Source organism: Rhodamnia argentea, chromosome 3 (genome assembly GCF_020921035.1).
Source record: "Rhodamnia argentea isolate NSW1041297 chromosome 3, ASM2092103v1, whole genome shotgun sequence".
Classification (NCBI taxonomy): Eukaryota; Viridiplantae; Streptophyta; class Magnoliopsida; order Myrtales; family Myrtaceae; genus Rhodamnia; species Rhodamnia argentea.
This window is the reverse complement of record NC_063152.1, coordinates 20,003,506-20,075,594: the sequence shown is the minus strand read 5'-3', so window position 1 is coordinate 20,075,594 and position 72,089 is coordinate 20,003,506. Positions and strand designations below refer to the sequence as shown.

Sequence of the window (72,089 nt, the reverse complement as noted above, 5' to 3'; positions counted from 1 at the left end):
TCACCTTTATGATGACACCCAATGCGGCTACTTTATTTATGAAAAGATAACAAGAATGGGTTATTTCAGCTTGAACGCAAGTTGATATCTTTGGTTAGGCAAAATGGCTTCCGACCGGTAGCCATCAATGCCCGCCCACCCTTAGGTCGGCCATTCCCTGTCTAAGGTTCTACCTTCTTGTTGTCTCCGAGGCTGACACAAGTGAAGTTGCTCTTAGTTAGGACGCGCATTGACAATATTTCTGCTCAAGAAATCAATTTCTGGTCAGAAATTGATTTTTTTACTTCATAAGAGAAGTAAATTTTTTTTTACTCTTTTAAGTGGCTCCAAAACTATTTCTGAAGTATAAAATAAAATAAAATAAAGTTATGCTCTAGAAGTTGTGCTACTAAAAGGATTTTTGCTCTAGAAGTATTTTTGGAGCAAAAATTCTACTCCGAAAATATTGTCCTGCACGGCCTTATTTGCTCTTTGTTGATATCACCTTTATGATGACACCCAATGCGGCTACTTTATTTATGAAAAGATAACAAGAATGGGTTATTTCAGCTTGAACGCAAGTTGATATCTTTGGTTAGGCAAAATGGCTTCCGACCAGTAGCCATCAATGCCCGCCCACCCTTAGGTCGGCCATTCCCTGTCTAAGGTTCTACCTTCTTGTTGTCTCTGAGGCTGACACGTTGGTTGTGGTAAGTTTGCCGATTCCTGTAATATTTACGAAACCCATTATTTATGTCGAAGACGAGCCCCTTGACCCATGGACAAAGAGACCCATGTATGCCGCCAACTATAAATGTTAAGTGATCCGAGAAGCTAAAACCCCCAACCAAAAACTGATCATCTCAAACTTAGCTAAAACAAAAGCATTTGATTTAGCTCCCATCGCCAACCTAAAACTCCAACTACGTTGATGGAAAGCCTTCGATGCGATTGTGAGCACCCGCTCGAAACGGTAGCTGGCAATGAGATCGTGATGAACCCCCTTGATCTCGGAGAGTTCAGGCGTCAAGGACACATGGTCGTCGACTTCCTAGCCGACTACTACAAGAACATTGAGGAGTACCCGGTTCTGAGCCAAGTCGAGCCTGGGTATCTTTCCAAATGCCTCCCGAGTTCCGCCCCGCACGATGGAGAACCCATGGAGGCCATGCTTGACGATGTGCGCCGGCACATAGTCCCGGGTTTGACTCATTGGCAGAGCCCCAATTTCTTCGCCTACTTCCAGATCAGCTCTAGCACTGCGGCAATCCTCGGCGAGATGCTTTGTGCGGGGTATAACGTGGTGGGGCTCAACTGGGTCTCGTCACCCGCGGCGACTGAGCTTGAGAGCCTAGTCATGGACTGGCTCGGGAAAATGCTGGACTTGCCGAGGCCGTTCCTCTTTTCAGGGAATGGTGGGGGAGTCATTGAAGGGAATACCGCCGAGGCCATCATTTGTACTCTCACTGCTGCGAGAGATAGGGTCCTGAGGAGGGCGGGACATGATTCCATCACGAAGCTCGTCGTCTACGGGTCAGATCAAACGCATTGCTCGTTCCTGAAAGCTGCCCGGATTGCAGGAATCGACCCACAGAACATCCGGGCCTTGAAGACAACGAAGTCGACCTTGTTCGGCTTGTCTCCAGACTCGCTAAGGAAGGCAATCTGTTTGGACATCGATGCGGGGTTGATTCCATTGTACTTATGTGCCACGGTAGGGACAACTTCCATCACAGCCGTCGACCCGCTGGCGCCTCTATGTAAAGTCGCGAGCGAGTTCGACATGTGGGTCCATGTTGACGCCGCGTACGCCGGAGCATCATGTATATGCCCCGAGTTCAGAAAATTCATCAATGGAATCGAGCTTGCGGACTCATTCAGCTTCAATGCCCATAAGTGGCTGTTGACCTCCCTTGATTGCTGCTGCCTCTGGGTAAAAGACCCAAATGCCATCGTGAAGTCCTTATCGACAGACCCCGAGTACCTCAAGAATGAGGCATCTGAGTCAAAACAAGTTGTGGACTACAAAGATTGGCAAGTTTCTGTCAGCAGGAGGTTCAGGGCATTGAAGCTGTGGCTTGTTCTCAGGAGCTATGGCGTGCACAATCTGAGGAATCACATAAGGATCCATTGTCGATTGGCGAAGCTCTTCGAGGAGCTCGTAGGGGAAGACGGCCGATTCGAAGTCGTCTTTCCGAGAAATTTTGCGTTGGTTTGTTTCCGGATACGTCCTTCAGTAGCCACCAGCATGTCAAATGTCCACACGGTCCATGAAGGAGACGGTGAAGCATGGAAATCGAACGAGGCGAACAAGCTCAATGCACAGTTGCTTCACGCTATCAATACTTCGGGTCGGGTCTTCATGACTCATGCGGTGATCGGAGGAGTTTATGTTCTCCGCTTCGCCGTCGGGGCGACACTGGTGAGAGAGAGGCACGTGACCATGGCTTGGAAGGTGGTGCAAGAACATGCAAATTCTCTATTTGGCATGCCGAGGAGTGAGCAACACGCTACATAACTAGCGTGCAACAAAGCTCAAAATGCGCTGCGTAATCCATTACAGGTGTTGCGCAAAAGTTTGGGCCACACTTTTTCAGCATTAGGCAACACTCATTTCAATAAGCAACACTCGTAACAAAGTGTAGCATGGTATCATCTTCAATGGCTCTTTTTCAATGCTTGACAAAATAAAGATTGTTGCCAAAAGTTCTAGGCAAAAAAAAAAAAAGAAAAGAATTGTTGGCCAAATTGTGGAAGTAATTGAAATACAATAAAATAAAAATGGAAGCCAATTTGGAAATTCAGGGCTTACATAGTAACGATTTTGGTTCTCCGATTCTATTCCTTAAAACAAAAAAGAATGAGAATCGTGTTTGGTAACGTAAATGATCTCTGCTTCTATTTCATGGAACAATTTTAGAGCAAAAACAAGAACAAAAATAAAGTTGGTTTTGAAAAAAGAATCACTTTTGAGAATCACAAAACAGAACAAATCTCTTACTTTTACTTACAAAAAAAAAAAAAAAATCTCTTACTTTTCCCTTTCAGTTCTTTTATCACTTTTCACTCAATCTAAAACATAACGAAGTCTCATTTTCAAAGAAAAATATATAAGATAATAAAAAAATAAAAAAAAAATTGAAAAAAATTCTAAAAATTTCAGAAAATTCCTAAAAATAGAAGAAGCTTAGATTAGGCTAGTTTGATCTCATTTTCATAAATTTGGGCCTAAATTCCCTAGATTTCATATATTTTATTCTTTTTCAGGAAAATCATAAATAACTTTGAAATTAAACCCGAACCACATTTCCCCAAGCCCTTAAGGCTTCATTAGGGTTTTTTGATGCAATTTATCAATAGTATGATTCTTTGATTGCACACTTGATTTCATTGGTTGTGATTTACCAAGGTTTAAGTGCTTTGCACTTAGTCTAGTTTTAGAAAATTTGAAAAAAAAAAAAGACAAAAACAATATGCGTGAACACTTAGCATTGGCTTACCTCATAGGTTTAAAAATGAATTAAAATTTGCATGAAACATATTTAGAAAACAATCAACTTCGGTGCCGAAAGGGCATCGGTGGAAATACCGACGTAAGCAAGTCTCTGGACCCTATATTTACGTGGTTGCGTAGAATCGAACGATTTCTCCCCAGCATTCGATAAGGTTCTCGATCTATCTTCCTTCCTCAAAGACTGATGGTGACTCCATTTGTATGTACACATACATATGTCATCGATCACACTAAGATCGAATTTTATTTTCCTTCGTTGCAATTTGGTATAAACTTGCGAGAGCTTAAACTAATCTAAAAGGGCGTCGGTGGAAACACCGACTTAGCCAAGTCCTTGGACCCTAGATTTTTTTGATTGCGTAGAATCGAACGGTTTTGCTCGAGCGTTCGATAAGGTTCTCAATCTACCTTCATCAAAGACTATTAGCGAATCCATTTACGTGTACACATACACATGCCATCGATCACACTAAGATCGAATTTGATATCCTTCGTTTCGATTTGGTATAGGACTGCGAGGACCCGAGCTAATCTAAAATCACACAAGAACCCAACATGGTCTATCCTTTTTTAACCTTACAATGACTCGGTATAACATGACAATTAGACAGAATAGCACGAAAAAAATATTATATACAATATGCAATATGTTAGGTAAGAGAATCAATATAAATTAATCTTCGATTAATTCGAAATTTAGAAAAAAAAATTCACAAAGTAACTACGTAATTATTTGACTTAAATGACAAAAATTGGGAAGAAAAATTATTTTCTAGAGCAAAAATTTTGTGCGGTTACCAAACGTGTTTTTGTTCCAGGAACAAAAATTTTACGCAGATTGTCAAACATATTCGATTATCTAAAACTCATTTCAGGAACAAAATTAGAAAAAACAATTCTACTCAAAATCACTTTTTAAAATCAGAATCGTTGACATGCATGCCCTCAAACATAGGATCTTCAAATTATTGGAGAAGGAATAACTCACCACAACTAGCCGCAAAGACATTACTTAATCTATTAATTTAGTCTTGCAAGATTTTTATATATAAGTAAGAACAAAAAAAAAAAAAACACAAGGCACCCTATGTAAAAAATTAAAGGTGCATTTGTTTCGCGGAAAATAAATAATTAATATTTTCCAAAAATTATAGTTTACATCTCTTAACAAAGATGAACAATCGAAAAATATTTTCATCGCTCATGAAAGTGTTCGGACATAAATTTTTATTGTAAATAAAAAGAATATCATTGGCTTATTATTTGAAGTGATATAAGCGATCATTTTTAGAAAAATATTTTTCAAATTATTTATTTTTCACAAAACAACGAAGCCTAAAGTTTTGAATCTTTCTAAAACAGTCTATCCATCTTTTCTTTTACGGCCAATAAAATAATATTTTGTCACTTGCCAAAAAGACATGGTCTAACAAAAAATTTCTTCTTTTCTGATATTGACACAAATGCTGCCTAATGATCGAGTCTAAGCGACACTTATGTTGTTCCTTTTCATAGCCAGTCTCTTGTTAAAACACATTATAATAGCATTGGCAAAGCTACTTTTAAGCGATGAAGTTTGTGTTACCTAAAGTACTTTTTTTTAGTACCTTAGGACGACACGTTTCCCAGTCAAAAAGAGCCCTTTTAGTTTTTTTCAAACTCTATTCACCTCATTTGTACTCAGGTTCAATTTACTCAATAAATCAATATTTGACTTTTCTGTTGACTTTTTGGTCAAACATTGATGTCAACCCTTGGTCAACATTTTGAACAAATTGAAAAAAAATTAACAAATCATCAATTCAAATTTTTGCTGGCTTAATTGAACTTTTCGTTCTTAGCTTTTACCAAAAATAGAGTCGAGAGTCGACTTTTCGATCAAATTGATGACTTTGACCTTTAGTCAAGAAATTTCAAAATTGCATTAAAATCCATCCGATTCCACTTGATTTTTTTGAATTGTAGTGAATATTGTATTCAATGGGCAGAAAATATTGCTTCTCGACATTTAATCTAGGGATCGTAACAACTTAAGATTGCAAGCGAATTTCAAGAGTTCGAACTTGAGACGGGCGGCCATTATTTGAGGACAAGTTAATGGGCCCCCATTGACCCCTCATTAATAGTGGCAATTAAACCAATTCAAATCTAATTAGGCCAAATTAATTGAATCTTGATGTCAGTTTTGGCAAAATCATGGTAATTTGGCAAAATTTAGCTGAAACGACGAGTTGGGACCAACAAAGTCAAGCTAGATAAGCCCATTTGACTGGACTAGGTTCGACCCACTTAGGCCAAAGCCCAACTCGGCCAGTTGGGCCAAATCAAGTGCGATAACCAAAGTCATATTGAGAAGAATTAAGATAATTAGAGGGCCTCGGCCCGACCCTGGCAACACGATTGGACCCAAACCGATTTGGCCCAATGGGCCAAGCCTTATTTGGATGCATTCGGCACACTCAGCCAAGACAGTAAGCCCAATAAAATAATTAGAGAGAATTCAGACAATCAAAGGACCACTGGTCAACCCGAGCCGACCCGGGTGGGCTTGATCGGGCTCGGCCCATTAGGCCGAAACCCAATTGAAGCATTTCTTTAGCCGAAGTTGTTCCCACTGAGGCAGATTCTCCGTCCACACCACGCTGGCGGAGGTAGTCGTAGTGTTTATAGTTGGGTAAAAGAAACCCTCATCTAGTTCTTTCTTTCGACTCTAGAACCAGCAAATGACCATGGAACTAAAAAGAGAGAGTAAGGTACACACTTAGATCTTCTTCTGTACAGTGCATATGCGAAAAAAGTTACAGGCAGTAGTCAATCTTTAACTTATCATAAGTTCCAGAATCTATAATGATTTTACAACTGCTACCCTGCCTGACAAACTCCGAGACAAAACAAATAATGAAGTTGGCTAAAATGATCTCTAGGGGCAACCTGTAATTTTCACTAAAAAAGAGTGGCCGGAATGAGGACTACGTGATGCCATCAGAAATGACTTCAACATCCAAGGCAAATTATCAGCACTCATAGCATGCTAAATGCCGCTGTCCAACTTTCTTAAGTGTAAGTCCTCCAAATAGTCAAGGTTAATTCTGCTTATTATGGTATTTTACGGTGAAGGGACCTCAAAAAACAAACATGAATCAATTGCGAAAACAAACAGACATGCAAGCTAACAAGGGTAAGTTGATTTTCTCTCTCAAGTTACCGTCGTCTTTCCTAACCGTTCATTTCGTTGAAAAGTAAAAAGAGTGGATCCTTAGGTTCTTACTAAATCGGCGCGGTTTTTAATCAGAAACTTGTGATTTAGTACTCACACGGCTCCTCGCGGGCCATCATGTTGGATGGTAGCTGTTTTCAAGAGCAAATAAGGCCGAGCAAAAGAAAGAGGTGAACAAAAAAAAAGGCTGTTGATATAATGCTTCCAATGCTAGTCGGTCGGTATTGGACCCTCAAGAGTTTGTTAAGTCACTTAATCCTCCAAAAATCCCCCGGTGGAAGGTGAGGAAATAAGATTTCTTCTCTCAGTCATCTAACTCTGCAACATCAATCTCATCATAAGAACTTTCTGACAATCTCAATTTAGCATTTCACCACCTTAATAAATCACTCAGTTTCGATATTAAAGGAAACATCGTGTGAGAAAACAAAAGCAAACCTGATCCGCCTTCTTCAGAAACCAAGTTCTTGCTGTGAGCAGGGGAGAGAGAAAGAGCCTCCTTTTTTTCCTTTCAACGGCCATCCAACTTCATTTTTAGTTCAATGGACATTGGTCTATAGGTCGAAGACTTCCCACCAGTCGCGGGATTTTGTTGGCAATTGATGGAGCTTTGCAACCTCATCGCGCAGAATTCCAGTCGATTCGCCGATAAACTAGTGCGGATTAAATTGCTAGTCCGTATAAAATTCAAGATTGCATAAATTCTGTGTTTAGCTCTTGCCCAAGACAAGGTAAAGTCAATTATAATAGGGATATAGCCTAGATAAAAAAAAACATCACATGAAGGAGGTGGAATAAAGTTGAATATAATTTCTAATACCCATAATGTAAGAGTTACTTTTCTTGAATAACAAACTTCTTAAACTAATTAAAATATTATAAAATTATAATTTAAAAATAAATTTCAAAATGAGAAACAACAATTTTATTTTTATCTGTTTCTATCTTTATTTATATATTCAGACTTCTTTGAATCTTATAATATATATTCGATATACATAAAACTATATATTTATTATTTGTATATATTACCTATTTTAGGTATATTAATATGGTTCATTATTTAGTAAAATTATATGAGAGAATGATGGAAGGGGAAAAGAAATAAAAAAAGAAAGGCAAAATATTAAAAAATAAGAAAATAAAATTCAAGCAGGCAAAAGTGTCGCGAGGGATTCTTATGATCTCCATTTATGCAATTTTTAAGTTCATTAATACTGATATATCGTTCATACAAAACAATTGACATAATAGGATTTGAAAATATCCTATTTTAAATTACTCCGATTTACCAACAGTGGATAGAATATAGCAAGATCGATGAATTACATATCATATCATATCATATCATATCATATGCAGTGTTATCCCATCTAGAAAATCAAACCACTAAACGCAGCCTAAGGGTGGAGTTGAGATCACTGAATTCCAGCCCCTGCTGGATCCCATTACCAATTTACCATCCCTTAAATTTTCAAAATTTCCCTCCACTAATTCTTACACAAAGGGTTTATGTTTCACCCAATTTTCCATACCCCTTCCATATTCCCTCTCCTCTCCTCCCACCACCATAATCCTCCAACTAGCCTTTTTCGCAAAAGCCTGACCTCTAAGCCATCATCACTTGATATCTAACGGTAGCAAAATCTGTATTCACTTAGTAATTTATGAATGTACTAAGTTAGAATAGAAAGATACTTACTTCTCGCATCTTGTATTACTCTATAAAAAATATCCATGATACGTTTGCATTGGAACTCATACGTGTCATATAGATTATCTCATTGTAAGCGGAAGTTGCTATGTAAGGATTCTCCAATGCGTTTGAATAAATAAGTTTGTATGAATCAATTATCCAATTCGAGTTGGCTTCTTGTGACACAAGACGCACAAACTTAGTTAAGGCTCATACATGTCGCAACACAACCCAACAATACTTGTGCCATCGGTCGGCCCGTGACTCGACATGGCTTGGCATGACACGACCGATGACATTATAAAAATGGGTTGTGCACAACACATAAATGATAGGGGTGATCAAGACGGACCGACAGAATCGGGAACCACCCGGACCAATTCCTAATTTCAAAAAGTAGAACTTGTGTCCGAGGGGCTCGGTTCCCGGTTCCAGGGGGCTGGACTGACAATATTTTATTATTTTTTAAAAAATTTAAATATCTAAAGTCTAAGGCTGAAGCCTCTTTCTCTAAGCGCAATACCTAATTGCTCTCAGCCTCTCACCCTCTCGCTCGACACTTTGACAAGAGCGTCGCTCCCATGCTCGACAGCTAGATCCAAAGGCGCAACAAGGTCCCCCTCCCCCCTCCTCTCTCTCTCTCTCATCACCATTGACAATGGAGGTAAAGAGCTCCAAAAGAAGCTAGAATCTTTCTAATTCTCGTTAGTTTTCAATGCCTTTTTTTGTTTCGGGCTGCCCCTAAGTTTCGAAGACACATAGATATTTCATAGTTCGTTTCCTTGATTTTGGTGGGGTGTGGTAGTTGTTTGATTGAAATCCTAATGTTCATTAAAGTCAATGATGAGTTGGTTTTTGTATGAACTGGCTAAACTAGACAGACCGTTACTTGTCATGCTTTTGCGAGCACTTTTCATGTAAGGCACAAGTCTGGGTTGATGTTTGTTGCAATTTCAATCTCGGGATATGTTAGTTATTTACCAAATCCAGGTACCTTCGGTCCGACTCTTGGTTTTTGGGTGAGTCCGAACCGGATCGAGAACCGATCACTCCTAATCAGCTACACCAAGTTATTGGATTAGTGAAGATCATTCCTAGTAATAAAAATTAAGGAGTTTTGTTTTCCCTAACTCGAAATCTGCGTTTTCCCAATGTCGAGCTTTTTACATCTTTTCTTTTTGCTTTTGTGTATGGGTGGTATACTCATGATGGTTCAATGATTGATCTGGGCCTTCCCATTTTGCGGGAAAAGGAGAAGCTAAATCACAAGCTCCATCTTTGTGATCGATTTTGAGCCCATTGGAAAGGCGTGAGAGGAGATTCGTAGTACAGATAGGTCCAAGCGTAGAAAGTTATAATCAGAGCATCCAAAAAGTAGATGAAGGACCATGTCCGACGGGACCATGTTGCCGGGAATTGATTTACCTGACAAGTGAATTTGTCTTTTGCCGAGGTTGAAGAGGACTCGGCGAAATGTCGCTATCAGGCCGACAGATAATTACATAACCCGTACGCACGCGAGCTCACATGTCAGTCGTTGAATTATATGGAGATCAGGCGAGATCGAAACCCAATGGCCGAGACAAAGCTATGCTCACAAGCGGCAGTGCGTACATTTCAATTATTCACATGCACTTGCAAGTGCAACTCCTGTTGTGGCTCAACTCTTAGGTCTTACCTTGATCATATTTATAATTCCACAATCAAAGTAATTCCCAAAGATTAAGGAATGTGGAACAGGACCAACAAAGTTATGTAGAACTATTATAAACATCACAACAAAAAGTGTGCCATCAAATAGCTTATCAATGAAAATTGAGAAAATTGTCCAATTAGTCCTAAACTTATTACATGGATGTCAATTCAGTCTTAAATTTTTCAATTTTGCTAATTTAATCCTAAACATTTGTGTTTGAAATTTCGTTATGATTCTTACGATTAAATGCCGTTGGAAATCATAAAAGTGGCGGTATGCTGCGTAGAACGACCGGCGATAACCGATTCTAAATATTAGGAATGATAATTAACACGCCAATAAAATTTCAAGAGGGAAGGAGCGAGAGGCTAATTAAAGAGTTTAGATTTTTATTGAAATTATATTCAAATTTAAATTGGTTAAAATGTAAATTCATAATTTATAGTTCTTTTCTTGATAGCAAGTAACATATATAGAATCAATTGAGGTATTGGTCATGGTATAAAAGATATTTTAGAGGTCCATAAAGAATCAACGACATAGGCTTGTACGGTGGAAAACACTGAAAGCTATGAGCATCTTTATGGGTTGTCGTGGCTCTTGAGTAGAATCTTAATGATCTCTTCCTTCCTTTCTTTATTTTTTGTCGTCGTGGCTCTTGACTCGAATCTAGTGATCACAGGAAAAAAGTGGATGGTCGCTAAATCACAATGCATTCTGCCTTGTTGTGAAAAGGATCTTTTCCTTTACACGAGAATTATTGCACCACCAAAGATGACCTCCTATTTAAAGATATCTGAATCTTTTTTTTTTCCTTCAAAAAAATAAAAGCAATCAGCTATTTTGTAAGTATTCTATGAACGGGCAAATATATAAAATAATTTTGTTATGTCTCTCACCTACTATTTGAATTCTTTTTTAACTTATGAACAACCTTGTGAGAAAAAGTTCAAACCAAAATATCTTTTTCTTCTTCTACGTATATGGAAAAGTTGTCTAAAAAGTCTTAAATATATTGCATTTTCGTCAATTCATTATTAAACCTTTTAATTTTGTCAATAGAGTCGTAAACATTTTCAACTTTTGTCAATTGAGCCCATCCACCCAATTTCATCCCGAAAATTGCTGAGGGGAATGTCGGCCGACCTACGTGACATAGTCGGCGTTGAAGTGGACAATTTTAATAATGCTTAACATTTTTGTGAATTTTCTATTTTTTATTTTTCTTTTCTTTTTATTTTTCATTTTCTTTTCTTTCTATTTCTTTTTTCTTTTTCTTTTCAAAGGGCGGATGGGGGCCGACGACCTCTACCGCCGTCACCTGCAGCCAACGAGGGCTTCAAGGGCCTCGTCCGGGGGCTAGCAAGGGTCACCGGTCCACCAACCCTTTGATCCAAAAAGGAAAAAATTATTAAAAATTATTAAAATTATTAAAAATTATCCACGTCAATGCCAACCGAGCCATTTCTAGCCAAAAATGGTCGAATTGTCTCAATTGGCAAAAGGTGAAAGGTTTTAGAACGCAATTGATAAAAGATGAAAAGTTTTAAGATTCAATGGAAAAATTAAAAAGTTTAGGATTGAATTTATAAATGTGCAATAGATTTAGAACTTTTTGGATAATTTTCCACGTATAGGTGTACAATCTCTCCATGCTATGACAATAAACTCTTTCCCTTAATTAACACTTAGAATGTTGTCAAATAAGTCTACTATGAGAAATCCGATAAATATCAACTATGAGATGGAGGCAAGGACGATTAAATACTTTCTCACGAATTACGCTAGATATATTTCTCCACCCGCTATATCAATAGTTGTATGACAAAAAAATGTTTTATTTGCAGTGAATGGGTCACATATTTATTTTCGAAAATAATTGATTTGAAACTATGCGTTTTTCATATCTTTTATCACAACATTTGAGAAAGGACAAGTTCATTGCAAGTTGTAAAACTTATTATGAAAATAAAATTGAGTTCTAAAACTCACAAAAAGTGTAATTAAGTCCCACAACTTATCAAATTGGTGCAATTAAGTCTTTAAATATAGACTTTTCTTTGTTTTTGATATTTTTCTACCTTCTACAAGGCGATAACAAGGCCAAAATATAAAACATAAGGCTAAAATGACATCGTTTTGGATGAAATATGATTGTTAGTATAATTTTTTTTTAAAAATATTAAGTTTGCCAAACTAGAAGGAAGGTGGGGGGGGCTGAGAAGCAGGCTGCGAGGTGGGGAATGGCCAGCAAGTTTAGCTTCTTTTTAATTTAATTTAAATAAATGTTGCATTAAAATCATATTTGGACAAAATCGACGTTATTTTAGCCATGTCATCACCACATAGGATGAGAAAATAATTAGAAAGCCACGTCAGTATTTTCATCAGCTAGTTGAACGAAGTTAACGTAAGGACTTGATTGCACCAATTTCAAGTTTTTTAGGACTTGATTGCACTTTTTTCAAATTTTAGGATTCAGTTTCACTTTCTAAACAAGTTTTGGGACTTTCAGTACACTTATCTACATTTGAGAAAGAAACACGTGAGACTTGTTATGTGTTCGGTGGCAAATTGCGTTTGCACAATGTGATCGAAGGGCTTCGAGCATGTTATTTTTTGAGTTCTCGTGTCAAAACTGTTTTAAATAGGACCATGATTTTAGAGCGTGCTGCATTGCTTTTTACATTTTACATGTTACTTTTATTTAGTCAAAATCTTGCAGCTCAAGCACTTGGAATTGAATTTAATCCAACAAATATGAAATTTTCTTGATATATAAAAGTTGATGTTAGGAAAAACCCCTGACGATATTTTGAAGTTGACAAAATCATATATTTCTCATTATTATTTGATAAATGTAGATGTTATTTCATTTCAGGTCAAAGGATACTCTATCACTCTTCATGGAATTCGAAGTACAAAGTGAGAATACTAACTGAAGCTTAACGAACTATCATAAAGGGTGAACCAGTCGAGGAGAGTGGGAGGTTCGTGACGTTTTGGAGGTGCCGTGACGAGATGAACAACTCAGTAAAGTTTCAATCTCTAATGCACCAAGGAGAACAAAATGGACGGTAACTTGTAGTCGATTAGTAGCGGGAAGCTTGGGTAGACTTACGAGAAGTAAATAGGAGTATCTTACCTTATCAGACATGAGAAGATATTCTTCACGTGATTTCTGTAATATGAATAAGAAGACCTATATATTTCTTTGAACTAATACTTGGGTCAAAAGGAAATTAACCTTGAGATTGACAATCCAAAAGGAATATTTGAGCAGAATAAAATTGATTGCTATCGACTTGGAGAATGAAATATTGTTAAGTATAGCCGATTCTCTAAGATTTGATTGTACGGGCAACCGGATATTCGGTGATTGTGCCTATCATCTCCAACGACAAATTAATTTTGTTCAACATTGTCCAACACCTAGTTTGATGATCAAAGACAAGTGACTCAACACATGCTGAAGGACATAGGATGACGAGAAAGCTACAAACTCCGATATAGTCTCATTTACTATCTTTTACAATCGTGGTTTTATTCACTTGTGCCCTACTTTGTTGAGAGTTGTTGTTACTTATTGTAAATCCTGTTTCGAGAAGTGTACAAGTGTGTGAGCAATGCTAAGTTATTCATAGCGTGATCTATCAACTTTAGTTAGGAATAGTACTTGCTAAGTTGCAACCGTTCAACTGGTTACTAGTGAACTTCAATCTATTGGTGGCTGTTAGTCTAGGAGAATGGATGCAACCTTAATCATAAGTCAACCCATTATAAGCTCTGCGTGCATCTCCTCGATCGTTTTATGTATCTTGTCATATTAGTTCAATTTATATCAGACTTAACTCGTCTTATTCCATGAAAACTGTCAAGTGACACGTATCACATATGAGTTTTGTCCTTTGTTTAAAATTTATATCAAATTTTCCCCGGCCTTTCTTCCATCTCAGTAAACCTTGACTAATCTGCGAAGGAGGGGGCTTGGCCTTAAGTACGTCACCCTTATTGGGCTTCCAACATACATCGCAGTCGGGGAAAGCAGGATGGCCTCATATTTTCCTTTGCTTGATCTGCAATTTGGTAAGGGCACCCGCCCTTTTCACCATCAACAAAAATAACTATTAGGGGCTTGTTAATATTAGTATAGCGAAGCGATTAGATACTACGTTCTTCTCACAACCTCCTAAAAAAATATCCCATATTTTGTTTAGTGCTAAAGTTCGGATTGTATATGACCAAAAAAAAAAAAAATCGGATTGTAGATTTTAGGCTGCCATTTATTTAGATTGTACCTTCTGTTTACAAAAATAAAAATTACTATTATGGGAACTCTAATGTGCTCTATCCCGCAAGTAGAATATTTGGAATAAAACATGAGAAAAAAGATCACAAAAGAAGAAAAAAAAAACATATAAAGCAAAGAAAAGAGTGAATAGTATAGAGGAATTATAATAAAGAATTGGGTTAATACCATAAAAAATCCTAAAATGGTACATTTGTGATAAATTTATCCCAAATTAATTTTTTTGATCATGAAAGTCGCAACCTGATACACTTATGATAAATTTATTTCAAACTATTTTTTTACCACTAAAAATCTTAAATTGGTATATTTATGATAAATTTACCATAAACTAATTCTTTTGATCACGAAATACCTCAAACTGATACACTTGTGATAAATTTACCCTCCGTTAAATTGAGTTAATAGCATGAAAAAATCCCAAATTGATAAATCTATAACAAATAAAGCGTAAAAATCTCAAAGTAGTATATCCATTAACCGTCACGTGTTATCCAATTGTATAATTTGACAGTTAAATTTAATGAAAATTAATAGAGGATAAATTTATCATAGGTATATTAGTTTGGGATAAATTTCTTACAAGTATATTAATTTAAGATTTTTTTTGTTAAAAAATAATTTGAAATAAATCTGTTATAGATATATTAGTTTAGAGTTTTTTTTGTTATATTAACCCTAAAGGATACGATGGCAAGATTCACGAGTCATCCTTTCTTAAATCTCGCCTTCTATTTGGCAGGAGTGACAGACAAAGAAAAAGAGCAAACTCTTCCCGACAGTTCTCAAGTAGAATGGAATGCCTTTGATTGGACCGACTGGTCGATATTTTGATCCCACAGTAAGTACTAACCTTGGGTAAGAAGTCTTTTCCTTGAGTTAGATTTGGGATGGTGATTGATTGGGACAACATGCTGCCGGTCAGCTCTAGGAGTCAAACCTAATGGTCTCTTTTTGCGCGAGCATATATCTCATCCCAGCAGGCAGATGAAGGTCAACGGGAGACAACTTCGTGATGATGAGAAAGAACGATGGAATGATTATGAGTTGAATGGACAACTTTCTTAAGTCCACTTTATGCGTGGCTCATTTCCACAAAAAAAAAAAAAGGTCATTTTTCTCAATAACATTTCATTTTTCCAAACACTGTGACATAGTTCACTTTTCTAAATGCGAGTGGCGAAGGAGACGAAAAGATTTATGATACGTGTCTTGTGATTATACACATATTGATAATCTGTATTGATTTGTGTCATTATTGTTATTTTTATAAATTTCGTTCAACTGACGAAAACACGTTAATGTAAGTTATGTCATGTCAATTTTGAGTTACCTTCACTCATGTCTTGTTTGAATGTCTCTAAATTAAAATAATGGTTTGTAGGATGATTGCTGTTAAACAATAGTATATTCGTGTTTGAGTGTTTAATTCTTTGCAAAAGTTGCACAATATATAACAATAGAATAATAGAATTTCATTTCGTAAGTCTCAGTTTTAAATTGAGCTTTTTGGTTTGCTTAAAGATTTTATCCATGATCAGATCAAGGATTCAAGTTGTCCGGTTACAAAGGACAAGCAGGTCTCCTGGCATGCATTTCGTGGGTACTTCCAAATTACTGTGTCTTCACTCCACAATATACTGTCAGAAAAATCTTTCTTGACATGCAAAGATACCCTTGCTCAGGCGATTCCCAATCATTTTAGGGTTGAAGAACTCAATTTCACCACAAAAGTCCATGTAGAAATTTGATGCATCCAAGATAAGTCAGACTGTTCGATACTCAAAATGAGAACCGTGAACTTGACCGGAGCTCCATAGAGAAATTGTCCTACACCACAAAAATTAGGTTGGGAGTTCGAGTTTTGTATCCGGATCGGCCCTCCGATGTTGACATATGCATTTGTATACGAAGAAGAGAGAGAAACTCGAGAGGAAATTGAGGAGAAAAATCGACCAACCCCGCACTTGTATGTTTGAATCAAGGCTTTGTATATTATCTCGCATTGGACTTACCAAAATCAAGAAGGAAAAGTGTATTGAAAGTTTTAATACTTGTCTCGCAAATACAATTGAGTCCTAAAACTTGTAAAATATGTAATCAAATTTTAAAACTTATCAAATTAGTATCTGCGAATGCCATCAGAAATTGCACCAAATCCCAACACCCTCTCGCCAAGGGACGAGATCGGAACGACCTTTTCTTGGACTCAGTCCACATGATTCAAAGTAAATCCCAACCGTTGATCACGTGGATCTAATCTCAGTAGATTTCACAAGAGTTCAACGCCGGTCGTATCTGCACATACGTCCGCGAGGACGACCTCCCGCCCACCCCCAAACCTAGTTCTTCAAGCGAATTTGTGCTTTTCCTTTCCTTATTTATTTTCAAAGAAACTTATCAAGATAATTTTTAAAATAGAAGGCACCTAGTTTGTCGTCCAAAGAATTATTGATCTGTAAATATAATATAAAAAAAATGCAGCTTTTGGCTGTGATTTAGCCGTCGTTGACCAGAACAGCAAGAGGTATTGGCCCTCCTCCTCCTTTTTTAACACTTTTTTTCGTCTCTTTGACACGTCCTCGTTTTGAATAGCGTTGACCGATGATTTATAAAATGTCTCGAGTTGATTAGTCCAAAAAATAAAACAAGTGGCATCTATTATTGACAAAATAATTCAACTCATTCAACTGACATATAATGATCCTTAAATAAATATGTACACAGAAAATGCTAACTCCGTGTTAAAATGGTTTCGAAGTTCTCGTTCTCGTTCGAACTATTAGTCTAACATAATATCGAAGTATAAATAAGGGGGTTCGAATATGGTTAGAGTTCTTATCAATTTTGTTTCTCCTGTCATTGCTTTTTCCATTCTGTGTTATAACATGATCACGTCATCGTTCGTCTTGTCTAAGCGAAAGACGAAAGTGGAGATATCACTCTAATGTTGCTCTATCTGTTTCAGCTTTCATATAGTATACCGAGACTTACATGCCAAGAAGGTAATGTTGAGCGCGCCATGTGAGTGGTGTGAAAGAAAGAAGTCTCATGTTGAATGTCCAGAGCTAGGAGAAGCAATTAATAATACCCAATTGGCCCTTAACTCAACGGTTTCGATTTTTGAGTAAATGTGAGTCCAACTAAGTTATCGATGGGCTCAAGTTAGTCCCTACCACTACCATGTTCCCGTGAGGTCTCCTGAAGCCGTGCAACCCTAGGTGACCACTTGCTGCAAGCACAGAACCATGGAAGTAGTTCTTAATAGTCTTGCTTTCTTGTGGTCTTATGAAGATGCGTACACGCATTATTTTTGTTCTTTTTTTCCTTTTTTTGGCCAAAGTACGCTTGTAAGGTAAAAAGCCAAAATCTATCAGCCAAATTTTTCCAAAAAAAAAAAGGGAAAACCTACATCCCCAAGGAGAATGCTTCCTTGACAGTCTGACAACACCGTCGGTTATTTCTGACCACAAATTCACACACCATCACCGTGTGTTTTATATAAAATACCTATTAATTGGAATATCGTAGGGTCGGAAATAATAACAAGATCTTGTCGGTGTCAGGCTAGCGACTTCCCATCCCCAATAATTTTTTTTTCATTTTTTTATGCATCCCAATAGGTTTGGCAGGGACGAAATCATAAATAAATGATCATTCAAAAGTGGCAAAAGCAAAAGGCGAAAGTGTCTTTGGTGATTAACCTGGAAAGGAAATGGATTTGTTGATTTAGAGTTCGTTTCCTAAATTATCAGATTAATATAATTTCATACTTGAACTACTGGCGTAGATTTAGGTTTATGTCTTGCCTAATTTATGAATTCAACAGACTACTTTTGATGTTCGAAATTTATGTTAAAAGGACTGTACTCGACATGAAAAATAAGTCGTGTTTTTTTATTAATAGGTATTCATGGACACTTAAAATAGTATAAACACGGAACTTCAACAAAAAATGGGTATTTCCACAATAAAATTATTATGCATCTAAATGAATATCTTAAGACACTCGCTAATATGTACTTAGCAATCAAAATAAATAAAAAAACGCTGTAAATCGCCAAAGTCTGCCTCATGCCCATGGTCAACGAAGCAGACAATTGAGCATTAGGACAATTGGTTGCATGTGGTACGACAATTTTTGCTAAAAAAAAATGCTATAGATGTTGGTAAATGTTAACAAATTTACCATAATGCATACTGTAGTTTTGTATTCTTACGTATGCCTTGTTGGAGTTGGCGAATACTTTGATAACCCTTATTTCTCATACCGGACATGTCTACATGAGCTTAGGAAAACTCAAGTATGAACCGACGACATATGACCTTTGAGCATGGAATGCGAGGGTTCGGGAGCAACGCTTCCAAAACGGGGGTCCCGCTACCCTGTCTGCTAGCAGGGGTTCCACTCCTAGGTGAGTGGACGGCTCCCTCGCTCGTCGATAAGCGGGTGGGGGTTCGGAGGCGGTGTCCCGAAATAATAACGGGTTTGAGCTTGTGTGTAAGTTGGCTCGTTTATTGTGGGATCAAAGTAGTTTGGATAGAATTAGGTTTTGAACCTATTTTTATGTCATATATGTTGTGCTCGTATGAGATATCATCGTAACGAGTTGTATGGCTGTAAATATAAATCATAGTGAAATCTCTTTGCGGGACGTAGCCCTATTCCGAGATGAACCTAGATAAACCGTGCTTAATCTATTTTTCTATTATCTGTGTAATTATTCTAATTCAAATTAGGATACAACCTATCATGCCTCAACTCCAGGAGTGTGGAAGACAACTTGTGGACCTTACCAAACTGGTATGGTTAGACAGGTTTGCAAGATGGGTTTCGGTTTTCAAAATTTTAGAATTATTGGCTATGGGTAGGTTTCATAATTTTGGGCCGTACCACCTTGTGACCACCCCTCGTCAGTAGGTACCCTATAGAAAGATACATGATGCCTTGTATAAGATTTATTAATTGGAAGTACGTGCAATTAATTGTATGTTACCCTTCTTTCTTTTTCTTTTTTTAATGACATTTTCAGATTTTAATATGTGACAACTCATAAATTTTAAAGATGGATGGAAACTTATTTATTTCTCTATTTTTCTACTTTCATACTTTTATCATTTTTCCTTTTCAGGATCATTTCACTATTAGACGCGAACATGTATTTTATTATGTAATCCATATGTTTTCTATTGAATATTCCATGTGTTAGGAGCTAGAACTGTCACAATTTATTATGAAGATATAATTTTTCTCTAAAAAATTTTGGAGCAGTACAAGTTACCCTAAAAGCATACGATTTAAGGGTAGTTCCAAGAGCCTATAGGGTAAGTTTCGGCTACCAAAGAACTTGAAATTCAACTATTCATACAGGTAGATTACAGAACACATGCTTTGGCCGTGTTTGTTTCATGGAAACTTAAGATTTGAAAAATATTTTTTTTTCCGAGAAAAGAATGGTTATATCTCTTGAAAAAGTTAGTCAACGAAGAATTTTTCCATTATCGATAACAATTTATGCCTAATTATTTTTGTGAATGATGAAAACATTTTGCATTCATTATTTTTGAAAACGATTATTTTTTAAAAGATATTCTCCAAACCTCAAGTTTTCCGTGAAATAAATGCAACCTTTATAAAAGCCAAAAAAAAAAAAAGAGCCACGACTAAGAAATTAAGGCTGGCATTAGGCGAATGCCTACCGAGCATGTGCTGCTATATAACAATATCCATATTAGAGCATAATAATGAAGATCGAAACATCGGAGCATTGCTGCGGCGATGAGCGGTGTTGAGTGGTCTTGGACCTCTCTCATTCCAAAAGTTAGCTCAAAGTCAGCTCTTCCGGAACTCTCTTATCCCAAAAGTTAACTCAAAGTCGGCTCTTAAGTTAGCTCAAAGTCGGCTCTTCCGGAAGAAATCGAAGAATTTCTTGGGAATTACAAAATACTGTCTCAATTCATCGGAGATCTCGACTCTCATCGGATCCGAAGAATTTCTTAGGAATTACAAAATACCATCTCTCGACTCTCATCGGATCTTGGGTAATTTTGGGCCTCTTTCGTCCCAAAAGCTAGTTTAAAAGTTGAAGCTTTTTTTTACATTTATAAACCGACCACTAACTCCTTCTATAATCGATATGGGACAACTTCAATAAGCGGCTCTTCACAGGCGCTGCATTTCGTAACCAGTATTTTATGACCGTATTCGGTGATTCCTAAAATGAGACCATACGGTATATTCTTTCGCACGTGCTTTGCTTTCTCATAATGCAGAAACGTGCCAAATCTGTCAAGCCACCGATCCACCTCTCCACAAAGACTGACCAGCCCCCTCGAGCTTCCCCACCAATTCCCACGATTCTACCATCCCATCATGAACAAGACTCCCAAAATCGCCGGGCCACACAACTTGGATTCTCGCATATAATAACTCTGTCCACGTCGAAATTCGAGGCCCCGCAAATTCGTTGCCTTTAATTTGACGTCAGCAGATACGTACTGCAGCATCCGCCCCTAAAAAAAAACAAAAGGAGAAAAATCCATTTCTTTTGTTCCTTTGTTCTTGCCCTCGTTGTTCTTCTCTGATTTCTCCACAGCCACAGCAGTTCGTAGATATAGAGAGAGAGAGAGAGAGACAGAGAGAGAGAGAGAGGGAGAGTTAATGGAAGTTGTGATGCATTGAAAGCTCTCGGTGCAGAGGACGGAGAGAGAGAGAGTTAATGGAAGTTGTGATGCATTGAAAGCTCTCGGTGCAGAGGACGGATTCTCCATGTTCTCCAATCAATCGCATTGCGCTGCAATTTAGCGAGACAAGGTTCTGATCCTCTCTCCCTCTGAGAACACCCTCTTCTCTCTTCTTCAATCTCTTCATCGTCGAAATCGTCGAAATCGTCGAAATCGTCGTTTTTTTTCCTTGTGGGTCTTCTCAAGTGTGAAGCTCTCGTTCGTGTTGAGCTCGCAGCAACACCCATCTCGTGAGCTCTGTTTCTCGTTTTACTCCTTCTTTGCGTTTTTTTTCCTTTTTTGCTGAGTCAACGCGTGAAGCTGTGGACTTTTTCTTATTTCTTGGTTACCTCGGGGATGGGTGGTTGGTTTTCTCATGATGAGATCTTGTTTTTGCGAAATGGGCTGTCGAACATTTTTCTCTTCAAATTTCTAATTCGACGCAATGATGTTGTTCCAGAGCCGACCTGTTGGCTTTCTTTGAAAATTCTTGCTTCTGGGTTTTCATCGGGCCTGGTAGCTTCGTGTTCTGGTTCGTTCTGGGTAACTGTTCCTTCTCCTGGTTTGGTCAATGGAGATTGCATACGATTCTTTTCAGCTTTTCTGACATTTGTGCGCGCGCGAGACAGAGAGAGAAAGCCAAGATTGGGTTGCCTTTTTGAGTGGTTCTAACTTTTTGCTTCCATTTTGCGTGGGTGAGTCGCCGCTTTAGCTTCTATGAATAAGTGAGAATCAAAAGCTTTTTGTAAATTAAAGCCGAATTAATTTAGTTCTTTCCGTTTCTTATGATCATAGCTTCTCTGAGGATTTGTTAAGCTTAATCTGTTATTCAGTGAAAGTATACTATATCTTCATTTGTTTTTTTCTGCCAAAATGGGCTGTTGATCATTTCTCTTCAAATTTCCACTTGGAAGCTGTTGGCTTTCCGTAAAAACTGTTGCTTTTGTGTTTTCATCGTACTGCTAGTTTCGTGTTCTTGTTCGTTCTGGGCAATTGTTCCCTGTCCTGTATCTGGTCATTCAAGATTGCGCACGATCTTTTTTTTAGCTTTTTAAACTTTTGTGTCACATAGAGAGAGAGAGAGAGAGAGAGAGAGAGAGAGAGAGAGAATATCGGGCTGCCTTTTTGAGTGGTTTTACTTTTTCCTTCCCAATTTTCGAGGGTAGTTTGCTGCTGTTGCTTCTCTGAAAAACTGAAAATCAAAAGCTTTGATAATTTTAAAGCTTAATTCATTTACTTCTTTGAGTTTGTTATAATCATTCTATTAAATCATCATCATTGAGTTTTTCTGAGGATTCTTGTTTAGTCAGTAAACTTTTTTTGCTCTACTTATTCTTCTGGTAATATACTTTCCATAATTCCTCTTTCTGATTGCATTTTACTTGGCTGAAATGAATGATTGCTTATGGGGAAAAAAATTTGTCTTATGAACGTTTTGGAATGTCTGCAATGGCTGGATTGTTTTATCCGTTTCTACTGTTGATGATATTGCGAAGTGAAGCAGCTTTTAATTTTTGTTTGTGAAGATAATTTCTTGGATGGATTCCCGGTAAAATGATCATATACTAGTGAAAAGCGTTTAAGTCCTTTTCCATCTGTGCACAGTGCTTCAATGCTTCATTCTCCTTCTATGTGATTTAATACCTTGTATCTGTATGGTTAGATATTTGATGTGTTTGCAGGAGTAGGCTTACGTTGAACGGTGGCAGATTCATTCCTGGCTCGAGAAGCAGATTTATCATGATTGAAAAGTGAATGATTGTGCTCTTGAAGTAAAGAATCTTGATAGAGGGAGCAACGATGGCTTTCGAGCCAATTGTTTGGTACTGTCAGCCAGTGGCTTACGGGGTGTGGGGGAAGGTTGTCCAAAATGCCTTTGGCGTGTACACTCCATGTGCACTCGACTCTCTGGTGTTGACTGTTTCTCATCTGGTCCTTCTTGGCCTCTGCTTGTATCGAGTATGGCGGACGAAGAAGGACTTCGAAGTGAAGAGATTCTGCTTGAGGTCCAAGTTGTACAATTATCTTTTGGGGGTGCTGGCTACCTACTGTACTGCGGAACCATTATTCAGACTGATTATGGGAATTTCAGTGTTCGACTTAGATGGACACAAAGGCCTAGCACCATTTGAGGTGGGTACTCTAGCACAGGAGAAAGTTTTGGAGAAAGTTTAGGAGTTAGAATTTGATAAATTGCATGGCATTTTGACAAGAAGTGTATCAATGGGCATTTGATAACTTCTGCTACTGTTCTGTACTCTAGCGCGGGAGAAAGTTTAGGAGTTAGAATTTGATAAAATTAGGAGTGGAACTACACTTCTAAGATGCTCTTCATATCCTTTCATGTCCTCTATTTTATCTTCTGTAGTGGGCGATATTGATTTCAAATTGGTTTCTTCTACTGGACAAACAACTTTAATAGCTTAGTCTTGATGTTTCTCACTGTTCCTTGCCTTATGGCATGCTCTACATCCTTGAGTATTATCATAAATTTTATCACATTTTTCCTTTTAATTTCCTTTGTATAAGATGGTAATGGGTTCTAATTTTAGATGAGCAATAGGTCCATATGATGAATTTATGTTATTTTAAGGAAAGTTGAAATGGTGCTTGTCAAGAAAGAGAGATGGATAACTGCATAGGATCTTCTTGAGCTAAAGTTGACTAGCCAATACCCACATATATTCTTTCAAACTGGTTCTAAGTTTATTTGTCCAAGTTAGTTGTTGGAACCTACATATTTTACAGCTTCCTACTTCTAGCTGCTAATATTCGTTGTCAATGACTATGCTTAATAGATTTTCATAGATAATTAAAAACACCGAGTTCTTATCAAAACGCCTATAGCTTACTTTATTTGGTAGACTTACTTTTGTATGCTTAACATTTAATGCTGATCCTTCTCCTCCAGATTGTCTCCCTAGTGATTCAAGCGCTTACTTGGTGCTCCATGCTGGTCATGATTGGTTTGGAAACTAAAGTCTATATCATTGAATTTCGCTGGTTTGTGAGGTTTGGAGTCATTTACGCCTTGATAGGGGATGCTGTGATATTCAACCTTATTTTCTCTATGAAGGATTTCTACAACAGGTTTGAACTTTGCACGCCTTCTTTTGAGTGTACAGTACTTGTTCTTTGTTTTAGTTGCGCAGTTCTTCTCCTTAGAGCATCAAATTTCCTCCCACATGGCAGTCCGTACATCATCAAAGAACAGGCCGACATTTTTTGTTTCTTTAGATTTCTAGCTGACATGTACCTTGGGACATGTATGTGTTACCTTGTGAGGCCTTGCTAGCAAATTTGTAACTTGAGTACCATAATATGCTGCAAAAATATTACAGCACTCTCCTAATCTGTTATAGCACACTGAAGCATGTGCTTGTTGTTGTTATGCAGTTCTGTACTGTATTTGTACATCAGTGAGGTTGCTGTTCAGGTATGTCGGTTGGCTACTTCCTAATTCCTGTCACTCACTTTTTAGGTTGATGCTGAAAATGTGGCATCTTTCTCTGACAAGAAACAATAATTCTTCACCATAAGGCACAGGGAGAGAGCTACGTATTGTTAAATGCCTGATGTTAGATATAGCTTAAACTATATGGTTGGTGCCCAAAAATGTATTTATGGGTTTTGCTTCTTCTGAGAATGATGTTATTCTTGCTTTAGTGATATCAAGCGAAGAAAAAATTTTGTCAGTGTGTGTTGTATGAGTGAAAGTCTAGTTCAGGTTTATGAGGGGCGTGTTCATTAGTTTTTCAGCTTAAACTAGTAGGGAGGAGACTGTTTATGTTCTATAATGTTACACTTTTTTATAATCTCAGAAAATGATGGAAGTATGAGCTGACCATAATTATTATTGAAATCAGTTGTTGATGTTGCCAAAGTTCATATATCTGAATTTTGTGTCATTAGGATGGCATGGCTAATTACTACCTTCTGTATATGTCTGTGAAAGAATGGAAAGAAAATACTTGTATAGTACCTATATAAATCTCGATGCTCAATAAATGTCTACTTTGGCTAATCATGTGGTGTCGGTTTTCTGGTGTAGCTTTTGTTTGGGATACTGATGGTGTTTTCTATGCCAACTTTGGATCCTTATCCTGGCTATACCCCTGTGCGGACTGAATCAGTCCAAGAAGCTGAATATGAAGAACTTCCTGGATCAGAGCAGATATGTCCAGAGAGGCATGTCAATATATTTTCCAGTATGTATACGTTCCCTGGCATGCCTATCATATATCAAGCTTGCGATGTCAAGTTGCATGTTGCTGCTAAAAGTTAGTTATTCTCATAAGGATTGGGAGCTATATCTGTATGTTGTAAAGCGTGTACCAACTTATTAGGAGCTTTAGCCTTCACATGAAGGCCTGGTGTCTGATTCAAATGCTTTAAGACTCTCCCTTGTGGTAGGTTGGGATTGGTCTAAGAATAAGGCATGATTGATTATGATGGGAAAGGCAAATCAGGGGCCTTGAGAGATTAAAACAAGAGTTTTATTGCTCTAATTTGTGTAGAGACTGAAACCACTACTAATTTATCTAAAAGCTCAAGTTGACGAATGAAGGTGCGGTTCCATATTAAATGTCACATTTTCTGAGAAAATCGTATACTTAGTAGGTTGTCCATGTTTGCAGTGATAAACCTGTCATGGTCTGCTAAGGACTATCTTTGATTCCAACATTCTTAAGATACCTTGCATCAGCATCGAGGTTGAAAGTGGACCTATCTGCATATCCATGATCCCTGTACAACATCAAAACAGATCGAGTTAAAACTTATGATGGGAAAGGCAAATCAGGGGCCTTGAGAGATTAAAACAAGAGTTTTATTCCTCTAATTTGTGTAGAGACTGAAACCACTACTAATTTATCTAAAAGCTCAAGTTGACGAATGAAGGTGCGGTTCCATATTAAATGTCACATTTTCTGACAAAATCATATGCTTAGTAGGTTGTCCATGTTTGCAGTGATAAACCTGTCGTGGTCTGCTAAGGACTATCTTTGATTCCAACATTCTTAAGATACCTTGCATCAGCATCGAGGTCGAAAGTGGACCTATCTGCATATCCATGATCCCTGTACAACATCAAAACAGATCGAGTTAAAACTTATTTACTGACTTTGTTGAAACTGGTTTCCAATTGCTTTGCACTTCCTCTTATACATGGGGTACTGTTTTCAGAGGAAGAAAAGATTATTATCATAAGGAAGAGCACTGAACTTTGGCAGCGTGTAAAGTATATTATATTTTCATAAATTGGTTAATTGGCAGTTATCCTCTTTGTACGTCCAAGTTGTTGCTGTTGTTCCCTTCTATGAAAAGTATGGACAATGTGGGTCAGAAATATCATTCTGTTTGTATTAATCAGTCCTTCAATACCTTATTACTTAGCCATTTCGGTTGGGTCTATCCTCCTTTCTAATACTTCAGAGAGATCTTATATACTATGTATCTTCTCAAGAATATATTTGAGGACCTTCACATGTTTGAATACAATCCATGTTGCTCTCCTGTGAATTTCTAGAAATACTTTTTTCATGGATGGGTCCACTCATGAAGCTAGGCTATCGAAAACCTCTAACTGAGAAGGATATCTGGAAATTAGACACATGGGATCAAACAGAAACACTGAACAGCAAGTATGCATCCTCCCAGTTCTAAATTGTTGCAATCTTTATGATCTGTATGATGTCCCAGTTAAAGTCTGCTAATTTTTTTAGGTTCCAGAGGTATTGGGCAGAGGAATCCCGGAGGCGCAAACCATGGCTTGTAAGACCTTTGAATAGGAGTTTGGGGGGAAGGTAAGCTCAGAGGTTCTGTGTATATTCTGTCATTGTGTGCACTATCCACATCAGGTCCTTAAATGTTGACTCTGCCTGTGGCAAAATAAGTGATTTAATTATTTGGAAAAGAAAACAAGTCCTATAAATCATATCACTTGAACTTTTAGACAAGAGAAACAAAGAATTACAGACCATTGCTTGAATTACTAAAAATGTAAACTGATGAAATTGAACAAATCTCTGTAGCACTCCTGTAACAGGTACTTTCCATAATTCCACCAAAGTATTAGCTGGTTAAATGAAAGTTGTAACCGCGGCACTACATGGGGGAATATGCCAACTGTTCTGAATTTATTGCATTAGTACCAACTATTTATATTTTTGAATTCATCTCTCAAAATTTAATTTGAGTGCTAAATAAATAGTATAGTTATGTCGTATATTTCCACAATGGAGTAGTTCTCAAAAGCTGTTTGTCTTTGTGTCATACTACTTAGAATGCTATTGACATAGGATGACAATGCATTTATGTGGGTCAATTATTAAGGACATGCATGTAATGGTGGCCATGTGTTTGTTGGTTAGATATTCAAATAGGAAAGCTTTGACAAACTGTAAGTATAATCTGAGTAAGGGCATTCTCCTAACCGATTTGGTTGGTTTGGAATTAGATATTTGTTTTCATCTACCAAAATTTGGAGTTTAGCCATAAACCACAAAAAGTTTGTAGGGTTGTGTTGGTGTAGTATGTTGGTGAGAGCAATAATTCGTTACTGGAGATTGAGTTTGTTTGGCTCTGTGTCTCGAAATTTTTCTGTAAGGGCTGAATCTGTCCTTGAGACCTGAAGTTGGATATGAATAGATGAAATGAACTACTCGTCTTGATAGCTAAGAGGTTCAATAGTCCTTGTGGTTTCTGAATCTCTCATGGCTCCTTAAAATGAGGCTTCACATTTTAATGTACTTGAAGCATCGAAATACTTAGAATCCAACCTTTTTTATAACAGGAGTTTGGAGGGTTTTTTTGGCTAAGTCTATCAAAATTCATCTCTAACACTTAGTTTGGGAAGGAGGTAAAGAATAGGAGTAGAAAGAAAACCTAAAGAAAGATTTAGATCACCCTATTAGGAGAACTTTTGAGGAATGTGGGTACTCATTGAAATTTCAGGGAGAAGATGTCTGTGGGCCCTACTCATCTTATTCTTCACCAAATGATCAAGAAAACCTATGGAGTTAATATTTGAGCAGCCCTTCTTTATTCTGAAAATAGATATAGTAGATGACTTGAAGGTCAAAAATCCTTCAAAGCAATTTCCACTCATCTTCTCTCTCTTTCTTTTTTTTTTTTTTTTTGAGAAAGATCTTCTCTCTCTTTCCAATCGTAATAAAATGTTATTTAACCACTTCTTCACCTCTACTTTCCACCTTTCCAAACAATGATAAGTAAAATAATTTTCTCTCGTCTCCACATCATTTTTTTACACTTAGATATTCTTTACCCACTAAAACTTTTCCCAAACACAGTGTAATGACTGGCTTCCTTTGACAGACGTTAATCTGACGCGTCATTGCAAGAGTGTTGAGGTTGATAGATGAGCACACTTATTGGTTATTGGATCTCTCCTAGCTGCTTAAAATAAGACTTCACTCATAAATTCCCCTGAAGCATTGAATACTTGTAAGCTGGTAAAATTGTGAGAGACAGTTTGTGTTCTGTTTCAGCTCTTTTGTGGGACTTAGTTAGTAATTAGATGATAAACGATGTGTATAAGTTGAAGGAGAACCTGATTATCGAGGTTACGAGTTACTATAATCTTTCTAGGAAAGGTGCATAAATGGATTGAGGTTTCTTCCATTACGAAGAGATTTGGACTTGTGCAGCACAGAGTACCTTATTCCTTTGGTCTGTAACATGGGAAAATATCTAACCATGGACGACCTGAGAAAGAGTTGAACGGGCCGTGTTTTCCTTCATCCTTGGTTGGAGGAAACTTCATGCAACCATGGCTCCTTTGATTGGGGGGTTACGAGATGGACATCACTTTAATTTAATTTTAGTTGAGTTTGCATGTGCTGATACCTATTACTTGTAGCATACCAATCTAATGCACGGTTGGAAGAAATTTTGGATTGAGGAAAATATTGGCCTAGGTAAATTACGTCTGTGGTTGGCGATGCTTCTTTCTAGGGAAATCATAAGTTTTTGTGTAACTTCCAAAGGTAATATTAGCATCTTTAGTGCTGGCCGTGTGTGAATTATCAGATAATCATGGTTCAACTTTGGCAAAATAAAGCAGTTGATGACTTGCTTGAGACAGTTGCAGGGAGTATTTCCATTTGGGCAAATTCTGGCTTTTGGTTATCCTATCCATGTGGAGTGTATGTCATTAGACAAATCGAATTATTTTTCAGGGGATTGAATATACTTTTCAGAAGATCAATATGCAAAGCCGGTTGTTTTTTGTTTGTTGCTGTCAGTCAAATATTTTTGTATGCTAACAATAAGGACATTGGGTCCTCCTGTATAGGCCTCCATGCTAGGGGTTTTTCCTTTTCTTATCATTCATGTCTACGTGGCAATGTTTTGAAACTGAGCTAGGCCCAAGACACTTAAGATGCATACTACATTCATGACAACAGCAACAACTTTTTATGCCTTGAGGACAGGCTTTCCCAGTTCTTTCCTAACTGATACATCAAAGAGTTTCAGTACCCTTCCCTGTAAAAAAATAAAGAGTTTTTGGCTGTCTTTATTTGTAACCTCATGTCCAAAGTTTCAGTCAATTCTCTGAGTGGACATCAATCAGATGGAGAACTCTAATTAGAATTCTTAGAGAGAAACTGCAGGCTGAGAAATGTAAAGCTATTTAGCAAGGTCATAAATGGCCTTTCTGAGAATGGTTGTCTCTAAACCGACCTCTGTGGTAGTTGACTTATAGATGAAAGCTTGGTGTAAAGATAATTATATAGAAGCCTAAACATTCTGGTGGGGGAACACGGTCAGACAACTGTTTCATCCCATACTATATATGTATACAAGTGCGGTTATTAAGTAGAAATAGCTGAAATATGCTGGGAGTGATGCTGTTATGAGAGATATGAACAATATTTGGTGCTTTTGGCAGCAGGAACTTGTGAGATTGTCAGCTACTGCATTTCCAGGTCTTTTAGAAATCAAGAAAAACAATTGTCTTGCATGATTTACTCTGTATCGAAGTCATTCTTTCAAATTAGTAGAAGCTGTGAATTACAGGGATTTGCAGCTTTTAAAGAGCCAGGAGTCAGGCTATGCTGCTATGATGCCAGTATCTATGCTTGTGAATGCTTTCTTTTTTATCTTTTATGTGTTCTAGAAGAGAGTGAAGAAATATCCTTTTCCTACGAAGCATCCTTCTGTGGCATCATGTTTGTAGTTATCTATTGTCGATTCCTTCTTTTGACTAATACTTGGCTGGTGAATACTATTCTTACTGCATTTTTCTTCATTTTGTAGGTTCTGGTGGGGTGGATTCTGGAAGGTATGGAACTAATACACTTGGCATTATACTTAGATGTTATATTTGCATTTGATAGGCTGGCTTTTATGGAACTCCAATTTGCATGCATAATAATTGGTCGAAATAGAGTTGAAAATCTTTGTCCCACGTCATAATATGTCTTTACACTAGTTCTTGTATGATAGTTTGGGATGTCTTTTAGTTATTTATTTTGCCTTTTTTAGATTTTGTGGCTCATGCACTTTAACTTTTATTTAACATGAAGTACTTGAAACCTTTCCAAAGATACAAGTGTTGACAAGTAAATTAGTGCATGGATTTTACATAAATTTAACCTGGAATATCATTTTAGAAGTTTGGCAAAAAATCCCACAAAATAAAAGCGAAAACAAATGAACCATCACAATCAAGGGTGCGCTTGTTTCACAGAAAGGAATATTTCACAAAATGTTTTCCTAAAAGTGATTGCTTGAATAGCTCACATAAATGAACTATGAAAATGTAGTTTCATAGTTAACAAAACAGTTTGGGTCTAAATTGTTGTTGATCATGAAAATATTTTCCATTGATTAATTTTTCTAGATGACACAAACAATCATTGTTGCGAGAATGTTATTCATATATTTTATTCTTCGTGAAACATTCCCTGCTCTTTATTAGAGAGCTACATTTTTGTCCTTATACTTGCTGCTGCCTGATGCTAAAGGCTAATCTTTGTTCTGAATTTTCAGTTTTGTACAATCTTTTGTCCTATAGATAGTCACTAAGTTGTTATTACTTATATCTATTGCTAATAATTTGTTGGGATCTGTTAATTCATGTATAGATTGGGAATGATGTTTCACAATTTGTGGGGCCACTAATCCTGAACAGCCTTCTACAGGTTAGTTTTAATCTTTGAGGATTTTTGTAGCATTCTTTTTAGATGCCCCGAAGAGGAATCTGTGGGTGTGTTGTGAACAGACACATGCACACAATTGACTGACATAGCGAAATAGAAATTCAGTATGTTATTATTACCCACCAGTTTTGTACTCTTTGGTGAAACCAGAAGGTGGTTGCTTCTTGTTGGGCCATTTCTTTTAATGCCTTTTGATTGACTTTACTTTTCCTAGTTTAAACTGGGCTTTTATAGAACCTTATAGATAGCGTGTGACTTGTCTTTCCATCATATGCAGGTAATGTAGTATTATGTTTTTTGTGAAATTTCTCATTGTGTTCGATGAATTATCTGCAGTCTATGCAACGTGGGGATCCAGCTTGGATAGGTTACATATACGCATTTCTAATATTTGTTGGCGTGGTATGACATTAATTCTCCTCTTCTATTACTATCAAGTACCAATTGATTGTTTGTCTCATTAAGTGCTTCAAATTTAGTTGATTTGCTTCTAGTATTTTATTTTCCACGTTGCACATGGTAGTATTCTAACTTGCAATTGCTAGTTTTTTTTGGCTTAGATTGTCATGTCGTTTATCTGAGGTTAATCATTATGCTATTGATGTAATGAACAATGAAATTTTATTTATATCCTTGAATATGAGAGTTCTGATTTTGAATGATCTGGTCCAGGTGGGGGGCGTGTTGTGTGAAGCTCAGTATTTTCAAAATGTCATGCGTGTTGGTTACCGCATGAGATCTACTTTGGTAAATTTCCTTCCCTTTCTCCTAGCTGTTACTAAAGTAGGAACTGATATTCTTCTCATTCAAAATTTTTCTATTCTTCAATCTAATTTTTTTCTATTAAGTTCTGTTTTTAGACATCCCCTTTGTTTCTTTTTTCTTCTCCTGCATTCACATTTGAAAGACGACTGCATATACGACAGCGCACGGGCTTTTGTCGGAGTATGTACTTAATGAATTGCATCTGTAGTTACACATAGCTTCAGTTGAAATTTAAGAGTATGGTGTCAGTGACCCTAAAATTCCGTTGTTAATTAAAATTTAAGATATCTTCCCTCTGAATGTGCAGCTTCTCGTATGATCTATTTCTCTAAAGAACATGGACTAATGATATCATAATTGAATCCCTATATAACAGCAATCAAACTGCTCCTTGTGCGGACTATTTTTTTGAATTGTGGCCCTGTTTTGTGCGTGGACTGATTTTCCCATGTAGCATACTTAGATAAATTCTTCTCTTTGTTTTTTTTTTATTTCTTTTTATAAACCTGCTTGTGCCGAAGCTTCATCATTGTTTTCCTATGTTGCTGACTCACTGTTTGAAGGTTGCTGCTGTCTTCCGCAAATCCTTGAGGCTAACTCATGAGGCTCGAAAAAAGTTTGCATCTGGAAAAATCACCAACTTGATGACCACTGATGCTGAAGCACTTCAGGCACGTTTCATAGTCATTTGCGAGTAAAGATACTGTACATGTAGCTAGTCATAGCTGAGTTTCATTTTGATTTAGTAGTTTTATGTGGAAGTTGTAGTTGCTATTTCTTAAAGTTGTTGCTTTTTCCAACAGCAAGTGTGTCAATCCCTCCATACTCTGTGGTCAGCTCCGTTTCGTATAATTGTAGCAATGGTACTTCTCTACCGGCAACTTGGGGTTGCTTCACTGCTCGGTGCTCTCATGCTTGTTCTTTTATTCCCAATACAGGTACACCAGTTTTTTATTTTCTTTATTTTATATTAACTTCTGTTAACCTGATTTTTGCCTGTATATGAGTTAAATCTGCAGCATACTAGGTAATAACACTAATGGTGCAACAAAGGTTAATGTTGATCGTACATCAAGTGAAACCTGTCTCCTATTTCTTGTATATCTTATTATCCTTTTAAACTGACATATTAAGCATGTTCAGCGCAGGTGGTTATAGTGATAGTGTTTTTCTTTTCAACGTGATTGAGATGGCTAAAATATCTAGAATAAATAAACCACTCTCCATTGTTTCGAATGATACTTTGTTGAAAATGCACCATGACCTTTTAAGGAACTACAAGTGGATGATGCATTGACCCTTGAATAAGTTTACTTTCTCTGTTGTAATGCTAAGTGATAATTCTGGTCACTGAACAAGGTCAAAAGTCTTGTCTCTGATTTGTCATGTTTCCTCTGGTGTTATGAAAGGATGATGCACAACATCTTAAATGCGTGTAGCTGGTTATTTTGGATAAAGTACATGGATAAAGTTAACATGTGCTTGTGATATAGCTTTCTTGAACACTATGATAGGCAATTTGTTCTGTATGGTACACTTCACCCTAGTTCTGGTTGGGAAGTCACGTGGTTCAAATTAGGATGAAGAATGCATGATTAGAAGGTGAAGTTGCAAATTCCTCTGCTGGGATCATCATTTATACTCTATGAAGTGCACTGAGGCCAATTTGCCTTCTAGATCTATGCCAAATAATGTTTGCAAACCATAATTTGGGTGATTAATTTGTTGTGAACAACTTTCTTTCTTGAAAGCATATGCCCTTAGGAAAAGGGCTCACAACGTATATCGAACAATTTTTAAACAGTCCCCTCATATTTAAGCCAGACCTTTTGTGTGAAACACAACATCTGGACACATTGGAGACTAGAGCCCTATTGACAATAAAAATGTAGAATGACTGGCGGATGGAGTGCCACAAGTTGAAGCCTTGGCTTGTTATCTAATACCATGTTGACCATCTGCTTTTCCTAAAGCTTAAGCTGGTAGGAAATGGGTTCTTGATCTCTATTTGAGATATATTTTTTTAATTTTTTTTGGTTTACACAGTTCGATGATTAGATTGAAGAGTGAGAAGAGATGGTCACTTTCCTAAACCTGATAGTGGGGATAAAGGTGGAAACCCTGCAGCTTTTGCTTCATGTGTGAGAAGTAATAACATTACCAACAGATATTAAATGAGCAATTTTTTGTTAATGAATTTATCCCTGTCTACTTGCACAGAAAGCGGACACTTTATTAGCTCCTGTGGTAAAAAGAGACGCTTCCTGTTCAACGTATGTGATTTGCCATCTTTAGAAGCACTGGAGTACATTGATGAAAATGCAGGGAATTCTCTTCATTTGAGGTGTCTTGGAATGCTACTGTCATGCTGAAAATGAGTTTGAGAGGGATTACGGGACAAAAAATTTTCTATATTCTATTATCCTTTTCCTTTAACATCTTTTATGTGTTGCATAAAAATATGCAGATATATCAAATAAAGTGCATGTCTAGTAAACTGAAAATTTAGGTGATGTCCTTGGTCTTAGTATATTAACATTGATTCATTTTATTTTTTAAATAATTTTACTTAAGAATGTCAGTAATAAATGCACTTTATGGTTCTGCAACCTGTCAATTAGCCTCACTGTCTCAGTAAATTCCTTCATCTAATAACTTCTTTAAATTTTACTTGAAACAGACTGTTGTTATAAGCAGAATGCAGAAATTATCCAAGGAGGGGCTGCAACGAACAGACAAGAGAATTGGCCTCATGAATGAAATTTTGGCTGCAATGGACACTGTGAAGTATGATTTCATCTTTAGAACACTTTTCGATCATCTTGAAAATTAAGCATTTGACACTTTTTTGGGGCTCATTATGCTTCAGATGTTATGCATGGGAGAGTAGTTTCCAAGCCAAAGTTCAAAGCGTTCGGGCTGATGAATTGTCATGGTTCCGAAAGGCTCAAACATTAGGAGCGGTATAGTGCTATAATCTAATTTCTGTTATACGAACGCTATTTACGACTTGGAGCATGGAGATTGATGTCTGTATCTTTAAAGAGGTCAAATCCCACTGTTTTGTATCTTATAGCATGGTTTAGTTTAAACTGTGTCATGTATCAACTCCAGGAAGGAAAGCAACATTCTTGATGTCTGAGCATGGCTTTCACTTCTCTTTCCACAAATTTGGATTGACTGGAAGTGAAGGGAAAGTGTGCTGTTATGCCTAGATTTTCTTATGGACTACACCCTGAGGACAGCTAATAGATTTTACCAGTTGTTACAAGGACAGCAGACTGTTGGAGCCTGAAAATAGTGGGAGATAATCTGGTTGCTCAAAAATGCAAGCAATTACACTAAGCCTAAATGAAAACACAAATTAGGATGGGGCTAACTTTGCTCAGCTTCCTTCTTGGTGATTAAAAAAGCTGACAATTTTTTTTGCTTGGATTAGAAAACTAAGTGAATATCATGATTACTAAGAAGAGTTTCTTAATTGGTGCCCAGCTCTGTTTTAAAACACTGTGACAATGGTTTATTATTGGTAGAACTTTGATGACCGTAGGTTGGCATTTTAAGTACTGATATGTCTGTCTTATTCCACAGTTAAACATGTTCATACTGAATAGCATTCCAGTTGTGGTGACTGTTATTTCTTTTGGAATGTTCACTTTGCTTGGCGGAGATCTGACACCAGCAAGGGCATTTACATCTCTTTCTCTCTTTGCTGTTCTCCGGTTCCCACTGTTCATGCTCCCCAATATAATAACTCAGGTATTTTGAAGTTCTGTTTTTACGAAACTACTCTAGTCTTTGCTGCTATTTTGCAGTGGGCATATAAAGTATTGATGTCTCTGATATAGGTGTTTTGACTTTTGAGTGCTTACAACCTGTGTGATATTAAAGTTGTCTTCTATCTTTTACATGCTCTCTGCTAGAAAAAGTTAAGAGAAACACGTTCTCGTTTATTGTGTCTTACGAAGAGGATGGCAGCTCATATTTTCCTTCTTTTCTCAGGTTCCCTTCATTCAGTTTAAGAAGTTCTCTGTGCTTGGAGTTTTAATTGCTTGAATCATTCTTTCGAAAATTGCTGCTTGCTCAAATCTCTTATTTATTGCTTGGGTGCGTTTATGTGATGTAATTCTAACTTATATGTGCTTTGAAGAGATGGGAAATCCTTGTGCCTCGACATTGTCTGAAAATGGTTCATACATGTGATTATTTGATGAAATGTTGAGTTGATTTCTCATTCTATCTGTATAATTACCCTATTTGAAGAAAACATATTCATTGACAAGTATATGAGTTCTATGGGTGAGTTTTCTCCTTAATTGATCTTGTCCCAGTTTGCTCTAGGGTTTGGGTTGTTTCTAGTCAACTGTCTTTAGCTTGGAAAAGATTTTCATTCTGTCAGAAAATTGATGATGCATCTTTAAAGTGTTTTGAGTATATTTGGATTTTCTAGTAACAACTAAAGTTTTAATATGGCAATGGCAATGATTGGTCGTAATGGGTGGCGACGGTACCACTAGTTGATTATTATGGTGGTGGTATTGATGAGGAGGTGGGAATCATTGGTACGTGTAACTGCTAACTGTGATGCAAAGTACAAGAATTCAGTGGCATGATCCGGTGCCCGAAAATCTTGGTCCACTTAATTTTCTGGAAGCATTTAGTATTGATTTCATTTTCGTCCATGAACCCCTTCTCATTACTTGTGTGTCATAATACTGAGGGAATAAAAGTCTTTAATGCAAGAGAAATTTGATGGTAAAAAAGAGTAAAATGTATGATTGTTGAGTTTCATTTCGATTTCTCCCTTTTTTATTGTTCTTGCAATTTATTTTTATGTAGTTTGTACATTGTCTTTTATGTCTAGCACTTCATTGTTGTCGCTGATAGTGTCTTCTGCCAGATGCAATACATGATTAACCAGCTCTTAATGTTTCCATTATTTTTTTCAAGCTTCTAATGCTGTTGTACATGAGCAGACTGTAAATGCAAATGTATCCTTGAAGCGACTGGAGGAGCTTCTGTTAGCTGAGGAAAGAATTCTTTTGCCTAATCCACCTGTTGATCCCGGACTGCCAGCGATAACCATCAAGAATGGAAACTTTTCTTGGGATGCGAAGGTCTTGTTTTTAACTTGAAGTTCCAGTGTGTGCATGCACACGAGTACAAGCATGGCTTTTATAACAATTGGCCCTTGCAGATGGCAGAACCGTGTGCATGCAAATGTTAGGATACTATTGTACAAAGCGCTTTGTGCTTTGAGCCTTAGATATGCAGTTTTTCACTCCATATTGATTAGCTGTTTCCTGGAGAAAGCAAACATATAGATAAATTGAAGACATTGATTATAGAAGAGGAGACATAATGAAAAAGAGCTGAGATCTGTCTTAACTTAATTGCTTAACTATTTTTGTGTTCTCATACATTTCATGGATATTCTTTTACATGCTCACTCCTTAGCATTTGTAACATGCTCCTCAAATAAGCGAGAGACTACCATTTTCTGCTTGCCAATATGTACAGTAGGATGTTTTTATAGCCAGAGGCAATCTATAGCAATTGGCAACTTTCCTTGCCATGTACTCCGTAGTGTATATCTAATGCGAAAGGCAAAATACTCTTGCAAATGCAATTGTCTGTATCTTTGCAATTGCTTAGATACACCTCTGAAGTGCTTGCTCTTGTACTTCAGGCAGAGAGGCCCACGCTGTCAGATATAAACTTGGATGTTCCAGTAGGCAATTTGGTTGCGATTGTTGGTAGTACTGGAGAAGGAAAGACATCCTTGATATCAGCAATGCTTGGGGAGCTTCCCGCAATTGGAGATGCAAATGTGGTTACTAGAGGAACAGTTGCTTATGTTCCTCAGGTTTCGTGGATTTTTAATGCAACTGTGAGTATTAAAGCTTTCGCACTTCATTCTCATGATTTTTTTTTGTTTTTTGCTTATATTACTGTCCTGTGAACATTCGCTTTGTTATATGAACATAATGACTCTTACTGCTGGAGTGTGCTTCTCTGCACTCTAATATTAATATAAATGTGGACCTCTTGTATTATTCGCACCCAACTAAACCTTGTAAGCTTTTTCATTCCTTGAAATCATTATATTCAACATGTAAATAAATGATCACTTGCAGGTACGTGACAACATTTTATTTGGATCTCCTTTTGAATCGAGAAGATACGAGAAGGCAATAGATGTGACTGCATTGCGGCATGACCTTGACTTGCTACCTGTAAGTTTAGTTCTGATAATTGTATCTTTAATGTAGTTCTTTTGGACTTGCATTGTGTTAGCGATTCCATGCTGTTCAATGTTCTTTGCCAAAATCTTCAGCATTCTGACATGAGCATTACCAGGGTGGTGATCTAACTGAGATAGGTGAAAGAGGGGTGAATATAAGTGGTGGACAAAAGCAGAGAGTTTCTATGGCACGGGCTGTTTACTCAAATTCAGATGTCTACATATTTGATGACCCACTAAGTGCTCTAGATGCACATGTTGCTCGACAGGTACTTGATTCTCCTAGATAAGTTTGCTCTCCATTCATTGTTTCTAATTTTAGTTTTGCTGAAAAAAAATTTCTGTAGATCTTTTATCTTGTCAAAAATGACTTGAACATTTATAGTTGTACTCTTCCAGCTACTGTTATCAGATCCTTTGTCTTGTAGTCTTGCAATTTCCTGAGATTTGTAAAATTGTTTTCACCTGTCTTTGACCCCCTGAATTAGTAAAGCAACTGATTTTGAGATGCAAGCATAACTTGCGTGCATACATGTGATCTACCAAAGTGCATCTTGGTTGTTTAACCTCTCTTTGCAACTTATTAACATATCCGTGATAGTTATCTGTAGTAGATGTACAGAAGTTTTGAAAACTAAAGAGTTCATGATTGAGAAGTAAAAGAGTACTCTCCAGGTGTGGCCATTATTATACGAGTGCATGTGCTGACAGATAAGGATGTGTTGCAACTTGGATGCTGATTTTGTTACCACTTTCCCTGGTTCCATATCTTAGCTTTGTCTTTGTGTGATTTTAGCTTGTCCAGTATATGCACTAGATGCTATCTAGTTTATTCTTGCTAATTCTCCATGGTTCATCTCCAGGTATTTGATAAGTGCATCAAGGGAGAACTAAGCAAGAAAACCAGAGTGCTTGTCACAAATCAGCTTCATTTTCTATCACAAGTGGATAGGATAATCCTGGTACATGACGGTAAGGTGGAAGAGGAAGGAACATTTGACGAGCTCTCTCGCAGCGGCAAGCGATTTCAAAAGTTGATGGAGAATGCGGGTAAAATGGAGGAATATGTGGAGGAGAAGGAAAATAGTGATTCAGTTGATGAGAAGAGTTCGTCAAAACCTGTTGTAAATGGGGTTGCTAATGATGTACCCAACAACTCAAGCAACCCAAGCAAGAAGGAAACCAAATCAGTGCTTATTAAGCAGGAAGAAAGGGAAACAGGTGTTGTAAGTCTGAAAGTTTTGGCTAGGTAATAATATGTTCTTTAGGTACTCCAGAACTAAAATGTTGTACAAATTCCTGTTTATGGCTTAATCATAAGTAAAATTATGCCCAATTGATTCTTCTGATATCCAAGGGCTTCAAAGTACCAGTGTATATAGTATTTTTCCACCAAGTTAGCTACAATCGCAGGAGGAACTTGATGATATTAGAGATCTTTGGTAGTCTAATTCACATCCTATTAAATTTCTAGGAAGTTTTGACACAAAGAAATTTGAGGAAGATGTCTTCTTATTCATGTTTTTCCAGCTATGTTTCTTCTTTGGTAACGAATGTGGTAGAAAATTGAAATAGCAGGAAACTGTTCCGCTAGTAGAAGCTCAAGCTTGATATTTTCTTACGCACGCCTCTCAATTCTATGGAGGATGACAGAGCTTATTATACTTTTATTGACCTGTTCAGATGAGAGAGGTAGGCTGGGAGCTAAGATGGAGAGAGGAAGTTTGGGAAATGTGAATTAAGGAGAATAAACAGATGAGGGTAGTATCTATGTACTTGACATTTCTTGTTGAAAAGCAATAAGGCTAGGAACATCTTAAGGATTGGATGGCTTTACAGCAACAATATCTATGAGAATTTTTGGAAAATAATCTTTGCTCAATCTTTGTCAATTTTATATTATTTTTGTATCGTAATTAATATTGCATGTGTTCCTTCTCAGATATAAAAATGCATTGGGAGGCATGTGGGTGGTTATGATCCTCCTTTCATGTTATATCCTTACTGAAGTTTTAAGAGTTTCAAGCAGCACATGGTTGAGTTATTGGACAGATCAAGGTACCCAAGCGAGTTACAACCCGGGCTTCTACAATCTGATATATGCACTGCTATCATTTGGTCAGGTATGATGCAAGATGGTTACAGTTAATTGACAATTTTGGTAGACTTTTCTTTTCTGCAGGAATCCATGTGCAAATGCTACTTTCTCTAGTAATTATGAAGAACGAGGACTTTTATTTTTTAATAAATATGTTTGCTTCGTTTGCCTGCTGCTATTATGTAGACATATAGGTGCACGGACTACATTGACAAGATCATTAGTTTATAGGAAAAACGAGAAAGTATCTCCTGAAATCTCTATACTGACCATCCAAGAATTCATTTTCAGGTTTTAGTGGCTCTGGCAAATTCATACTGGTTGATCATTTCAAGTCTGTATGCAGCAAAAAGATTGCATGATGCTATGCTTAATTCTATCTTTAGAGCTCCAATGGTTTTCTTTCACACGAATCCTCTTGGCCGTATCATTAATCGGTTTGCCAAGGATCTTGGAGACATTGATCGCCTCGTCGCCCAAATGCTTAATATGTTTCTGGGTATGGTGTCGCAGCTTCTTTCTACATTTGTTTTGATAGGGATTGTGAGTACAATGTCCCTGTGGGCTATAATGCCACTTCTGGTCTTGTTCTATGGAGCCTATTTGTACTATCAGGTATGTTGTTTTCCCACTTATGCTTATGGAGTAATAGAAGCTGGTACTTTGTCGTTTAGTACTTTTCATAGTTTTGTTTATGATGTCTTATATTATTTTCCATGATGAATTGATTGTAGTCTGACAATTTCAAAAGATTGAAATGGATTATAGCACTCAATGAAGAGAAAACCAACTCTGTTCTATTAGAAATTCAGGAAGTTATGTTATAAAGTGCCATTACTATTTTGCTTTTGAAATTTATAACTGCTTCCTTTGACCTCATCTTTAGGTTTTCTTCGGCGTAAATAAAATCACAATGAAGCCACAAAAGAAAAAGATGGATCAAGTTCTTTGCTTTCCTTTTCAGGCTCTCGTCAGTTGCTAAAAATTGCAGATTTGTCGTTGCTTTTTCTTTTTTTTAAGCAAAAACTGATATAGGTCGGATACTTTTCCACTTTCTGTGGCTATTTATCATTCTCATGCAATTGCTACCTTTTGGATATCCTGATTCCTGACTTAAAGTTTTGACATTTTTATGTGAAAGCTGTGGCAAGCTACCTCAAATATTAACTATATGCACTTAAAAAATATTATAGATTAGTAAATTCAAGATTGGAAAATGTTGCCACCAATGATTTCACAAAAATCAGCACTTTAGTAATTTAAATTGCTTACATCGTATTTCCAATCAAGATTTTTCGTTGGAGAAGTACTTGGTTGCTATTTTTCAACTCTGAGTTCTTCCACGCCTTTGGTTGGAATAACCGCTGAATTACTTGTCAGCATTCAGGTTGCTGCACGTTGATCTCAAATCTTCAGCCTTCCACTGCTATGCATAGTAATTTAAGACCGATATTTTCTTTTCTTGTCAATAAAAGTCATCTGTTCTTTTCATGTAGAGTACAGCTCGTGAAGTGAAACGTTTAGATTCCATAACAAGGTCCCCTGTTTATGCACAATTTGGAGAAGCGCTGAATGGTCTATCGACTATCCGTGCATACAAAGCTTATGAACGCATGGCCGAAATAAATGGAAAATCCATGGACAACAACATTAGATTTACTCTTGTGAACATGAGTGGAAACCGTTGGCTTGCAATTCGTCTCGAAACTTTGGGTGGCCTTATGATATGGTTTACAGCAACATTTGCGGTCATGCAAAATGGAAGAGCAGAGAATCAGCAGGCATTTGCATCCTCCATGGGTCTCCTTCTTAGTTATGCCTTAAACATCACAGGATTGTTGACTGGAGTACTGAGGCTTGCAAGTCTTGCTGAGAATAGTTTAAATGCTGTTGAGAGGGTAGGCACATATGTAGATTTGCGTTCAGAGGCTCCACCTATTGTTGAGAACAACCGCCCACCTCCGGGTTGGCCATCATCTGGATCCATAAAGTTTGAGGATGTTGTCCTACGTTACCGCCCAGAACTTCCTCCAGTACTGCATGGGCTATCTTTCTCTGTTCATCCAAGCGCCAAGGTTGGAATAGTCGGAAGAACTGGTGCAGGGAAATCTAGCATGATTAACGCTTTGTTTAGGATTGTTGAGCTAGAAAGAGGAAGAATCTTGATTGATGATTATGACGTTGGAAAGTTTGGGCTGATGGATTTACGCAAAGTTCTCGGTATAATACCACAGTCACCTGTGCTCTTTTCAGGTAAACCGTATATAATATATAGTTAATTTATCTTAATATAATAGAGTTCACTTTACCAGGATGGCAATAGCCTCTTTTTGATAATTTCGGTAGTCTTCCTTACTGAATCTGTTCCCTTTTTGTCCAGGAAGCGTGAGATTCAATCTTGATCCTTTCAATGAACATAATGATGCTGACCTTTGGGAGGCTTTGGAGAGGGCACATTTGAAGGATGTCATCCGTAGAAACTCTTTAGGCCTTGATGCGGAGGTACATATTTTGTTTCTTCCCATTTTCTGACGATTCTGGCTGTTGCAACTGATCAACTAGCATATAAAAAAAAATAATTAAAAAAAAGAGACATGTGCAATTGATTCCACTTAAGTGCATCGTCATGTGGATAAAGTTACCTCATGGAGTAGATTCCCTTAAATTGGCTTTCCCTGAAGCGAGATAATAGGGATTTGGAGCTCCTATTCACTCGAGAATTAAATCTGAGGTGACGAGAACACTCATGTTGAGTCTGAGCACCAACAGTGGTTGACATTGATATTAGCTCTGCACAGTGTACTTAGAATTAAGCATAGCATCTTGATATGCACAGATTTCTCGGCAATCATTACGGGCATTCTTTTATACCACTACTTCTTCAACCCTGATGTTTCTGCTTCTATCAACATGGATATTAAGAATTTGCTGGTAGTAAAATATCACCATTTAGCGGCAAGGTAATTTGTATGTTAGTCTCTTCATTTTGTGGTTGAAGCAGATAGTTGAGGATCTGCAGTTTTACTTTATCCTGTTCCTAGATATCCATGTCCACTTCCTTGTTCATTCTGTTGCCTGAAATTTTCCATATGATAAAATTCTTTGTTTTACCAGCATGTCTGCTAACATTGTTTGACACATGACCTTAGAATGATTTATGTCACGCTTTCTGACGTAGGACAATGAGTTCCACAACAAAGAATAAATCGTTAGGCTTCACACCAAAAGCTTCCTAAGCATCACATCTGGGGTTTCTTAAGCATTGCACCTAAGAGAAGAATTGCATCATGCAATCCCATAGCAAATACTTTCTAAATTAAATAATATATCACCTCTAATGACGAGAAAGAATTATAGCAATCATAGACTCTCTAAAAGTAGTAAATCTCTAATACCCTACTAGAATTAGGTATGTGCATTCAATTGAAAACGAAGAGCCACCCTATGTGCACTAATTTCTTTTAAAGTTAGATATCTAAGTTGTGATTTGGCCTTTTCAATTCTCAGTGGTTCTCAATGCAAGCTGTATGATCAAGCCTTTCTAATGCCTCTCATATGCATACAAGGAACTGAATTTATATATTGTATTGTTATATCATTAGAAGAATTTTTTTGACAATCACCTCCATGATCATTTGGGAAAGCATTGTTATAACTCAAAAAAGATGTTCTCTCTTGATGGTTTTAGCTTTGTTGACTATTATATGAAATTATGTCACATTACATCCATAATAGTTTATATAATTTATGTTTGATCAAGTTTTATTGGAACGTTAATGGGGCATATAAGTGGAATTTGTTAAGCTTTTTTTTTTTTTATCTTATAAATGTAAAGGATAGAAGGGTTCATCTCATAAAAATAGCTCTCTTTTACAACCGGCTCGCTACACCCGACGCAACCCTCCTCCTTTACCCTGGCTTGGGACAGGCTATGTAAACACATTTATTTTTATTTTTATATAATTATTTCTTTTCCCTCAATCGGTCTTACTTTTATTTTATTTATTTTTGGGTTCATCAACCGCCGACCTCAACTAGTTTGGGATAAAGGTGATGTTGATGTTGATGTTGAAATGTAAAGGATAATTAATAAAAGAGAAGTGGAGGGAATTGGAGTTTTGTGATGACGTGACTCAACCAAAAAGCTCATTCACCCACTTTTTTTTATTATTATTTATAGATTTTGATTTTACTGATCAAGAAAAGTGCAACTTTACTTAGAAGCAACATTTTTTACACCGTTTCCAGGTTTCAGAAGCTGGAGAGAATTTCAGTGTTGGACAAAGGCAGCTTTTAAGTCTTGCTCGAGCGTTGTTGCGAAGATCAAAGATACTGGTCCTCGATGAAGCAACAGCAGCTGTTGATGTTAGAACGGATGCTTTAATCCAGAAAACTATCAGAGAGGAGTTTAAATCATGTACAATGCTCATCATCGCTCATCGGCTAAATACCATAATTGATTGCGACCAGATCCTTCTCCTTGATTCTGGCCGGGTAATAATATTCTCTTTCCATCGTGTGTGATTTCATATCATCAAACTTGTATCTAAGAGTACTACGTGCTTTGGAAATTCACCGATACGTTTTTCTTCCTCGTATTTTAGGTTTTGGAATATGATTCTCCTGAGGAATTGCTGTCTAGAGAAGGAAGCGCCTTCTCTAAGATGGTACAAAGTACCGGGGAAGCTAATGCTCAGTATTTACGCAAGTTAGTTGAGGAAAGCAGATCTGACAGAGAAGAGAACAAGCGGTTGGATGGACAAAGGAGATGGCTCGCTTCATCACGTTGGAACGATGCTGCTAAGTTTGCTCTGGCTGTCAGTCTCACTTCTTCGCAAAATGATCTTCAAAAGTTGGAAATCGAGGATGACAACAACATCCTGAAGGCGACCAAGGACGCGGTCATAACTCTGCGGGGAGTTTTGGAAGGGAAGCATGATCAAATAATCGAGGAATCGCTAAATCAGTATCAGATCTCTAGCGAGGGCTGGTGGTCGGCTCTCTATCGAATGGTTGAAGGTAAACTCGTTTGTCTTACTGTCAAAAGTAATTGTCATTATTTGTAGGACGAAAGCACAAATCCAATATTTTTTTCATAGAATAGATGTCAAGTGCATCTGTTTAAATGTGATTAAATGTGATTAAATGGCTGAAAGTCCTTTGTGCTTTTACATTATCCTGCCACTGAGAAAAGCCATGAGTTACTCAATGGCAGAGAAATGATAACTTCACAAATTTATATGCGGTTGCGTTGTTATGCTCATCAGGGCCTGACAATATCTTTCTTCTATGTTTCTGCAATTAGGTCTTGCCATGATGAGCAGGTTGTCGAGAAACAGACTCCACCGATCAGAATACGGTTTTGAAGACGGAAGGTTCGACTGGGACCAAGTTGAGATGTAGAGAACAGCATGCCTCTGTACTTGTATTTTCAAGTAGTGCCTATTTGTCAAAAAAAGACCTGAATTATGAGATGGTCATGGCAGCAAAACGCCCGGACCTCTTCTTTTGTAGGTTACTGTGGCCTAGGATCAACATAACTACTGCTGGTCTTTGAAAATACGAAGAAGACAATTGAAGTACTCGGAACTGTAACTATTTTGACACGGTTTTCGTCTGGATTGGAGTGTACTTCTGTTTCCGAATTTTTTTCTCACTCGGTGTTGGCTGAGAAACAGCCCGATTCTTGTAGTTGTGGCTCTGGTCTTGTCAAATTAAGGCAATAAAAGATATGGTCTTGCATTCTTCATGCTCCGTTGTCATAAGCCACCTTCATATTTCTATTCCACCACCCTTCGCTGTTACCACCATGACCGTCATCTAGCCACCACCTCTGCTCGATCTCCACCACCATCACCACAACCATCTAGCAATGCCGCCATCACTTTGCCAAAAAGTTGTACAGGCAGCAACGACGGTGGAGAAATTGGAGGAGCGGCAGCAGCAGTACTTGTGGTGAAGACAGTGGAGAAGGTAGTGGTTTGTGTGTGCTACAATGGAGGTTGTTGGTTCTGATGGAGCAATTAAGGGGCTTTTGTGTTGAGGCCTAATTCCCTAAAAAAATCTCAACTTTAGGTTCAGTCTTAATTCTAACCCGAACTTTTTTTTTCTAAATAATACCCCAACTTTAAGTCCAGTTCCAAACTTTTTTAATTTAAAAAGGAACCTCAACTTTAGGTTCAATCCCAAGATTAGATTAAAAGTTGGTGATTTTTTACACGAAAAACGTTTGGGGTAGATTTGGAACTAGAAAGTTGGTAATTTTTTTTTGGACCAAACAAAAAAATTTTGAGGCAAATTTGGGACTGGACCTAAAATATAGGAATAGTTCTTAGACAAAAAAAAAAAATTGGGGCAAAATTGGGACAATACCTGAAATTTGGGGTTCTTGTTTTAGACAAAAAAAAAAAAACTTCAATGCAAAATTGAGATTGGACTTGAAGTTTAAGATTTTTTAGGGGATTAAACCTCTGTTTTGATCATCCTGTTGCTAAAAATGATGTAAGACGCATTCCGATGTTATTCTTTCCTCTCTTTGTTTGGACGAATATTTCAATTTGACCTCACAACTTCCTTTCTCTGGACAAATGTTTTGATGTTGTTCTTGACATTATAACTTGGAGGGACCACACTGAGTGGTCGAACTCTCTCCATTTTCGAAATTTGGTCATTGGAAGATTATTGTTTTACTCCTCAAGAGTGATCGACTTTTTTGTGTGATTTCAGTCTCTCTTTGTGTTCCTGGATCACTTCTGGCTTTGCCAGCACGACATACCCGACATTAGGGGTAAAATGGGGATGGCGCATGAGCACGCAGGCCAAGATTTGGCTCTAAAAAACGGGGTTGCATCTAGGGGTTTCAAAACCAAACAATATACCCGAATCGAAACACAGAACTGAACCGATCCAATTTTTTGGGTACTTTCTCTTTGGGTCTTGTTCGGGTCAGGTAATCACTTGAAATTCTGGGCATTATAAAGATCTTGGATCAGTTCATGTTTTAGTTCAGGTATTACGCAACAAAAATTAGAAAATTGATTCAACAAATGAAAAGCTTAAAATACACTATTTTTTGTTATCAAAACAAAATTAATGTCATTAAAAGAAAATTGGTGCTGATGAATCGGGTCGGGTCGTGTTTCCGTGATATCTGAGTCGACTCAAAACATTAGAGGAGTGTGCGTGGCCTTGCCCAACTTGACCAAAGACGGCGGTAGTGGGTCATGTTTAGTATTTATTTTTTAAAATTAACTATTTGCAAACCTAATCTTACACACAAATTAGATGAAAAATGGCGTATAAATTTAGTTGTCGGATCGCATATGAGGGCAATTAAACCCACCACTCATCTAATAAACTGAAAATAAGCGTTGAAAATTGAAGTATTGTGATATCAAGTGCTTCAATCTTAAATCTCGAAATTAAAATGAGGAATTATTTGACAATCGGTTTGTGTTTCATTCATTGTTGAATAATTCCTCATTTTGATTTTGAGATTTAAAATTGAAGCACTTGATATCACAATACTTCAATTTTCAACGCTTAACTTCAGTTTATTAGACGAGTGGTGGGTTTAATTGCCCTCATATGTGATCCAACAAATAAATTTATACGCCATTTTTCATCTAATTTGTGTGTAAGATTAGGTTTTGCAAATAGCTAATTTTAAAAAATAAATACGAAACACGGCCCACTACCACCGTCTTTGGTCAAGTTGGGCAAGGCCAAATATACTTCTCTAATGTTTTGAGTTGACTCAGATATTATGGAAACACGACCCGACCCGACCCATTGACACCACTAACATTCACAAGGATATTGGTAAGGATTAAATCTGTCAAAATTAATCATAAACTCACTTCTTTATTCATTTTTAATGATCTGGATTATTATATGGGTTAGTTATATTTTATAAATAGATCATCGATCGGTTTAGAATGTATAAGGCCGAAATAATATGGGTTTGATTATAAAAGCTTTCAATTCGTATTTTGTAAGCTTTTTTACTTTCTCTGCACATTCCAATTGTCCACGATAGCAGTTCCTGTTCAACTTCAATCATCGAGCAAGCAGGCCTCCAAGGATGTAACCCCGTTTGTTCTAGTTCAACATAGATTAGTCGACCTGGCGAACTAGCAATTCTATCAAATAAGCGACAGAGAACATCAAAATCAAGTAAAACGCTACCTCAATTAAGAACCAACTAAATTAGGCTTAATCGCCGATAAAAAAACTTTTATGCTCCAATAAAACGTTCGCCCAAAGTAGTTATTCAAATCTATTTGCAATGCGGAGCTTGCACGCGAAACTTTAAAAGTTTGTTCCAATCAAACGGTAATTCCAAATCCATTTTCTTGAAGCCACACGCCTTCACAACACCCTAAATTAGGATTGTCGTACCAAACATGAAATAATAGATCTAATCTTCAATTAAGATTTCAAATAGATATTGCATATTCATGCTAATCATCTTCCGCTTCTTACTTCCATAGCTTAACAACTCTTAAATCTGGACATCATAGTTCGAAATTTACATAACTCCAAATTTATTACGTGACTTCAAAAATGACTATGGTCAGATGAATAAGGGGTTCGAATTCTCACCAGACACTATGAAACAGAGTTAATCAGGTTTATTGGGACGTCCAGGGAGTGTACGTGCAAATGTTTTTGTCCATTCTGATTTTTTTTTCTTGTTTTTTGGCGCCTATATTCTTTCCCTTTTTTTCTTCGCTCCGTTGCCTTCTTTTATTTGAAGTTAAGTCTCTCTCTTCTTTTTTTTCTACCTTTTGACTGGTCAACCACTGCTTCCCACCCTTCTTTGTTTTATTCAGCTGTTACATGTGTCTCCTTTGATTCTTCCTGCACCTTTGAATGGACCATCTCGTCATGGGTTCCGATCTTTCTCGACAAGAATCTCTAATTTGCTTCGACTTGCGCCCTACGATAAGAATGATCTGGAGTTACTCCCGATTTTTCAGCTACAAATATACCTCGGTTGATGGATCCTCGTTGACTTTGTCTTCAACTTCTGTCTATGCTACAAGTTTGATTGATCTCACCACTTATCATGTACTTTACTTTACCATTGAAAACTCATGATCAATGAGCTCATAACATATTCTTTCGATGGGTCTTCTTTGATTCACTGCATTGTCATGACATTTATAATCGATGAGCTTATTAGACATTCATGAATCGGATTTTATGGATTAACCGTATTGTCATGGCCTGGTTTGGGCCATCAGCTTATTAATGGATCAAATGCAATGGCATTAAGTATTACGACGAGATGGTTATGTTGGTAGGATCATTTTCGACCCGTACGCTATAGCAGTAAAGGAAGCTCTGAGTAAGAAGTACTTCGGAACCTTGAAGGTTCCCCTTGGGATGTTGCTGAAGCAGTTGGGTGATTTGCTAGGGTGGAGCAAGTGCTTCAACTACATGTTACCATAAGGCACAATGTCCATTATTTGGCCGACCCAACCCGTTCTTTCAAACAGTCATTTTGACAGAAATATTTTTCAAATCGTTTATTTTTCTGCGGACAACCCCCTCCTTAACGACACAATTCTCCTACCGACCTGCCTAAAGTGGCCTTTATTGCCATAAAAAAGGGGGGAAAATTGATTCTTTCTCAATCTGGTCGGCCTTGATTACAAGAATTCTGCAATCTTTACACCTAGAATAAACACCCACAAAGGCATATAAAATTAAGCTAAGATCAAACCAAAATTTATAAAGATTTTCATAGGTATATATCCATGCACATGCAATGCCACCTTTAACATCGTTACCAAATGATGAATCAAGTTACATACACCGCCCAAGGCGTCCATGAGATCATGCGGGTACACGCAACTCATCCACATGAGTGTCTACCTGCTCGCCATGGTTGTTAAGAGCCTCGAATGCCCTAGCGTAAGCGCTCGAGAATTCCATCAATGCCTGAAAAATGCGAGGCAGGCTGTTTTTGAGGTGGTTCAGGGCCATCGCCTTGGTGACCTCGACCAAATTCACGCACTTGGTATTCTCATTGTCCACCCATTTCTTCAAGGCCTCGATCTTCGCGCGCTTCAGTGATAGAGGATGATTAGGACCCAACTCCATTGTTGGGTTATCTGCGGACAAGCCTCGCTTGACCTTTTTCTCCATTTCATCCAGTGAAGACGACTCCTTTTGCAGCTTCTTTTCAAGCTTCTTGGCTTTCTTTTGCAGATCTAGTTCCTCAGCCTGTTGCAAAAGGATAGAGCGGACACCCAGTAGGAGGCTCTTGATGGCCTCTGAAGCCGCCTGTAAACAATAAAACAGAGAGAATAAACGCGGCCCATGAAGAAAAATATTGCAGACGATGATATATTCTGAAATGTCGGGATCATCTGGATTACAAGTTAATGGGAACTTCTTGATACTAGCCCGTCTTGCATTATCAAATGCCAAATTTTATCGTGGAGCCCTCAATAGTTAATATCCCGGGTTCCAACAACAAACAATCGTTGCATTTCCATCTGCTACCATTAATACAAAAGTTGACCATACATGTGTAAACAACAAGAATGCTGCTGAACAAATATATCTCAGCAGTAACCCACTGAGCATTATATTTCACGGTTTGTCACGTCCTATTGAAACCAAAAGTCAACTGTAAAAAGCTTAAGCGTGCAGAGTCTTAGAGCGTGAGATAATTGACATATGAAACAAGAATAGAAACTTCATGAAAATAAAATAACCTATTGCCATCCACATAAAACTGAAAAAGAAGAGATATAAGTAAGGAAAGATGCTCCACAACAAAGTGCATATTGAACAGATGTACTGTACAAGAAAATAATAGACCGTGTCCTAACATTGCCTGTACAAGAGATGATAATGCAAGTTCTACCAGCAACTGCAACTATGACTTGATAATAACTAAATAAAAGATACTACCAATGAGTATGCCTTTGCCCGTGTCAAGCTTCGTTTTGCTATAGTCATAGCCAGTATTAACCATCCAAGTGTCTATTACGCATTCTGACAGCACATTTTACCACAATTAGCAAAGAAAACACCAAAAGAACATGAACTGTATCAAGTAACTATATCAATTATCAACATACAGTTTCCCACCAGCCATGTGATGGTGTAGATCATTCTCATTCATAAGCATTTCAATTCATGTATCAGATTCTAAATTAGACTCATTGTCATAACGGGGTAATCAGGTTAATGGCACTACCTTATCAGGTACTCTGTCAAGGTGAAGCTGCCAATCCTCGCAAAGTATACGAAGTGCAGAAGAGAAATTACTCTGGAGTTGATCATCCGCAAGGCAATCTGTCAATTGTAACCACCTGTAGAGTGTTCTGACATAACCTTTTTGAGATATAACGAGCTTGCAGAAGCTGTTGTACCATGATTCTACCTCAGCCTCGAGCTGTACTGCAGCCTGGCGATGGAAGTCTGAAGAAAGCTCTGTTACTTGATTCACTGAAATGTGATTCAATTGGAGTGCAATATGGTTCTGAACTTTATGGCATCTATACATTGTTCTCCACATGTGCATCAGCCTGTAAAATCAAAATAAGATGGAGGCAGAAAGTAGTGATGCCAATTTTAGACCCATGTTGGGAACAGGGACATCAAAGCAAACACCAAAAGAAGATACTTAGGATGGCCTTATTGGAATTTGGAGGTTCCCATTGTGGCAACTTATACCATATTTAGAGAAACAAATGGACAGGCGGATGTTTACTTATTTGTTTTAGCAGAAAACATGATTAACTAATACGGTTCCTTGACTGTTCATCTTCCTAGTTGCTTCTTTTCTCATTTAATCCCACGTCCCATCATCAATAATTTGCCTTTTCAACACAATGCAAAACTACACAGGAGTCTGAATCGCAATCTACCTCCTCCATTTAAAGGTCTTAAGGTGTCTGAAAGAAAATACTTCAAGTGATTGGTGAATTTTTTTTTTTTTTTAAGCAACATATGATGCTATAACTATATTCAATGCTGAACAACTTTTACCCAGAAGTTAATGCAACCAATTGCGGGTGGAGCTCCTCATCTATTGTAGTCAGTAAAACTGCACAAGTTCTACTAATGGATTGCTGCAGAATAACTAGGTCAGACTCCAGACCCTCCACAGTTGATCTGGTTTTGTCCGTCTTGGACCAGTCATGGTTTTCATCTTCTTGCTTTTGCAGTAACAACAATTTTCTCTCATACTCTAGCTTTGCGGTTTCTTCCTCCTGCAGAACATTTGATGGAGAGAAGAGCATTGGAGTGGGAACGTGGAAAAAGCGAGAAACTAGCTATTAATATGATAATGAATCATTTGCCATTGTAAATCATAACATATACGTTCACGAGAAAAGTTACTTGCAGCCCTATTCCACTTGATGCAAAGTTAATCATGTCAGGACAGGATCATGCTAATAAGGTAAGTGCAAACAGAAGAATGTATCTGTCGACACTTGATCTCACCAATGACAATTAAAAAAAAATCTCACCAATCGCAATGCTTTATCGACATCTACATTAAGGACTACTGTAAAATGAATTTGCTCCGACAAAAAATTTCAAGAAAAATCATCAAAGTCTTGCAGTGTAATGGCAAATTTCGCTAGAAAACCATGCACATCCACTTACACTGTGTTCAGGTAAAGAGATCAAAATTTCCAAGTTCAAGTATCAACATCCAAACTCACACCAAGATCACGTGCTCATAAACTTCACTTGTGCCTGAACTTGATTAACATAAGTATATATCAACATGAATAACAACATTCTCCGACTACAACCACCAATTCACACTCCCAATTTAGCCCGTGACTACTAGGTCTCAGCACTATGTCAAATTGACAAAGGATCACTCGCGGACATAATCGACTTATCCAGATCAAACTTTGATAATGTGCTTATCCACATAATTGCTACTTCTTGACCTAAAAGCATGCAGGGTTATTAGGATACATAAATAGCATTGAGAAAATTTTGAATTCATCGTTTAACATGGGAGTGTACATTCTTATCCCACATGTTCATGCCGCTGGATGTTAGAAGCCAATATCAAATATTTTACAACCATGCTTTAACAAATGAAGGACTTTCTGAGAAATAAATAAGCATGACGAAACGATAAAGTTAAGATGCACATAGAGCAATGGCTAGTATATCGATTCACCTATATTCAGATTATTTGCAACATAAAAGTCAAACCATAGGAACTGTTCCATTATCATTTCAAGGTGTTGGTGATTCAGAGATGATTGATACGATCCTGACTTCTCACTATTGATTCTGATACTTGCTACCCTAGTCTGATTATCATATTCCTACTCACTAGATGGGATATTAGGTTAAATTTTGGAGATCTATAAGATAGAAGAAAACGCTTGACTTCAATTAGGCAAGATGCCCCATTTCCAAGTAATGCTCTTACTAGAGACTGGAAAAGAAACTGGACAGGTACAGTAATGTGAAACATGAAAGAGGCAACAGACACCAGTCATTACTACAAAAAGAAAAATCTTCAATATACAATAAGGCCATAATTTTCTTGAATATGAGCACAGCCATTTACCTCTCCAGCTAAGCTTTAATTGCACAATATTCAGTATATATCTGAACAGCTAGAATCACATATAGAACATCTTCTCAAGGAAATCGGAGATCAATCATGGACAAAATCCTACCTTTAAGTGTTTGTAAAGCTCATGCTCTGCAGTGAACAGCTTTTCAAGTGTAATCTGATGAGCTCCCGGCATGCAGGGTTCACTAGGACCAGGACACTCAGCAGCATCTCTTATAAGCTGAAGTGACTTAGATGACCAGTTCCAGGAAAGAGCACTCACAACCTTAGCAGAGTTGCTTCTCTTCCCTGTACAAAGTTGAGTTACTTTTAAGCACCTACGGGAAAATTAAGCACGTAGTAGGTGATGGTAGAGCGAGAAATTGGCTTGGAAAGTAATGGAGACAGAGCAGAACTAGCTCAAAATGTACTGGACCGAGAAACCTCAGATGTAGTTGATAAAGATTAATCCAAATAAATCGAGCTAAAAAAGGAAATTTGGGTACAAGTATGAGACTCAAGTTTTAAGTATCGGTTATAGCAACATGGACAAAGACTCGAAAGTGTGAGCTTCCTATTTTACAGAGTACATGCTCTGTCAACCAAGCCTACTAGAATATATTAGGGACCCAATTATATGTTGCATCACATCACTAGAAACATACTAAAAGTAAGATAAAAATCCAAGACAAATCAAAGGCAAAAAGAAAATGCACTAAACGCCAATATGTTCAGTCAATCACATCATAATTCCACCAGTAGTTCTCTATGATATGGCCTCAAGATTCAGAGGAATGACCCGTCTTTGCTTAAGAATCTTCGTTTGTGAGAGAGAATTGCACCAAAATGACAATAACAACACAAAGCAAAATTCCTTTTGCATGCTGGATCAGATTTGAGCAACAACATGCCTTATTGAAATAGCTGAACAACATCAAACTCGTCAGAAACATTGCACAGATCTAAACAGACTAAAGCTCTACAATCACATCAAAATAACTATTGAAATGCAAAATCCAGTAAGAACAATAACAAATAAAAAGTGGTACTTACTCTTGTGTTCTTTTGTTCTCTCAGGTGGGAAACTATCCCATGAATTGACGTCCACAAAAATAGCTATATCCCCAACAAGAGCTGATGCTTCTAGAAAATACTCATCCAAGTTTTTCACAATACCCTCCAAGGACTTCTTGCTTTTCCAAACTTCCCTGGTCATATCAGCACTTTCCTTAGTGTTCCAGCTCATCTGCGATGAAGTATCATCAACAAACTCCACAGGTTGTTCCTTCTTGGGCAAGAGATCTACCGTCCCCCTTTCCAGAGTTTCTTCTATCCCTTCTTCTCCCTCGAACTCCATTTTACTCTCCACCCAATTCTTGTCATCGTTTGCTTCCATCACCACTTTACTCTTTCTCTCGTGCAACGGCAAAGAAGTCTCAAAAGGGTCCCAAGAATTCCAGGATGAGCAAGGGATAGGTGGAGGAGGCGGGGTGCAAATAAAATGCTCATTGATCTCTATACTTTCTTCTTTGCTAGTAATCTCCTCCTTACTTTTATTGGGCCTCCTAATATCTGGACTGAAAACCGGTGGAGGGGGAGGTGATGGAGGCAAAGGGGGAGGAGGAGAAGGAGGCGATGCCAGGCCATATGAAGTGTTCTCGATCTCCAACGACTCCGACTCGGTGAACTGCCGGAGTGTTGCTCCCGTGTTCTTCAGTGCTCTTAAGTAAGTCAACAGGGCATCGGCAAAATCCCCCCTGAACACCAGCAACTGCTTCATCAGCCTCTTTCTCTCCTTACACACCCGAACCCTCTCTTCTTCATCAATTCTCGAAAGGACACAACCCATCTCTAATAAATTGCTATCGCAATGCTAGTCGGTGGGTTCACCTACATCCACCAACTCAAGGTCTTGAAGCACACTAGGAGAAAGTTACTGCCCTGAACAGACCATATCCCTGAAATTTTGCTCAGCTACCACACTGATTTCAAGAACCAAGACCCAGTTCCCAACCCAGAATGCTATTCGCATAGATCATGGTTCTCTCACCGGATTCCGCTTCCTTCTAAGTAACAAGCGCCACAACAACCAGAACAAGACTAGATAAACGAGAACAATCAATATTCGAATTCCTTTCTCGAACCCGGAAAGTACAGTCGAATCAGCCAAAAGGACCTTCCCACAGAATATCCCAAATTCTCATACTCAGAAAGTCGTAAGCACTTTGAAGAATTTCCCAACAAGCCGACGACCCACCAACAACTTCAAGATCGCTGGAAATTTCAACTCAGCTACGAACCATCTCGAGCTCAAAATGCAACTCACCCGAGATCCAGAAATTCTATCCGAAATGCATACAAAAAAATAATTAAAATAATTAAAAGAAAAAATCTGTCCTTCGTCCACCTCCCCCTCTTGTTCACTAAAAGGTAACAGAGAGAGCAGTAACCGTGACAGAGTACTACACGAAAAAAAACCCAGAAAGGGAAGAAGAAGAAAGAAACAATATCCAGCTCCAGAGCCCACCAGACCACCAGAGAGTACTCTCTCGCCTCACCAGACTTCTTTGCCCAGAGCAGACACTCTGACAACGTAGTATTTTAATCCAACGTAACGAAGAAGCTAAAAATAAAGAAAAGAACCAGGTGAGGACAAGAAGAAACGTAGGTCAGAGTCCGATCTGGAAAATGTCCGACGAGGACTGCTGTTTCTTCTTTCGTAAAAAGAAGGAGATGGGTTTTTTTGTTATTTTGTCATTGTCTTCTTTTGCCCGAGTGAAATCGCTCAGTCGCGGTGCTTCTTGAAAAGGAGGACCATGAAGAAGAAGAAGAAGACGACGACGAGCTCGAGACCCGATGAAGAAGAACAGGTATCCAAAGCAATTCGAGGAGGAAAAACTTTGAAAGCTTCTTACATCGATTTTTATTTGTTTTGGTAATAATAGAACCATAATAGTACATAAAACTGTGAGTAGATAGAATAGGAGATGTAGCATTCTTTGCAAGTTTGTCTGACATTAACCTCTCCAAAAATATGAACATAAAAAAAAAACATTAGAATAGTTAGGAAACTTCCTTTCAACTTTACTAAAAGATTTTATTTCCCCTAGATTCCTCCTTCATGATTGTGATATTTCGACTTCAATTTCCAGAGCAAATTGGTGAGAATTTACTCGAGATTGAATATTGTGATTGAGCTAACATTATGCACAGTTCGCCTGGCCAAGAATCTTATATGTGGGACATCCGGGGTTCCTTATTGTGTCCTCTTGTTGCTTTTCGGATTTTTCAAAACTTATATGATGAGAGATTCGAATTTTATCAACGATTTGATGTCTTATTGAATTCGAAAGAAGAAAAATCGAAAGCTGGATGGATCTTACAATATAAAATATCTAGATATTACAAAATATAATTAAAATACTACTCGACATTCCCTATTATTAGTTTAGATATCATTAGCACAATAACTCATTAGCTATTTGCCAAATAAACTACTTTTTCTGTAAAAGAGGGACACCTTTTTCGTCCCAAATGAGAAGAAGAAGAATAAGAAGAAACCAAACAAAAAGAAGGAAAATGTAAGAAATAAGCTAAATTAAGAGTTAGCTCCACAATTAACCTCTTTCTCGGAAGAATAATATTGAACATTTTTAAGATTCGAAAGCATGCTAAAGTGTAAACCGCAAGGAATAGTGTGATTAGTACAAGGTGGAAGGTCCGAGATGTCTACAGTTAAATAAGAGGTGGAAAAGTGCGAAGCATTCTTAATATCTAAGATCGGGTGAAGTTCTAGAAAAGAACCAATGCACAGGGAGATTTGAATATATGACATTTCAATTAAATAATCTTTCAAAATAAGCAATCAATATTTATTCTACTAACTCTAGTCCATTTCTGGCGCTCATACCATACGCCTATATTTTTTTTGTCAAATTAGATATTATCCACTTTGGCCGGCCATTTAAAAACAGATCACATGATTTCCCTCTACTAGCTCATTGATATTTTATAAATTTGGCAAGTGCATAGAATTTTCTTTCTAGAAGTGCTTTTGGAGCAGAAATCAGTTTGATAACGTAATTTTTGGAGCAGAAATAAGCATCTTCATTTTTCTACTTCTGGATTTTTTTTTTCAGAAGTAGTTTTAGAGCCAATTGAAGAAGTTAAAAAAAGTTACTTCTCTCCAGAAATTGATTTGTAAAACAAAAGTGTTGCCATGCACGCCCTTAACTTATTTATTTTTTCCAATACTTAAGTGACAACTACATAGTTAATAAAATTTATAAAGAAACCGAGAATATCCGGATGATGAGTTAACAAAAAAGTTACAAATCATTTGAAGTTCAGTAATAAACCCATTGCATTAATGTACTTAACTTTACGAACTGTACTATCGTGGGTACTCTATATGTAAATGTACTTGACTTTAACCTAATATACTTGGCATGTAAAAGGCATTGAAAACTGATGCAGGAGCATTCGATTATATCACAAATGACACACCTGACCTTAATGAGTAATCCTTGACTCCACCCACAAGTTCTACACAATCATTGATCGTTCGGACCAAGACCGATTTTAGTCACAATTTACTTCAATGAATCACATCGAAATGAAGACTATCAACTAGTATTGTCAATAATATTATTACCGATTATTTCCTTACCGATAAGGCTGCCAATTCACCATAATGATTGATGATTCCATGGCATATTGAATTTATGATTGATTGCCGATACCATGGCATATTCAAGATATGATCAATTGTTGACTCGATGGCAATCTTGCTCGATTAGTTCCCGATTTGGTGCCAAATCAAAGTTATCTCAATGAGAGGCCGATTGGAGTTATTTCCTTTATTAGTAGATCTCCGAGTATTGTTATGGGCCGAACCAGGCTGGTGAATGAATTTGTCTTTCATTTCCTTTGTCTTAGTCCATCATTAATAAAGGAGTGTTCTCCATTGTAACGCATACAATAGATTGAATGAATAAGAATTCATCTACTTGAGTTGAATTTGTTTTTATATCAATTTCTCTAGCCTTGAAAATCATATTCTTTCTTGGTAGTGAACCAAAAGCCCTTCAATCTTGATTGGTAGTTATCCTTTAAACCTCGGTGGTAAGCTTTTGTCTCGAATCCCTATCTTGATTCTTAACTAGTGGTGTGTCCTTTAGGCCTCGATATGATCGTAACCTATCCTTATTTTGCATTCATCCATCAAAATACATCCCCACACTCTCTGATCTATTCATACTTCCTTTTGATGCGTGTGCGGGGTAGGCAAATATGTTTTGAGTGATGTTACCCGCGTACGCATCAAAATGAAGTATGAATAGATCAGAGTGTGTGGGGATGTATTTTGATGGATGAATGCTAAATAACGATAGGTTACAATCAGATCGAGACCTAAATGACACACCACTAACAAAGAATGAAGATCGGGATTCGGGACAAAAACTCACTTCATGGTAAACTTTTCTAATGTGAAAAGAAAAAAAAATAAATAAAATTGAGGATCGATTTGTTTGGAAAAAAATTAATAATTTATAACATATATTTCCAAAAATGTTCGCTTATATTGCTTAAAATGAGTAGTCAATGAAAAATATTTTTATTATTGAGAACAATTCATATCTAAATAATTTTGTCGATGATGAAAATATTTTGCATTTACTCATTTGTGTAAATGATTCAAACAATCATTTTTTGAAAAATATTTTTTAAATCATTCGTTTTCCACGAAATAAACATACCATATATTGATCTTTTTTTTTTTTTGGTAAGTATCTTTTTTCCTTTTTTTTTTTCTTTTTTGTTTCCAAAGAATCCAATAATGCTATAGCCATATTGAATTGAAGGAAAAGAAACTTGGGACACATACTCGCATGATTGAACACTTTATATTATTTACTATATTAATCATATTGTCCCAGGAAAATTATAGAAAAAGTCATAAACCTATTGCAATTGTGTCAATTCAGTTATAATCTTTTTTTTTACCAATTAAGTCCTAAAATTTTTGCGGTTATGCTAATCCAGTCCATTTGGTTAGCTTGTCTTGACGTGTCAATTTTTTAATAATTTTTAATATTTTTCAATTATTTTAATATAATTTTTTATATGCTTTTTTTTTTTTTTTTGTTTTTCCCGGAAGGTTATTATTAAAAATTTGCCATGTCGGCTTCGGTGGCACCACGTTAGCACCAGTGGATCAAATGGACTGGATTGACATAATTGCAAAATATTTAAGACTCAATTGGCCAAAAAAAAAAATGATGACTGAATTGGCATAATTGTAATAGGTTAATGACTCTTTTGATAATTTTCCCTATTATCTCAAGTGTGAAAATTAGCACATACGGTGAGTTTGAGTGGACCAACTATGAAGTAGTGATGTGGTATATTGGAATGTCGAAATATATTTGTTAAACTGGTGCCACTAATGATTATTATTGTCGAAACACCCTTTTGCAAATGCTGATTTTGTATGGGTAAAAAGTATAAATTTTTAAACGCTAGTAAAACTGTAAGGCAAGTAAAGTGTGAGGCTGAAAGAGATTTAAAAAAGACGCCTCAGACTTCCACCCCCTTTGAAACTTAGCAGGAAAGGAAGAACGCGTTGTTTGTAAAAAGTTAACAAAAGGAAAGGGCAAAAAAAAAGGGAAATCGCTTGCACTATGTATTGTAGAAAATAATTTGTCTCACCCAGTATTGTCTGCCTTTTACTTTTTCTTTTAAAAAACGAAAAAAAAGAAAGCAACAAATTCACTCAAAATGCCACGTCACTCATTTTCTATTCACACCTCGTGAGTGCTCTTACTTAGCTTTGACACTTTGGGAATTATCAATTGAGAGTATGGGCTTGATTCGAATCGTATGAATTTCAGTGTTTTAGCACAAGCTCGAGGTGGGAAAATTAACTCGAGCCAAGAAGGGGACACTTGCTTTGGGCCGAGCAATGGGCCTCACATTGCATAGCAGGCTCACGATCTATTCTTCCCCAAGATCCTTATTCTCGAGAGAGAAACTTATCTCCAAATGGGACATCAATGTGGGAATGTGATCAACGAATGATTAAAATTCGAAGATTTCGTCAGTTTGACCAGCACCCTTAAGAAAAATGTAATTAATTTGATTACAATTTGGCTACCACAATCATATGACACTTTGTCCCCGTTGTCGGTCTTGGGAGTGATACCTTCACTTAGGGAGAAGGCCAAGAAGGAGTCTAAGTCTGAGTCAGTCAACATATCCAATTGGATCTATCTTTACTCAAAAGATTAAGCAACCAAGAAGAAAGCGGAGACAAGTGTCGGTCCGAACCAGGTGTGCTTATTCTATCCTCAATTCTAGGTTTTCATGGCCGATTTTTAGGGCCCCGCCTTTTAGATTCCGGACTTAATCTTGAAACTCAACTCTTAAGATGTTAGATATTTCTGATCCACAAGATCCATTGAATGGCGAGTGGAGAGCATACTGAACCACACCATACTACCAAATTAACAAGAGGATTATATAGTAAAGGAACCATACTTGGGTGAGAAGAAGAAAGGTAAACTTAGGGACCCATGAAGGTGATAAACACACGCGATTTCTTAGAAGAAGGATATGGCTGTCTATAATATATTAATTGCTTCACACCATATGAATTATTTAATGTATGATTTCTCTAATACAACTCACACGTGCATCCTAGCAATTAGCATTCATAATTGATGTTGTCAAGCAATGTGTCGATACTGGTGGTCGCAAAAAAAAAAAAGTGTACTTCTGTTGGCCACTTGGTGGTAAAAGGGTGAACAGAGATGGGGGACAAGGAAAGGCTGGTTGGAAGATTAAAGTTCCCCAAGCATGAGTTCCCTTTCATAGATAGGTGGTGAATTATACGTGGGCATATCGACTCCTATTGCAGTTTCCTTTTTTGAATTTAAATGTGTAATTTTGCTTTCTCCCAATAAAATTGGCCGTCCAAGTAGGGTAACAAAATGGGTTTCACTTGATGAATATAAGCTATTCATGATGTCCAAAATGCGTTTTATGCATTGTATATCATCGGTCAAATTTTCATCGACTCACGGTCGACCTTAGGTGAAAAATCAATTGTCTACACCATAGAAAAATCAAAACCTGAATCTCATGTTAGATTTCACTCGGTGGACATCGTTTCTGATTGCAAGTTTTTGTCCTTTAACCTTTACTTATATATTTTAGCGGGAGAAAAAATTTCCCACAATAATAATTGTCTAGAGAGAGAATTGTAATTTGCATCTTTGGCCCGAAAAAATACCTATAATATGTATGACGTATTTGCTCACTAGGGAGCAAGGAAACTATCTGAAATTGGTATTAAAAGCAAATACAAAAGAAAAATGATAAGAGATTAATCCTCTCCTCTGGGAATGAATCATCTAAACAAAGTATTGTGCTAGCATATAAAATCAAAACAAGAAAGGAGGGAAAAAAGAAAAGAGAAACCAAAACAAAGTAAGCAAGAAAGACTAGCAGTAGTTTGGAGATATGTTCCTCTCCCAAGAGTAAGGAAACTGCTTTGATACTCCTAAAAATAAAGATTGAGAAAATGTCATTTTTCTGATAAGTGGACTTTGTATAGTACTGCGAATGTTTTATTTTGAGGAGTAGCTCTTTCGTATAGATTTTTGAAAGATACAACGAAGGCTTTAGATCCCAAGGTTAAAGCTACGGGTGCAAAAATAAAAGAGAAGTTTGACAAATATGATGAGAGTTTGGATAAAGTAAATATGATGGTGTTGACTACCGTAAATTTGGATCCCAGGAAAAAAGTTGAAATTTGTGAGCTACTCACATAGACTAATTTTTTTATGATAGTGCAAAAGTTGATGAGATGCATAACAAGGTGAAGAACGCTTTGAAGCATATGTATAAATTTTGTGAGCAATCTTCTTTTGGTTCTAGTGAACAAAATTTGGGTGGTCAAATTATGAGTGCTACTGATACTAGTTGCAATCTTGATGCTGATGACAACAAGGATGATTTCAATTTAGATTTCGAAAGCCTGAAGTGTCTATGGGCAATGCATCGAGTTTGATTGATTGGTATCTTCAAGCTGAACGTGAACATATTCGTAAATTTGGCCTTTTGATGTTTTGGCTATTACTGTAACTACCATTGCTTCATTGTCAGTTGTTAGTATATCAAGTCATGCGCTTGATGGCTTTCAAAATTCTTGCACTCTAGAGTGATGGACACTTTCATTTGCACTCAAGATTGGATGAAAGTTGTTCCCATGCCAATTAATGTTGGAAAGTGCATCGGGAGTAAAAAAAGTTCGAGTAGGGTGAGTCATGAAAATATCTTTTTATCTTGTAATTCCTTTGTATGTCTAATGAGTGAATACTTTTGTTAGATATGCATTGTCTTATCGTGGAGATTATTTCTGATAAATAGAGTTTACAAGTCGAAGTGGAATAAATATATGCGGTGAGGTTTTCTATTAATTGTTTGAGTTTAATTTCTAATATTTCTACTTTAAAGCTAATTTTAAGTGATTAATAAATTTTCATACGTTTTGTTTTCGTATGTTTAGAATTTGAAAGGTCACAATAGCTGTTTGTGTTGTTTTTAAGTGATAGATTTTGGAGTAGTCTTTTATGAATGAATGAGGAATGAAGTTACTATTAGTTGGACTGTTTCTTGTGTGGGAAGGTGTTGATACCTAAATTTTGATTTTTAGTAAATCATTCATTTAAGTATAAAATGAGAATTATCATAGTTCTCACAGAAATTAATTTTTCGTGCATTGCATATTTATTTTTTGTCGATCATGCATATCATTGCATTCACGCCAGAGGCAAAGCAATTGATCTCAATTTGACAGGGGACTGGACTAGGCTTAGTTTGGATTTTTTCGGCAATCAAGAAGGAGTGTGTGCCGAAAATTAACAAGCCTATTGGAATAATTTTGAGCTTAAATCAGTCCATTTACTGTTTAATTTGGGAAAATCCTTTTAATTAAAAATGTCCATTAATTGGAAAAAAAAAAGGCTTCATGGATGAATATTTTGTCTCCGGATCAAATTGCGAGTATCACAAGTTGAGGGACAATTTTGCAAATAATGAAAATAAAACGTAAACCTGGCTCACCATTATAAATACATACGTAGGGTTTACATTCGGGGGTTGGCATTCATAAAAGACACGGCAGATTTCCGAGAGGCCATTCACGTTTTATACTCGGCCATTGGAAGGGCGGAGAGGATTGATATTCATGGGAGAGAGGGAGTGGTCTTCTATTTTATTGCGGGACCCAAGAACACGCCAAAAAGAAGAGGAGATGGCCGGGCACTAGGGGCTTTCATGGTTCAAAATTCATCAAGAAAATCCTTCGGGAGCTAATCACAAAGAAGAAAAAGACAAAAGGAGGGGAAGCAAATTTTTCATCGGTTTTTCAATATTTACACCTCTCGACTTTTAACTGTTCTTGATTCTCACTTGTCCTTTTCTTTCGTTTTCTTTACTAGGTTTTGCATACGGACTTCACACGTAGAAAAAGGCAAAAGGAGGATGTCTAGAGATAGTCTTCTCTCTCGTCCATGACTGCGATTTAATCCCAACATGCTCAGCCGTCCCGGAGCCTACACACTGGTCTACATCGGTTGCATCCAACGCATTCAACGACTTGCTGTTCGGTTTCCTAAGTGAATTGGTGCCAAGCTGCTGCCGTGAATCGAGTCTAACCAAAGACACAAGATCACTTCTGTCAAGCTTCCTAATCCATGTGCAAGCTTTGTCGATTGATTCTCGGAGTTCAAGTTTGGTGCTCAAGTTTCCGGCTCAAATTCGTGTTAGGTAATATCCTTAATTTGAGATATTCTGAAATCATTTTGTGTAATTTGAATGTTCGATTGAATGTGGATAATTTTTCGACAAATCGTAGTTGCCTAATTTGAAATTTCAAATCTGAAAGCGAACCTTGATGATGTCGTGATTATTTCTGAATATTCTGCATTAATTGTTACTAAGTTTGACGAGAAAATCTGGGAGAATATTGTGCATTTTGAGCATATCTCTAGAAAATTGCATATATCTTGACGTATCCATCATATTTTAACTTTTGGGCATATCTTTAGCACATTTGAGATAATCTAGATCCCGATCACATCTTAAAGATATTACACACATATTTTGGAATATTGAAGATTATCTTGTGTCTAAATTGGAATCCTTAAAAATCCTTATCATATCTTTTAAACTTGAAAAATTATCTAATATACTTTGAAAATCTCAAGAGATAACTTTTCCTAAATATAAAAGATATCAATCCTTTGTGGATATGAGCATATCTCCTTGAAAATTCCGGAATTTATTAAGGATTTTCGAAAATTGAATAAATATTTGCACATCTTTAAACAAAACTGCCTATAATGTATGCTCCCCGATGCCTAGTCCCGTTGGAAAATTAAATCACACGCCACGTCCATAATCTTATGGAATGGGATGGTGATTTAAATATAGAAATTCGTATTACGCCCTTTGGCGAAAAGAGACGTTGTGTTTCTATATATTTATCCACATACTGGCTCGAATCCTCAAGGACGTAGCGGATAAAATCTCGCTCCGGCCCGAATCTTCGGGAATGAGAAGATTTATCGAAAAATTCAGAATTAAAGATATATTATGGGCATTTTTGTTTAATTTTGTTCAAATTCATTTAAAAAAATTTGAAAAAAAAAAAAAGGAAAACAAAAAAGCAGCATCCAATTCATATAAACCAATCAAAAAGACATTTTCATGAAATTGGTACTGAAAGGGCGTTAATATTTAATTAACGTAACCAAGTCCCCGAGCCCAATTTCTCTGATTCGTAGAGATAAAATAGTTCTCCCGCTATTTTATATAAGTTTCTAATCAACCTACCTTAAATGATCAGTGGCGGCTCCTAAATTGAAAATCAAACCCAAGTTGCGAATTGGTAGGGCTTGGGAGAGTCCGTATTAGGTTAATTAATTCATATAATTAACTTAATAATCCATTAACCCAAATTAATTTTTAGGTCGCGACGGAAGGGTTGAGAATAAGATTAATTTTTCGGGAATTTCTTGATAATTCTCGGTGCAAGTTCGTGTTTCAATGAAAGATAACTTATTTGATGGAAGAGAAAAAAAAAATCATTGTTTTGGATTATTTGGTTAAATCGCAAAATTTGAATAAATTTTGGTGTTCGGTTCTCATGGTACGTAGTGCCTATCCTTCGTTAGAATCTCTGGTAAGTTTTTGGGCTACTTTAGATTTGTAGGCTCCATTTGTTTCACGAATAACGAATAATATTAAAAAAATTCTAACAATAATCGCTTATGTAGCTTGAATAACTTGTCAATTGAAAATGTTTTAATTACTAATAATAATTTATATCTAAATATTTTCGTGGATGATAAAAATAGTTTTTGAATATTTATTTTTGCAAGTAATACAAGTGATCATTTTTATGAAAGTAATTTTCAAATTGTTTCATTTCCGAAAAACAAACGAAGCTTTAGTCTTTGCAAATAAAGTGAAATTTTATTGACAACCGAATTTTGATTTTTAAAAAAGTCATTCATTATTGCGTAAAATGAGAACTAGCCTTGGTTCTCACTAAAAATTAATTCCCCATGCATTGCATATTTATTTTTCGTCACTCATGTATTATTGCAGAGTTGAGTCAAGAGAGCTTAATTGAACATAGCAACTGGACCAAAATTAGTCTGAAATTTTCAACTAAGGCTAGGGAGTGTGCCGAAAATTCTAAGAGGGCTTGAACCTATTTTCAAATTTAATTCAGCTCACTTTGCTCACTTAATTGTTAAAGGCTTTTAATTAATTATTCATTTAACTAATTAAAGCCCAATTTGAGCCCAAGAATACGGAATCAAGCTCGCAAAAGCATGAAATTGGGCTAGCCCATGACAATCCCTCTTATGTCCGAAATTATTGAAGAGTTTTAATGAGATCGGACTCTCAAAAATCAGAATTTTTAATCCGATGATTGATGATGAGTCCTACTTCAACTAGGACTAGAAAAGCCTTAGTCTATAAATAGAATGCTAAGCCAAGGGTTCACGGAAGAAGGAAGGAAATAAACCGTAAACCCTAGGCTTAGCCACAATAAACAAGAAAAGAGAAGGACATGGCTACAAATTCACCGGACGAAAAGCTTTTTTTGTTATCTTCTCCGCAGGTCACGCATGGATGCATGGAAGATTTTGAAAAAGAGAAGACTTTGACTGGGGATTCTCTCATCGGGCTCAATGAAGATGGACACTAGGGGTGATCGGTTCCCGGATGGATGGTTTTTACCCTAGAAACGAGAACGCCCGTTAGGGACCGGTCTCACAAAATGTGAGCTGTGAACCATCCGTTCGTTTCATGGATCCACCCGAAAATTGAACCACCGATCCGGTTTGATTTCATGTTGGATTCCGATTATGGTCTTATCGAGCACCAACATCAATTAAAAAAAGACAAAGGAACCAATCTCTAATTGTTGGAGGAGGAAAAATTTCAATAATGCAAGATAACAATGTGGACAACGATTTAGTACCATTGCCACATGAAAAAATTTCAATATGCAAGATAACAATCATTGTAATATTTGCAAAAGTTATTTCAAAAGAATATATATTTGTATTATATAAAACGACCGGTCCGGTTGGCTCGGTTGGATGGTTCTCACTAGAAATCGAGAACTGAACCGGTACTCGCCGGTTCCATAAAATTGGAACCGAAATCCGGACCGTATCTGCCAGTTACCATCCAAAATAGGCTGGTTGAGTACGGTCCGGTTTGGGTGGATCATGGTTTTTTTGCTCACCCCTAGTTGACACAAAGAACCTAAAAGACATCTAGCGAAGCCCTCCACACGAGCTAGCCACCGAACCGTCTGCTGTCCCTCCTTGTCTAGCTGCTGTCCATCCCCAGTTTAAGCTACTGATCAGCTTAGTTCAACGGCTGATCCGTCTTATTTTTTCTCTTATTTCGATCTCTAACATACTTGCTATTTGGTGTTAGAGTCTTGTGTTGATTCGAGCTCAAAATTTAGCTCAAAGGGGACTGTTTTTTGGCGAATTTTCAGCAAGTACACAAGTGCAGAATTTTGCTTAGAAAAGGTAAAAACTCTCAACTTTTGACTGTTAAATCATGCCAGTTAGTTTCTTAGGCAACTTTGAATACATGGATTTTGCAATTAATGCTGAAAACCTCAAGCTTTTTCGTTCAATCTTTGCGAAAACCAAAAATTGGACAATGTGGGTTAAAAATCTGATATTTTTTAATCAAGTTTAATTTGTTCTCGAAATTGGTCAAATTAGGTCTTACTCTTGAGAAATTGATAAAATTTAATTGGGATGATATCTTTTCTCAAAAGTAAATTTGGCTATTTTTCTCGAGTTCAAGTTGAATTGTTTAAAAAGGATGAGAATTCTTGGTGGATAAAAGTCTAAAATTTTGGCACACATGTCTCTCTTGGCCGAATTCAATATGTTCGTGGATGACCATTGCTTTGATCTTTATCTTGGCTGGTTGAGTGATATCATCTTTGGTTATTTGACATTATCTCACGTTATGGATGATAATTGATTGAACTGAAATTTATCTAATTTTTGAGAATATTTGAATTGGATGATATCTAACTCATCTTGGATAATCCTTTGCTTTGATTGCTTATCCGATGTCTATCTTGTCTTTATCTCTTATGGATTGTCTAAGTTTATTTGACTTAGAGATAAGATTTGATTTGGATTGGATATTATCCAAATTTTGAGAATTATCTTAAATTAAAATTTTAAATCTTAAAGGATAATTTTCTCAAATTAAAATTAGATTTCGGATGAGGAAAGGTGGATCCTCATTCTTCACAATTTCGGCCACCCCTCACATTATTTTCGAAAGTTTAAATTAATTGCTCATCTCTTACTTTTATATTTGTCATGCTTGTTGTTTTGATTTTTTATAAAGTTTGCACTTAAATAAACAAACATGCTCATAACATATGCTCCCCTATATGTCTTGTCTCGTCGGAAAATTAAATCACACGCCTTGTCCATGATCTTATGGAATATAATGGTGATTTAGTACAGAATTTTGTGTTCTGCTCTTTGGCAAAAAGGATAATGTCATTCTATATAATTATCCGCATACGGGCTTAAATCTTCGAGGATGTAACGGATAAAATTCTTCTCTAGCCCGGATCTTTGGGAATGGGTGAATTAATCGAAAATTCGGAATTAAAAGGTATATCATCAGTATTTTTGTTTATTTTTGTTCATACTTGCTTTATTTTAATTCATGTGAATAACTCTCATTTTTCTATAGTTAAACATGTCAAAACCTCTCTGACGTCCTCGACCCGACCATTATGCCCGTAATAGGAAACTTAAGCTCCTTTAGGGCTCTTGGTCTTTTGAATCCCTCTAAGAGCACCACGGCTTTATGATGTTTATAAATCAAGACCGTATGAGGGTCATAAAATCGCAACTTTGCGGGGGAGAACATGTGGTATCCCGGGTATACCGTCCTCAAAATCGACCCTTAGTTGTTTTCACTCTTATCAATGAATCGCATGTGGAAGTGATTTCATTTTAAACTTTTGATTAGTTAAAAATCTAGGGAAAACACTTATGAGTAATAATATGCTTTATCTATCCATATCATTTATATCCAACTATATCGATCTATAACATATATGTGCATCATAACATGGCTCTATTTAGGTTCTCTACTTCGGGATGGTAAAATGTCTCAAAAAGTTGCCTTCAGCTTCTAAGAACTCCTTCATGTAGATCGGTTACCTAGGGTACACGTCATCCATCTTCATGCTATGCTTTTTCTCAATCAAAAGAGCTTCATCTTCGCTTTGCTTTTTAATCTACGCGTGGTAACTCTTGTCCACCCCCGCAATAGTCACGTAGCATCTAAGAGTTACTTCTTATTTCACAGCCACAACATCAATACAATAAACTTCTACGGACATAATAAAACCGAAACGAGGAGGGGGACTTACCATTAACTATAAATCCGAAAAGATAAGAAGTGAGATACAACTCTCTCGATAAGCGAATATCCGAATCAAATATAGGAAGCAAGCTAGAGGTACAATTCATAATGCAAGCAATCATATCATATACAAATCGTTTCCGATTCATTTTCACATATGCATAACATCCCCACTTTTCATATCATATTACACACTTTTTAAGGCCCTCTCACTCTTGCGGATGAGGCATGTACACATATCTTATCATATCATGTTGTGTAGATTCACGCTTTTTATATATGCGCGAGGTCCTCTCATCCTTGCGAATGAGTTATATAACATATCATATAATCTCACCACCAAAGGTAACAAGACCAAGGAGAGTATGCATCATAATGGTCTAAGATTCAAGAGGTAGCCCCCATGTGATACGCGTCATCGTGTGACACTTAGTCCTTGACCAACATATCATATACTTTTCAAACAAGCATTAGAATAGCTAAAGCTTTACGGTCTAGATAGGGGTTATATATCACTTACTTCACATAGACGAACGTTAGAAACAAAAGAAGTAGTCAGTCATCTTGTGCTTGTGTAACGGTCTCGGAGGAGATCCAGCGGTGTTGGTTTTGTGGTGGTGAAATGGTAGCTCACAGTGACCGAAAGAGATAGTGAGAGGGAATGAGAGAGAGAGAGAGAGAGAGAGAGTCGGTGAGAGGGAAAAGGGGTGAGAATGAAGTGGTCTTGAGTCTATTTATAGGCTTTCTTGATTTGCTCCACAAGTTTCATTAAATTGTCACATGTTTCTAAACATTGTCTTGCTCTCCAAGCTTTACTATTTCTAAAAGTCTTGACTTGCTCTTCAAGTTTTATTAATTCTCACATTTTTCTTATGCTATTTAAGACAAGATTAAATTTCTTAAATGCCCTTTTCCCTCTTACACGCCTATTCTAGGCATTTTATAGTATTTTCATTTTTATTTTTCTTATTTAAGTTTGCTAATTAATTCTTTTGTCTTTTCTATATTAATAATTGGCATAGAATATTCTAGAGATGTCATTTAGGAATTGCCACATAGCTAGTCTAGGATATCCTAAGATCCTAGACTATTTTTCTTGATCTGCAAATCAAAAATTAGACATTTTTGTTTATTCTAGACTACTTTTTCTAATCCAAATTTGTCTTATATGCTTAACTTGTTGCTCAAGCCAAAAATTGTTTTATATCTTTATTTTACTTATCTTATATTTTTTACTTGTTCTCTAAGTTGAATTCGTCTTATGCACTTTCCATGTGTCGCTCTCTTATTCCGACCTATTTTCTAAGTCAATTTCATCCTTATTTGCTAACTTACTCTTCAAGCTAATTATTTCTAAGCTTATTTTGTTTTCAGGTGCTAGCTTACTCTCTAAGCCAATTATTTCTAAGCCTATTTTATTTTCATGTGCTAGCTTGTTATCCAAGCCAATTATTTCTAAGCCTATTTTATCTTCATGTGATAGCTTGCTCCGCAAGCCAATTATATAGAACATTTCTCATTTAATTTTTGCTTAATAATTGAGAATGTTCTAGAACCACTTTCTTGTTCCCCAATCCAATCATATAATTTTATTTTATCTATTCAATCATGGCGCCACGTGTCTTATTCTATGATATCTAGACCACATGATAGTATTTGTGACATTCTGAATTCTGACCCCTTGAGACTATTGACTTGCGATGGAATCTCGAAATTGGAAGCATGGAAATGAAAAATTCTAACATTGGATATGAATTGGACGTCGTCTCATCAATGGTAATTTGATTTGGAAAGAAAATCGAAATTTCGGACGAAAAGTGTAAAATTTCCATTTTGCCCCTCAAGCCTTAACCTTAACTTAAGTTATTTAAAAGGGCATTTTGGTCATTTAGCTCTCCTCCATGGCTGCTGAAAATGTGAGGAGAAGATGGTCAATGGAGGTCAATGATTTAGAAGATATTTTTAGAGATAAGGCCAATATTTATTTTTGGATAATTATCATCTTTGACCCATTTGACCACTATTCACTTCTTGATCAAGCAAAATTGGAGGACAAGTCTCTCTCTCTCTCCTTGGATCAGCTGACTACTTT

General features: G+C 37.0%; 3 protein-coding genes across 4 annotated transcripts; 2 read left to right on the top strand and 1 right to left on the bottom strand.

Annotated features, from left to right (window-relative positions):
- The first annotated feature begins 788 nt into the window (after positions 1-788).
- LOC115726347 (tyrosine decarboxylase-like) lies at positions 789-2,749 on the top strand. Its single transcript, XM_030656177.2, has 2 exons — positions 789-2,497; positions 2,533-2,749. Exon 1 carries the CDS (start codon positions 911-913, stop codon positions 2,495-2,497), a length of 1,587 nt encoding a protein of 528 aa, XP_030512037.1. The 5' UTR covers positions 789-910; the 3' UTR covers positions 2,533-2,749.
- An 18,222-nt stretch (positions 2,750-20,971) lies between these two features.
- On the top strand, positions 20,972-46,174 carry LOC115726343 (ABC transporter C family member 2). Of its 2 annotated transcripts, XM_048275749.1 has the most exons (29): positions 20,972-21,015; positions 21,118-21,223; positions 22,843-23,267; positions 24,046-24,224; positions 24,531-24,570; positions 25,186-25,342; positions 26,662-26,776; positions 26,858-26,938; positions 30,414-30,438; positions 31,244-31,300; positions 31,655-31,720; positions 31,991-32,065; positions 32,647-32,754; positions 32,887-33,021; positions 34,764-34,870; positions 34,953-35,046; positions 35,675-35,842; positions 37,060-37,200; positions 37,773-37,973; positions 38,221-38,319; positions 38,444-38,596; positions 39,191-39,576; positions 40,270-40,450; positions 40,717-41,040; positions 41,922-42,678; positions 42,806-42,927; positions 44,674-44,919; positions 45,030-45,444; positions 45,731-46,174. In XM_048275749.1, exons 3-29 carry the CDS (start codon positions 22,935-22,937, stop codon positions 45,826-45,828), a joined length of 4,863 nt encoding a protein of 1,620 aa, XP_048131706.1. In that variant the 5' UTR covers positions 20,972-21,015; positions 21,118-21,223; positions 22,843-22,934; the 3' UTR covers positions 45,829-46,174. The 2 variants fall into 2 exon arrangements, 1 of the variants encoding a protein (XP_048131706.1); XR_007197753.1 differs by lacking the exons at positions 20,972-21,015; positions 21,118-21,223 and having other exon boundaries at positions 22,814-23,267; positions 45,731-45,878; positions 45,926-46,174.
- Positions 46,175-50,138: 3,964 nt separating this feature from the next.
- Positions 50,139-56,704, bottom strand: LOC115726344 (protein ALTERED PHOSPHATE STARVATION RESPONSE 1). Its single transcript, XM_030656175.2, has 5 exons — positions 55,037-56,704; positions 54,108-54,292; positions 52,438-52,661; positions 51,644-51,974; positions 50,139-50,718 (listed from the first exon to the last, which is right to left on the bottom strand). The coding sequence occupies exons 1-5, from the start codon at positions 55,830-55,832 to the stop codon at positions 50,269-50,271; spliced, it is 1,986 nt and encodes a 661-aa protein (XP_030512035.1). The 5' UTR covers positions 55,833-56,704; the 3' UTR covers positions 50,139-50,268.
- Positions 56,705-72,089: the final 15,385 nt, after the last annotated feature.

Bases quoted from the DNA above. Each gene is read 5' to 3' on its own strand.
- LOC115726344 (XM_030656175.2), bottom strand. From the start codon at position 55,832: ATGGGTTGTGTCCTTTCGAGAATTGATGAAGAAGAGAGGGTTCGGGTG. The intron at 54,293-55,036 runs GTAAGTACCACT...AACTTTGTACAG, and splicing joins GAGAACAAAAGAACACAAGA to GGAAGAGAAGCAACTCTGCT. The intron at 52,662-54,107 runs GTAGGATTTTGT...AATGTTCTGCAG, and splicing joins AGCTTTACAAACACTTAAAG to GAGGAAGAAACCGCAAAGCT.
- LOC115726343 (XM_048275749.1), top strand. From the start codon at position 22,935: ATGGCTTTCGAGCCAATTGTTTGGTACTGTCAGCCAGTGGCTTACGGG. The intron at 25,343-26,661 runs GTATGTATACGT...GTGAATTTCTAG, and splicing joins GCATGTCAATATATTTTCCA to AAATACTTTTTTCATGGATG. The intron at 32,755-32,886 runs GCACGTTTCATA...TTTTTCCAACAG, and splicing joins CTGATGCTGAAGCACTTCAG to CAAGTGTGTCAATCCCTCCA.
- LOC115726347 (XM_030656177.2), top strand. From the start codon at position 911: ATGGAAAGCCTTCGATGCGATTGTGAGCACCCGCTCGAAACGGTAGCT.